Raw genomic sequence first — 72,089 nt, forward strand, 5'->3', positions numbered from 1 at the left:
CCAATTGAATATGCATTTTTGAGAACTCCCACAATTGGGCTATGAGGAATTTACTTTTAATAAATTGTTATAAATAAGTTCTGACTTGATCAAGAGCTTAATAAATAATCATAAAATATAATAAACTGTATTCATTCCTCTAGGTTCTTAGATTTGTCTGACACATATGTATTGTTTTATGTACAGTATACAATCATAAGCACAAGCCCAAAAAAAGGAAAATAATTACTGTATACTATATTGGTGAAATAATTAGATAAAATCAGAATAAGTTTGTTTCATTCTAACTGCCCTCTCAATTTTAGATATAGATACTAACAATTAATGTTAACTGCCCCTCTCAATTTTAGAGATACTTAGCAATTAAGGTTACATTAACTGAAGGATTTTTATTTAATGATCAGAAATGCTAATATAATTGTCCATAAGCTATGATAGAGCCCTTTAATCATGTTAACAAGCAATATTAATCGATTTAGTATTCAATAATTTATAAAGAGAAGTTTATTGCAGCATAAGAATAAATTTTAACATTTAAAAAAGCCGCGCTACGCCACAACCGAGTTTTAGTTGAGGGCATGATCAAGAGATGGCGCGCATTCTGACGGGTTGGATGATGTTTTTTTTAATGGTAATAATAGTCAGTTTCCCATCTTTCGTGTATTGTCTTTGCCTATAGTGGTACAGAAGGCTAAAGCTCAATGTAGTGACTGTGAAAGATCCTTGTCTTAAATGATCATCGAGGCCAAATAGCGTATCTTTTTGTCGATTTTTTTTCTTTTCTGTCGTACCTCTTTGTTTTCTTATATTTACTATTCTATACAGTTTTTTTTATCAGGTTGCTGTATCAAACTATGTACCATAAATGACAAATACTAGGTATGCGATGTTGAGTTAGGTATACCACTTTCATACCAGCAAAAACTTTTCTCTAAAACAAGTGGTTTCAGTAAAAACAATTAAGACCAAATTCGCCTTTTCACTGATCACATTGCTAATTACAGGAGTTCAGAACACTTTATTTTCCATACAATTACTGAGAGATAGATGCAAACATAGAAATAAAAAAAATGAATGGCTGAAAATCACAAAAACCACACATTCTGTGATATTTTATTTCGATGAATACTTCGGAAATGTTCCTTTTTTATACTTTGGACATTTCTAAGTAATTTCGTATGATGAAGATTGATTGATTGATTGAGAGTTATCTGGCGTCACAACTACCAGGGTCACCGACGCCGACGTATGATGAAGAAATAAGAATATTTTATAGCAGCCCAATCTGATACGATCACCTTAATGTGCGCGTTTTGCATAATAATTCTTGACTGATAAAGAGTCCCAGTAAAAAAAAAATATATAAAGCTACTTTTAAATTCTGAACTCGTGAACAACCCAACCATCGGAGTGGTCGGGACATAAGAGCACATCAGGTTTCCAAAGCTAAGAGCAAGATGTTAACACAGCTGATGTACTTTAAAAAAATTACAGATGAAAACTGATAAAGTTCAAAAAGGGGCTTAGAAAGTTAAGCATACAACGTGTCCTTTATGGAGTGGAGTTAAGTACCTCTCCACATTTTATTAATGTAACCTTCCTGATCGAGGCATATGAGTAATTCCACTTTACGGTAACATAAGTATACCTCCTGATTAAAAAAAAAAATCACCAAATTCGGTCAGAATTGCCGAAATACAAGATGCTCAAAACAAGTTTAATGGACAAGCTTGCACTTTTTGTTTGTAAGGAGATTGATATAACACGCCCACAAATGTGTTGCACAGTAAGCAATAATTAAGGAATCATGAACCCACAAAATACAGATATGAATATAAGCGAATATAAGAAAGGATCACTAATAGGCATAAGGATGAGAATCCCAAGGAAGACATTACCTCTGGTTCGGAAGAAGAAACTCTGCCGGACGATTGTGCGATCTGCGAGAAGCAGGTAACAAAGAATCAGTATGGCATCGCTTGTGATTATTGTGACAGCTGGTTTCACAACGGCTGCGTAAAAGTAAGTAAGGAAGAATATAAATTAGTACAGAAAAATAAAAGCCTCGACTGGTTTTGTGGAAGATGCAATGGAGCTTATAAGAATATGAAAACTGAGAACAGGAAGATGAAAGACACTGAGGGATACTTCGTGCTCAAGATGAGTGCCCTAGAAGAGGTTATAATGAAACTCATGAGAGCTAAAGGAAGTGAAAAGAGGCTTAGACACTGAACAGAGAGTAAGAAGTTGAGGATTTTAAACCCAGTGATTAGAGAAGAGGTGAAGGAATTATGGGAGAAAGAAAAAACGTAAAAATAATCTTGTTATTTACAACATCAAGGAAATGCTTAGAGGGAAATAATGAAACTAGGCTTAGAAATGACACAGAAAACCTGGTAGCAAGCTGTTCAAAGAGGAACTAGGGCTAAGGGACATTGAAATAGTAGAAGTAAGTAGATTAGGAAGAAATGATAGGATGCAGGCACCCAATAAAATAGTACTACAGGGAACCAGGATAGAGGACAGAGAACCTAGGCCAAGACCTATTTTAGTTAAGATGAAAAGTGAAAGGGAAAAATGGGCAGTAATAGGGAAAGCCAAGATTCTCAAGGGGAAACAAGAGGTAGGATACAACAGAATATTCATAGCACCAGACCTAACCTTCAGAGAAAGAGAACAGGATAAGATATTGAGACAGGAACTCAAAGACAAGAAAGAAAGGGGGGAACAGGGATGGTACATCAGAAAGGGTAAAACTAATCAGAAATGGAAAATTTTCAGAGTCTGGATGGGGCAATAGGAGAAATGTAATAAACGGAGATGAAAATAATACATTAACCAAGGAGCCAAAATCAAAAAAAGTTGAAATACAGTTCAAAATATATATGATAAACTATACAGTGTTAAACTAGACAAAAGATAGTGAAATAGAAAATGTTTTTTAGACAATGAAAATATGATATTTTGTTTAACTGAAAACTCACCAGAAACTAGACAAGTTAGCATTAAGTAAAGGTATAAATAAAATAGAAAATATGAGGGAGATGAAAGACAAAAAAGGGGGAGGGTTAATGATGCTATATAGAGACAGTGATAGCACAGAGTTAAACAAGGTGGAGACTATTAGCAAAGACCTACTATATGCTAAATGCAAAATATACAATAATAATATCCATATTTTATTGTTATACCTATCAGTAGGAAATACAGAGGAGGATAAAAATAGAGATAAAGCAATAAAAACTAGAATGCGAAAACATAATGAAAAACATAAACGACCAAGAATCATTACTGATTTTAGGAGATTTCAATGGCCATATAGGTTTCTTAGGCCACCAGAATACAGACAGAAACGGGGAAATAATATTAGAATGGATGAATGAACATAGGCTAATACTACTTAACGCAGAAGACAGATGCACTGGAGTATACACATGGGAGAGAATGCAGATGAAAAGCGTAATAGATTTTGCGTTTAGTCAATGAGAAGTTATACAAAAAATTTTGAGGAGATGGTAATTGATGAAGACAAAAAGGAATTTGATATCTCAGACCATAACCTAATTACCATTCACTTAACATTCAAAGGACAGAACAAGAATCTCAACAAGGGTAAATGGGGGGAAGTAAAATACTTCAAAAACAGATGAAGACAACCTAAATGACTTTATAAAAAAATTAGAAGAGATCATATAGATAAAGACATTGACAGAATCACAGATATGGACCTATCAATAATAAAACGAAGTAGCAGAAGACAAGCTAATGAGAACATACAGGAGAAAGTTGCTAGTAGAGGAGAAAGTAGAAGAGAAACAACCCTGGTTCAGTGAAAGAAATAAGAAAAAAAAAGGATCAAGGAAAGGAAGGAGCTGAATAGGAAGAAAAGGAATGAGAGAGATAATGTCGTAAAAGAAAGTCTAGAGAAGATATGCAAAAGAAAAAAGAAGTGCAGATATTAATAAGAGAAAAGATAACAATATATGAAAAGAAAATAACAGAAGAAATAAAAAGAAACAAAAACAAAGAGCTCTGGGAAAATATTGGTAAGTTAAGAAATAAGCAAAAAAGCCAAAAAGAAACTATACACTTATATAATGAACAGGGAAGCAAGCTAAATGAGGCTGAAACAAAGGAAGAATTAGTGAATTATTGGAGAACCATTTACAGCAAACACGAAAATAATATAAAGGAAATCTGGAACGAAGAGAGGAAAAGGATGGAATATGAAAATGAATTGGCAGCAGAAGATGACATCATAAGAATTGGAGACTATAGATTCCCAGAAGTACTAAGAGAACACATGGACCTAGTGATGGAATGCAAAAGGAAGATAATCCCAATGCAAGAGCCTGTGATAACCAAGGAAAAAGTCATAGCTTGTCTAAGTAAGCTCAAAGCTAAAAAAGCTGCAGGCCCAGATGGAATCAAACCAGAGCTTTACAAAGCTTTAATGAAGAGCAAAACATGTATAGAAGTACTAGTTAGGTGTTACAACAAAGAACTAGAAATCAAAGAAAAGCCTGAATCTTGGAAGAAATCTAGAACAAAAATGATAGAAAAGAAAAGGAAACCAAGGGCTAAGGATTTAAGGCCTATAGCTTTATTAAATATATCATACAAAGTATTCATGATGCTGATAAAAGACGAAATAGAAGCACACCTCAGACTGAATGAACAAGATCACGAATGCCAAGCAGGATTTACAGGAGGGAGTAGGATAGAAGATAACATTCTTACACTACAATATGGTGTAGAAGAGAGCTACAGGAATAGAAAACCATTAATAGTAATAGCTATCGATTACAGTAAAGCATTTGACTCGGTAAAACGAGAAGTCATGATTGAAGTTATGAAACAGTTCAAAATACATCCAAAAATCATAGAGGCAGTAGTTAACATATATGAAGGGGATAGCACAATAATAGACCTAGGGGAGGGAGTAGAACAGGAAATGGGAATTACAAGTGGGATTAGGCAAGGTTGCACAGGCTCTACTTCACTTTTCAAACTAATGACATATAAGAAAATTAGAAGGAATGTCCAGAACAGAAATAAAGGACAAAGCCAGAATATGGGACACAGAGAGGTGGAAAGAAGAGTTGGAAAATAAAGTGACTGTGAACATATATAAAACGTGGAAAAGAGAAATAAAAGACGAAGAAATTTATGACAACTCTATGGGTTCAGTCCTTCTCTTCAAAGCCAGAACCAACTCTCTTAATTTAAATATAGCAAAAAGGCACCAGAAGGAGAACACCTGTTGTCCTTTTTGCAATGATGCAGTAGAAGACATATTTCATTTCCTTGTATATTGTGATACATATATAGAGGAACGGGTTAAAGCAATAGGGCTACAACAACCCTATGAAGAGAAGGAAAGTGACGTAGTGGGAAAATTTCTATTTTCAGGTAACAACGAAATAAGAAAAGAAACCATATACTTGATGTGGAAAAAAAGAGAGAAAAAAAGGAAAGAGCTAAACAAATAAACAAACAAAAACAAAAAATACCCAAGACTAAGAGGCGCCGTTGCAAAGGCATTGCCTCGACCCATAACTACTACTACATATAAGAGATTAAAATGGTAGTAGATACTGACAAAAGATTTCATGGGAGCATCAAAGTAACCAAGAAATTCCAGTTTCACCTGGAAAGAATATCCAACAAGAAAGGGGAACGGACCACTTTTGAAAATACGGGGATGACCGTGCTGGGGAAAACCCGCGCGACCGAATATTTATATCCTAATTAAGTGACGAGGTAAGAAACACTGTAATAACAATCAGATATTGCATGTAGCAAGAAATTTGTCACTGAACCATTTAAAAAATTAATACTAGAGACCCCAGGTTAACACCTGCTAAAAGTAAATACTTTGAGATTGCACGTAGATCACTTAATGTTATTAAATCAGTTCTCCCAGCCCCCAGGGTTCTCCCTAGAGTAAAAAAACTAGAAAAAAAAAATCATGTCGGCGAACTTCCGACAGTGTACAACACAAAAATTTCCCAGATAAAAATGATGAAGAGAGTCTAACACAATTTATACATGCAAGAGCCTATTGTCTATACTATCGGTACTGCTCTTAGGCTGTCCCCTTCCTTGTACCTATATAGGCCTTGTAAGGCATTCCCAAATGTCGGAATTTGAAGTAACCCTCGTCCCCGTCCACACCTACTACGAAAAAAGGTTGTACTCGACATCATGTCTGTCGTTCAAAGTCACAAGGGCTTCGAGAAAGTAAAAGAAAGAAAAAAAACCTGCTACCTATACAGGTTTCTTGAACTGATTCAACTCCGACACAGGGTCCCTTACGTTACCCGCACATTAATTTACTTGTCACATCATACAAATGCAGATAACTGAAGAACGAATTATCAACTCATACAGACTCAGAGAATGAGAAACCTGCAGTTTTTTTTTTTCTTGGAAAAATCAATATATTTAGTCCTCTTAAAGACCAGAGGATGAAACGAACTGCAGCCCTAAATAGTCACCAAATCATAGGAATTGAATACTGTAACTGTAGTAACTACTTTGTAATGAGGTTTTAAACATTAACATATACTTTGATTATTTTGATAATTAGGGTGCCCTAGGAAGCCTTTTGAAGAGTTAACTTCATACTCTTTATCATGGAATAATTTGTGACGCATATTTCGCAATGAGTTATTGCTTTAATAGTTAGCAAGTGAAGTTGAATTAGAATGGACGTGACCTCACAAGATTCATTTCTTTATAACTTGATTGCTTTATTCAGTGATTTGTAGTGGCATGACAATGAATATAAATTTATGAGGTCACGCCCATTCTAATTTAACTCAGGTTGCTAACTACTTAAGCAAGAACTCAGTATGAAGTATGTGTTACATTCTACATTATGATAACAATTGTGAAGGCAAACTTTTCTGAAAAGCTTCCTATGGCAATATATAGTTTAACTTAAAGCTGGAATTTGGAAACTGCAAAGAACAAAGATACACAAATACGCTCTTATACCATGATATTTCCGTACTAAAAATTAATCAAAGGATAAGGAAATGTTTAAATTAATCAAAGGATAAGGAAAATGTTTAAAAGAAGCAATTAAATATAGGACTTTAAAAAGAGCCATAACAGAGAAAAGCTACATCGATGCACTACGCCTGTTAACTAACTAACAGATAAAAAGGATCCGAAGGATAGACCAAATGAAAGTCTCCGGAAATAAACCTTGATGATAATGATGAATAACAAAATTACATGTATGATGTATAGTATGTAACCAAGACGGAAATATTATGCTACATCTGCTATAAGATACTACCATTGGGGAATGATAATGCCATCTTCTGGCCACATACCTACGTAGAGCAAACAGGTTTGGCTAAAGCAACATAATGCATCTTATACAAAATAAGCACTACAAAAGATATTGCACTTTCACGAATTTAAGTCCAAAGCACACTTAAATTAATAACACACACGCGGACGCAAAAGAAGTTTTGTTATATACAGCCTTTCGCGAACCCATTCATCAACAAGCAAACTATGGTTGTGAATGGGACTGTTTCTGGAGCCGTTACAAGCCCTTGATTTACTATTTGGCCGTTACTTACTACAGCGAATTGTAAACAAATTCGTCCGTAATATCTACTATATGCGAGTATTTCCTCCAGTATATGTTTCTCTTAGAGTTAATGTTAGTCATTATATGTCATAAAGTCTACCTAAATTGTGATAATTTGCAAGGTGCTAGTCTAGACAAGGCTTTCTTTTTCTGGTCGTGCGCGTTTTACCTTATATAAAGTAGAGGCGAGGCGAGGTGAGCCAGTTGTGGCCGCTCTAAGAACTGGCTACGGCATGATGTAGGGTAGAGTTAATGTTTGGGTCATGATTATTGCTTAGGAATAGGCTAGGTCTCTAGTATGTAAAGTAATTATAGTAATGTCAAGGGCAGCAAACATCTAAGGTTTAGCTCATACCTAGGCTATAGCCAGGATTTTAAATGTTCATTAACTTAATTAGCAGGACTACCTACTAGCATAGCTACCTACTACCTACTAGGTAGCTACGTACTAGAGGTACCTACATGGAAACTGGTGGTGACATTGAAAAACATTTTGATTTCATTAGCAATTAGGGTACCTAGCCTAGTTAGGTATAGGTAGTACTACTATACACGTAGTATATATGGCTACTAGCCTAGTATATACCTATACTAGTACTATAGCTAGGTAGTATACCTAGGTACTACACACATAGGCTAGCTATACCTAGGCTATAATGTAGTACCTATATATATACCTAACCTATATAGGTACCTAGCTAGTAGGCTACAGGCTAGTATATACTAGGCTATACTATATGTATATATATACCTACTATATAGCCTATAGGGCTAGGTAATATATTATGAACTGGATATTGGTACGGCAGCCGTATCCCTAATTGCGATAGATATTGGTACGGCTGTGAATTGCACATGCGCGAACCCTTGTTTACCGCCTCAGGCATATCAGTGACAGCAAGAAAATGACGACTTAGCAACATGAACTGTGTAATAGGTAATACATCAGTTTTTGCTGAAAAAGGCAATAGATGTCTACAAAGAGTCAAACTTCCAGAAATGGTATATAGTATCCGTAGGTCATGAACGATCAAATCAGCCTTGAAAAGAGCTCCGAAGAGGAGATTCAAAGAAGATTTGAAGCTTAGCTAGTAAGGTAGTGCAGCAGTCAGTAGTGTGTCCAATATGGGAAACATGCTTTTTGTACATGAACTTTCCTGTCAGATATATACTTAGCTATACGTCTCTGACGTCACGACAGAATTCAAAACTCGCGGCACACGCGACAGGTAGGTCAGGTGATCTACCTTACCCGCCGCTGGGTGGCGGATGTAAGAACCAATCTCCCTTTCCAGCCAGAATTTTTCTGTCGCCGGTGACGACTACACCTGTGGTTGTTACCTCCTGACAGCTTTATTCATTTCTCGTTGCCGTGGATTTATTTGGACTGACTTTCGGTGAAGTACCTGATCTTGTTGGCTTGGCATACGCATTTGTGGATTGTTTTTGGATATTGATTTGGATTTTTCTTTGATTTCGAGATGTCTGAGTTAGAGGTTAAGAAATCTTCTATGTTTAGAGTGTGCGCTATGGATGAATGCAAGGTGAGACTACCGAAAGCTACGGTAGATCCTCACACAGTTTGCTTTAAATGTAGAGGTAAAGAATGTTCTTTTGATAACCCGTGTAATGAGTGTGAGAAGTTGGATGAGGGTGAATGGAAGGCTCTTTCTTCCTACTTGAGGAAGTTAGAGAAAGACAGGGTGAGAAAGGCTTCTTCTAGGAGTTCTAGTAAGTCTCGTATTAGCGAGTTAGAAGAAAATCCTGTTGTAGCATTAGAACCTTCTCCAGTTTCAGCTCCTGCGCCCTGCATCGAACCTAAGGATACGACTACGGAAGTGGCAACCATGAGAGCCACGATCCTTAGCATGGAAAAGAAGATCCGTTCGTTGCAAGGTAAGAGTAGTGAAGGTGAATTGTGCAGTGACCCCAGTGCAGTGGAGGGTGCGTCTGATCGGCTCCTTAATGCTTCCAGGCCTAGACCTCTTCCAGACCCCTCCCAGTCCCACGGAGGAGGAAAGTCAAAAAGCCCAGGAAAGGTTACGGGAGAACTCCCACCGATCAGGCGCCCCCTCGGTAGATCCTGATGCTCGTTACCCAGGCTGCCCTTGTTCGCGCGCAGAAGGAGGTATTGCGCCAATGCTTCTCTTCGTCTTCCTCACCTTCACCCACCTAGAAGAGGATGGAGCGCCTCGGATTCTTCACGACCGCTGAAGAAGAGCCTGGAAGGCGCCTGGCTCCTTTCCTTCCAGCCCGGAAGTTTTTCCAGAAGAGCCGGAAGTAGAGATCAAGAAACCCAGGAGGGAGCAGGAGTTCTCGCCTCATAGTAGGCTTCGAGCCTCTTCTCCGGTGGAGGATTTTACAAGATCTCCAGCTCGAATTCTTGCGGGACTGCAAGCGCAGATTTCGGCACTGGCGGGTCCTTGGCAGGAGGAACGCGTCGGAAAAGGACGTCTCTCTCCCTGTCAAGAAGTCTAGGATTCCTTCACCTGTCTTACCGTCTCAGTCAGAGTCGGTTCTCTCTCCTTTATCAGCGGATGGAAGGAGGCGCTCTTCCCTCAGCAGGCGCTTGTCGTCTTCCAGGCATCAATCGCCCCAAGAAGCTTTTCCTGGTGACTAACATCTCTCCAGTAGGAAGGGATCTAGCGACTAGTAGGCGTTCGTCTAAAGACAGGCGTACAGCCTCGTCCTCGCGCTCTTTTACGAAGATCCTTCATTCCCCGGATAAGAGAGCCTACTCTTTGATGGATTCGTCTAGAGACAGGATCTCGCCTTATGTTAGGCGCCTTGAGCCTAGTAGGCGCTACTCCCCCAAGTTAGACGCTCTCACACCCTCCCCAAGCGTGGTGCGGAGGATAGGCGCTTTCTCCTGATAGGCGCTTTTCTCCTGATAAGCGCGGCTCTACTTTTAGCCGCTCGATCAGGACCGGAGCGCGTAGAGCCTGAAAAGATATGTCTCTTCTGGGAGACTACCTTTTGAAGAGACACACAAGTCGGGTGCGAAGTTTGTGGAGCATGGTAGACGCCGGTCTCCTAGTAAGCGACCTTCTCCAGACCTTCGCTCTCCTGTAAGTAGGCGCCAAGAGCCTAGTAGGCGTTCGCCTCATGGTAGGCGCAGCTCGCCTGGCAGCCGCTCTCCTTTGAAACAGGCGCAGGAGCCTGAGAAGCGCCTTGAGCATAGTAGGCTCTCCTCTCCTAGCAGGCGCTCCCCTTGGAAGCCCGGTAATTCTAGAGTAGGATTAAGGAGCAAAGAGCAAAGCACTCATCAGAGTAGGAAGGACTCATTCGAGAGGAGCTCTCCAGAAACTTTGGCTTCCCCTGATAGGCGCCCAGTCTACTACTAGACACTCTCTGGACAGGCGCATTTCTTTAGAGAAGGCTAACTGCACTCGTAAAGAAGCGCGAGGGTTCTTCATTGGATGATAGTTGAACCTTCAGAAGAGGGGATTTGGTGAAGGACTCGTCAGTTTCGTCCTACAAGATCCTTACAGATCTACTTCTTCAAGAGTTTGGAGACTCCCTTACTCCCGTCGCTCCTCCGTCTCCTCTCTCTTTATTCTCGACTTCGAAGAAGACGAAGTTTTCCTCGTTGTGTGAGGATGAAGCCAACCATCTCAATGAAGAAGGCTTTGAGAGGTGTTGGTGATTGGCTGCTTTCTAAGGAGAAAGGGAAAAACTGTGTTTTTGTTCATGAATCTTACCTGCCAGATATATATATAGCTGTATTCTCCGAAGTCCGACAGAATTTCAAAACTCCCGGCACACGCAGTGGTCGGACAGGTGGTAGTACCCATTCCCGCCGACTGGGAGGCGGGCGTAAGGAACCATTCCCATTTTCTGTCAGATATTTTCTGTCGCCGGTGCACACAAGTGTTTTCTGCACCTCCGTCATTGGATTTTGGAACTCTTTTGGTCACTTGAGTATCCCGATTGATTTTTGGTTATTTGATTGATTAGGATCGGTGGTTAGGCATACGCTAATTGTGGATTGTTTTTATTGTGGCTTGATTTTTCCTTAAACTTACGATGTCTGGATCTAGTTCGACTAGGCCAGAGTATTGTTGTGTGGAAGAATGCAAGGTTAGGCTACCGAAAAACTTCGGTAGACCCTCATACAGTGTGCGCGAATTGTAGGAAACATGTTTGTATGTTTGATGAGCGCTGCAACGAGTGTGAAAATATGTCTGATTCTGCGTGGAAGGCTTATGAATCATAGGTACGTAAACTAGAACGTGATAGTGTAAGGAGGTCTTCCTCCAGGCGTGTAACACAAGTTACCCGTCCAGTAGAATTTATCCCTCCAAAGACCTGTGATGCCTTCGGGCCCTACAATAGTGTCTTTGGAGGGTAATACCCTATCTGTGATTCTTAAATCTCTGCGTAGCCTGAATCATGTTGCATTGGAAAGTTATAGTAGTGTAGTGAAGAATAGTGATAATGCCATGAGTGTTTTCATTCTATCGCGTAAGCGTATAATTTCTCATTTGACAAAACACTACCGCGTGATGGCTCTCCCTACCTCGGGTGAGGCAGAATGTAGTAGGAGGTAGCTGTCCAAGTGTCTAAAATACTTCTCGTTTGTTCATAAAACTTACCAGTCAGATATATGTATATATATATCTGCCGGGTAAAGGTGAACAAGCGATGTTGTATCATAGTAATATTATTTTGCCCTTACGTCATATTACTATCAAACTGTTTGTATGGTTCAAGTTATATACTCCATACCATAGTTACTCCTACGGAGGACAACCGAGAGTACGATTATTCTTATTACATTTAATCGGTTCTCCCTGCAACTATTCAGGGGTTGCCGGTTTCCCTATTTTTAAACATTTAGGTATTGTTTAGGACAATACAAGTAGCCTTTTATATTTAGCAAATTCAGTTCGCTTAAATATACTAGTTTGATGGATTTTGGTTTCTGCTCTATAATGATAGTAAACCTATTCATTCGTAGAATGGTGTAGGTGGCAACTCAGGCAGAGCAGTGCGAGAACGACGAACGTTCTCAGAGTCTGCTGTCACTAATGCGTTAATGCCAGTGCTCAGTTCCATCTGATTGTCTGCTATGCGCAGTAGGTTACGTCTCTCTCTCTCCTGCGGGATTGACGGACTAACCGTATTTCTACCCTACAATCACGGCCTTAGCCTCGGGTTGGAAGGGAATTCTAGCATACATGGCTGAACATCTTCACTTTGCGAGAATTTTTTCATAAAAAAAAAAAAAAAAAAAAAAAAAAAAAAAAAAAAAAAAAAAACTTATTATATATTTGTATTAGACCTTTTTTCGGTTCTGTTTACCGCATGGTAACAGAATTCTGTCCGAGTCTACGGCGGCACACACATGATTTCCCTCGAAACAAGAAATGATGTGCAAGAGATGCAGTCAATTAGTTCGCCGAGACGTCCCTTGCTCGATTATGAAGGGGACTCCTTCCGCTGCCAAATACGACAGCGCCGAGCGCGACGCTCGGCAGGACGCTTGGATGGACGCACACGTAATGCTTTCTTCAGACATTCGCCGAGAATCAGAGAATAGTAATGGATCTCAGGAAGGAGACTTTTTAGGAAGAAAACAAATGAACAATCTTCTACAGTGTCTCAAATTACTCCTCGTTTAAGTGAAACGCAGCCATATTAGGGAAGGAAACATGCTCGGTGAGGGAATGAATGAATTGCAGGGGACCATTCCTCGCTGGAGAAGTTTGTTTTTCCCTGAATAGACTGAAATTCACACCTCTCCAGTTTTTCCTGCAGAAAAAACTGGAATAGCATAGATGATCTAGAAATGATTCTGAACATCTCTCATAGTCAAGATTCGTCTATAGGTGATGTCATGGCTCATAATCTCATAGAATTTGAATCTTGAAAGATTACTTTAGTCTTCAGAGACGTCCTCCCCGCGCAGGAGTTGGAACTCTCGGAGGGTCTCGCTCCTCTGAGGAGAACGAAGACGATATAGGTCGCACAGGCGGCCGTCGTCTTTGGTTCCTCGGAGGGGGACGCTTCTCGTCCGTTAGCTCCTTCTGCTTTGCAGTCGTCTCCTGGGCAATTGGAAGACTTTCTGCAGTAAAAGAGAGCTGAGATGTATGATGTAGGGTCTCAGGGAGGTTGGGGGACCGCTTCAACGGTCCTCCTCTTATTTTCTACTGGTGTTGCGATCATTCACCAGGAGAGGAACGTCTTCCGTGATGAGTATGCTTTTGAGCGCTTCGGTCGCTCCTAAGATATATCCTTGGCGGTCCATGTGAGAAGGAGGAGGGCTTCCCCTCGCCCATCGTCTTCTCAAAGGATCAGCCTTTTGCCTGAGAAGGAATGTTCTCCATCGAAAAGGATGATTGTGTCTTTGCAACAACAACTTGTTTTGTTGATTGCAGTGAGAAAGCAAAGCCACATCGTGAGAGGAAGGATGATAGGCTGCCAATCAAGAGTACAGGCAGTCCCTCCTTCCTTCTCCTCGTTCCGCTCTTTCGCCAGTTGCCTTGCTCTCTAGTTTTCATGCAGCTCTCCAGAGGTTGTCTAGAGAGCACGGTTACCATCTTTCCGAAACGTGTGTCAGTTGAGAAGAAGAAGAGGTCTTGGTTCGATGGCTTTGAGCCTCTTTTGAAGAATAGTTTCAGCCTGCGGCCCCTCAGTCTCCTCCTTCGCAATTGTTATCTTCGAAGGACGACTGGCTCATTCATGCCTCCACTCAAACGCGGTGTCTGAAGGATTTTCAAACAACTTAATCGTTGGTGAAGTCCCTGGAACTACTGGTGAATTTCGAAAAAGTCACATCTGATCCCAACCCAATCCATCTTGTATCTGGGGATTCAGATGGATTCAGTGGCTTTTCGAACTTTTCCGTCCCAGGGACGTCAGCAGCAAAGGCTTAGACAAAGTGTTAGCCTTCCTAAGGAAAGATTCGTGCTCGGTGAGGGAATGGATGAGTCTAACTGGGGACCATTTCCTCGCTGGAGAAGTTTGTTTCCTTGGGGAGACTGCACCTCAGACCGTTACATTTTTTTCTCAAGTACAATTGGAAAAAAACCAAGAATCTACACATGATCTTGGAAATTTCAGGAGAGGTAAAACATCACTTGAAATGTTGGCTAGATCCAGTGTAGCTGTCGGAGGGCGTGTCTCTCAAGCTTCAGAGCCCCGACCTAGTGTTGTTCTCCGACGCGTCCCACCCACAAGGGATGGAAGCATCATTAGGGGGAAGAAGTGGCAGGCACCTGGAGAGGGGAAAAAAAAAACAGGTGTCCTGGCACATAAACCTAAAGGAAATGGCAGCCATCTTTTTTAGCTCTCCAGTTTTTCCAAGAAAAAGTCTCTCGTCGAATAGTCCAAGTCAACTCAGACAACACCACAGCTCTGGCGTACTTGAAGAAGTAGGGAGGAACACAGTCTCAGTCCCTTTTTGCTCTGGCAAAGGAGATCTTGCTGTGGGCAAGGGCACTGGACGTCATGATCCTTACGAAGTTTGTAGCATGAGTAGAGAATGTCTGGGCAGATCTCCTCAGCAGACGAGGTCAACTTCTGCCAACCGAGTAGACTCTGCTTTTGGAGGTATGCCAAGAGCTGTGGGGGTTATGGGGACGTCCGCTCGTGGATATCTTGCGACGTCCAGAACGAAGAGGCTTCCACTGTACTGCTCCCCAGTACTCGACCCAGCTGCAGTGACGATAGACACACTTCTCTGGACTACTGGACGGGACGGACCTGTACGCCTTTCCCGTTCAAGATCTTAGGGGAAGTCATGAGAAAGTTTGCGGTGTCGGAAGGGACGAGAATGACTTTGTTCGCCCCGTTCTGGCCTGCGAGAGAGTGGTTCACAGAGGTCATGGCCTTTGCAGTAGACTTCCCGAGGACGCTTCCAGTAAGGACAGATCTACTCAGACAGCCCCACTTCGAGAGGTATCCACAGAAGCCTCTTCGCTCTGAGTCTGACTGCATTCAGACTATCCAAAAGTTGGCCAGAGCGAGAGGCTTCTATACGTCAATGGCGAAAGCTATCGCCAGTGCAAGAAGAAGACGTTTTCCAACGCAGTGTACAATCGAAGTGGATAGTCTTCAGGAGTTGGTGCAAGAAGAACGGCATTTTCCTCCACCACGACCTGTGAGCCAGATTGCTGACTTCCTTTTCTGAGAAGGGATCTAAAACTTGCAGTCTCTACAATCAAGGGTTATAAGAGTGTGCTTTTAGTTGTCTTTAGGCACAGAGGCCTGGACTTGGCGGACAACAGAGACCTTCACGATCTCTTGAGATCTTTCGAAACGATGAAGGTTCAAACAACCCAAGTTGCCGTCTTGGAACTTGGATGTAGTTCTGAAGTTCCTCATGTCCAGTCCGTTTGAACCTATGCATGAAGTGCGAGCTTTTATGAATTCTTCTTGGTTCCATAACAATATGTCATAAAGGACATATGAGCTGTCACTTACGGGAGATGCAATTCTGTGGTTGACCTCCCGTTACACGAAGGATGTCAATTCAACCTACAAGAGATCCTTTTCTCTTGGTTGTTCGTGTCTGCGGATACGTTGCTGGGATAGGGAGCCGACACTGATCCTTAACTAGTGAGTTAATTTTTAGTTTAACTCTTTAAAATTAAGCGCTAACCCTCGTGTTAGGATCAGGTGATCGGGATCGGTGTTGTGCTCCTTAATTATGCTAATAGGCATAGGTATATGGTCATATGAGTGGATTAGCACCCATTGACAAATGCCAGTTAGGCTTTGCCGAGTAAGTGGATAAGACCCCATCGGCAAACCCACAAGAACTCTTACCCATAGGTCACATCCTCGCTGAGGCTCTTGAGACGAAGCAGACTCCTAAGCAATAGCTAGGAAGTCAACCCTCCGTCTGAAAAGATAGGAACCAAGGTTTATAAGAGGTCCTTCTGATAACTTGTGGTGTTTGGTCAGGAAGCCAAGGTTACCAGTGTCAAAGAAGGCTTGGGCTTTTTCTTGAGGGGCACCATCAAGGAAGAGCATTCATCCTGTCAAGACAGTGATATGAAAGTGTTGAAGGTGAATGGGCATGGAGTGAGGGCTATTTCTACGTCGGTAGCCTTCCAAAAGAACATGGGGGCACTCAATGACATCTTGAATGCCACATTTTTTGGCGTAGTAATTCGATGTTTGCCTCTCACTACCTTCGGAGGTGAGGATTACATACGAGAACTGCTTACTCTTTGGGCCCATATGTCGCAGCAGACAATATATTGGGGACGAGTAGTAGCACTTCTTCCTATCTTTTAGAAAATAATATGTTAGTTTGGACTTTTTAATTTTATTTCTTTTTATTTTTTTATTTTTATATGTTTATGTAGGTGTTTAGTTTTTTGTGGTCTTGGGTAGGCCGCCTTAGGCGGCCTTCCTCCATTAGCCTTGGTTTTACGAAGTTTAACCAGATAGGCTAGGTCAGGTGGTAATGTTTTTGCTTCGCCCTCATAGTAGGGTAAAATGTTTTTGTCACAGTGTGGTCACGCCCCCATTGACAAATCATCTCTGGAGCGCACCAGCTACATAGGTCACGTCCTTGCTGGCACCTCCAGTGAAGCATTAACAGCATTCGGTGTCTAAACAACACCTATATGATCTGTCACATTGTGGTCACGCTCCCCGTGACAGTTCATTAGAGCGCACAGCTACACAGGTCACGTCCTTGCTGGCAACCTCTAGGAATGCAGTACCGAAATTGGAGGTCTATAATATAGGATCTAGTTGCATTGTGGTCACGCCCCCGTTGACAGATCCTCTAGAACTCAACAGCTTCACAGGTCACTACCTAGCTGGAGTCTCTAGTAAAGCAGATGCAAGACTTGGGTTGACGGGTACTACACGAAGTCAGCTATGCTAACAGTTAAGGAACCAAAATATCAATCATATATATGAAAATTGTTTCCCAAATCGAATCTGTCTCACCCCCTTCCTCCAAAGGTGGGATTCAGCTATATATATCTGGCAGGTAAGATTCATGAACAAAAATGATATTGTTATGATACAATAAAGTTTGTTCATACTTACCTGGCAGATATATATAATCAAAGTGCCCACCCACCTCCCCTCAGGAGACAGTGGCACTAGAAAAATCTGACAGAAAATGGGAATGGTTCTTACGCCCGCCTCCAGCGGCGGGAATGGGTACTACCACCTGGCCGACCACTGCGTGTGCCGAGTTTTGAAATTCTGTCGGACTTCGGAGAATACAGCTTATATATATAGCTGCCAGGTAAGTATGAACAAACTTTATTTGTATCATAACAATATCATTCTTTTTCTTTCCCTCCTTCCAAGCTTACGGGCAGACTCGGATTTTGGTACGAGTCTGGAGAACCCTTAGGTCTGGGTCTTCCTTCATCGGCGGATGCGGACTTCTCTTCTCTGGTGGATGCAGCACGACGCTCGGCTCTTTTGTCGGCGGCTAAAACGACCTGGGCTATGAACGAGCTTGACCACCTGCTGAAGGGAATGTTTAAGAGTCTTGGAAGTCTTCAACTTCCTTGACTGGTCTTTGGGGGTCTTGGCTAAGAAGACTCAGAACCCGGATGCTATTTCGCCAGAAGATCTAAACAGTGTTCTAACGTGCATTGACAAAAGCAGTTAGAGATGGATCGAGCGAATAGCCTCCCTCTTTGGAGCAGGGATCCTTAAGAAGAGATCAGTCTTCTGCTCTTTTCTGACGAAGTCTGTTTCGCATGCCCAAAGAGCCTCTCTCCTGTATTCGCAGCTCTCGCCTCTGCTGCTTTTTCCAAAGAAGATAATCCAGGACATCTCAGGATCTATCTCTGCGAAGGCGACTCGGACATGCTCGCACAGTCGGCACGGAAGCCTAAGACCTCCTTCCAGACGAAGACTAAGAAGGAGACTCCAGCTGACAGGAGCCCTTTCGAGGGGGCCCCCCTTCTAGAGCCTCTACCTCGAGAGGTAATGAACTTTCAAGAGAGGTAGATCCTTCTCACGCTCTGTCAGAGCTAAGAAGTAGGGAAGTAGTCCTCCAAACACCAGTAGGTGCCAGACTTCTAAGATTCTCGGAAGCTGGACAAAGAGAGGAGCGGACAACTGGTCCCTCTCTATAATAAGGAAAGGATATCTGATTCCTTTTACGGGGAAAGACCACCGTTGACAACGACTCCGAGGGAGTTGGTGGCCAGGTACAGGGATCCATCATGAGCCTTGCTTTAACACAAGCAGTGGAACAAATGTTCGAGAAGAGGCTATAGAGCTAGTGAGCGACCCTGCTCAGCGGGCTTTTACAACCGCCTTTTTCTAGTTCCAAAAGCCTAGGAGGATGGAGACGGTTCTGGATGTAAGCGCCCTGAATTTCTTTGTAGAAAAGAGGAAGTTCGCCATGGAGACGACATCCTCAGTGTGGCGGCCCTTCGGCCAGGGGACTGGATGGTGTCCCTAGATCTTCAGGACGCTTACTTCCATGTGCCTATCCATCCTTCGTCAAGGAAATACCTCAGGTTCATGATGGGAGGAAGGATATTCCAGTTCAGGGCCTTGTGCTTCGGCCTTTCAACAGCCCCTCAGGTCTTTACAGGCCTAATGAAAAAATGTAGCAAGATGGCTACATTTGGAGGAGTCAGAGTGTCCCCTTTACTTGGACAGACTGGCTGATCAGAGCCAAGTCTCAGGAAAGATGTTTGGAGGACCTACAAAAGACCCTTTTCATGGCAAGTTCTCTGGGACTTTTGGTGAACTTTCAAAAGTCTCAGTTGATCCCCAGTCAAGATAGTATCTATCTGGGGATTCGGATGGCTTCTCTGGATTTTCGGGCTTTTCGTCTCCAGAACGGATAGCCCGAGAGTCAGAGAAAGTCAAAAGCCTTCCTAGAGAAAGAAGTATGCACAGCGAGGGAGTGGATGAGTTTGTTGGGGACACTCTCCTCGTTGGAGCAATTCCTTTCTCTAGGAAGGTTGCACCTCAGAACCTCTCCAGTTCTTTCTCCATCGAAACTGGAGGTGTCGTTCACAAAACCTCCCAGAGTTCTCCTTCGAGATTTCAAAGGAAATCAAGAAGGACCTCTCTTGGGGGCCAACCCTCTCAAGTTTGCAGAAGGGATGGTCCCATTCCCTTCACATTCCGAACCAACCCCAACCAAGTGTTGTATTCCGACGCCTCGGAAACAGGTTGGGGAGCGACGCTCGGCTCAAGAGAAGTGTCAGGCACCTGGAACAAGGAACAGGTGACCTGGCACATCAACAAGAAGGAGCTGATGGCGGTTTTGGCTAGCTTTGGAAAGCTTTCGAGCCCCACGTCCTAGCTTCAACAGTTCAGATCAACTCGGACAACACCACGGCCCTGGCTTACATCAGGAAGCAAGGGGGGACTCACTCTTTCTCCCTGTACGAGACAGCAAAAGAATCTTCTGCTTTGGGCAGAAAAAAAGGAAGATTTGTCTCCTTACCAGGTTCGTACAGGGAGAAAAGAACGTCAGAGCAGACCTCCTAAGCAGGAAAGATCAAGTCCTGCCGGCAGAGTGGACTCTGCACGAAGATGTTTGCCAGGACCTGTGGAAGCTTTGGGGCAAACCTCATATAGACCTCTTCGCCACAGCAAGAATATGAGGATAGCCAACTACTGCTCTCCGATATCGGACCCGAGGGCAGTGTCGATAGACGCGTTCCTACTAGATTGGAAGGGTCTAGACACGTATGCTTTTCCTCCATTCAAGATACTGGGAGAGACTCTAAAGAAATTTGCAGAATCGGAGGCAGCAAGGATGACGTGGTAGACCCCGTTCTGGCCCGCACAAGTATGGTTCACAGAGGTACTGGAATGGTTAGTAGATCTTCCGAGAACATTACCACAGAGGATCGATCTGCTCAGACAACCCCACTTCGAGAGGTATCACAAAAACCTCCCCGCTCTAGATCTGACTGGCTTCAGACTGTCAAAAGTTTGGTCAGAACGAGAGGCTTTTCGGCAAGAGTTGCAACGGCTATCGCAGCAGCAAGAAGGCCCTTCTACCCTTAGAGTCTACCAATCGAAGTGGGACGTCTTTCGGCGATGGTGTAGGAACCATCACTTTTCCTCTTCCAGTACCTCTGTGACACAAATAGCAGACTTCTTACTTTTCCTTAGGGAAGAAAGTGGATTGGCGGTATCAACCATTAAAGGCTATCGTAGCATGCTATCTGCAGTGTTTAGGCACAGAAACTTAAACATTTCAGAAGATAAGGACCTTCATGATCTAATAAGATCGTTTGAAAACATCCAAGAAGGTTTCTCCAGGGGTTCCGAGTTGGAATCTGGATGTAGTGCTGTACGTTACCTGAGGTCCAATAAGTTCGAACCGCCTCAGTCTGCATCGTTTAGAGACCTCACGAAGAAAGACAATTTTTCCTCATGGCATTGGCTTCCGCAAAAAGGGTTAGTGAACTCCATGCACTAGAAGGAAATGTGGGATTCAGAGGAGATGCAGCTATCTGTTCATTCCTTCCTTCGTCTTAGCCAAGAACGAGAACCCCTCAAATCCTGGCCTAGGAGCTTTGAAGTACAAGGATTGTCTGCATTAGTAGGCGAGGAAGCAGAGAGGTCTCTTTGCCCAGTAAGAAGTTTGAAATTCTATCTACAGAGAAAGAAAAAACTTAAGGGCAATGATGTCAACCTTTGGTGCTCTGTAAGAGATCCAAGGAGGACACTTTCGAAGAATGCGCTTTCTTTCTTTATCAGAAGCCTGGTGAAAGAAGCGCATGCGATATGTGAGGAAAGTCAATACAAAGTTCTTAAGGTCAAAGCTCATGAGGTAAGAGCTATTGCCACGTCATTGACTTTTACAAAAACATATCCCTGAGTAATATTATGAAGGCAACATTCTGGCGTTGCAACTCAGTCTTTGCAAACCACTATCTGAGAGACGTCAAAATTACGTATGAAAAGTGCTTCGGGTTAGGCCCGTACGTATCGGCGGATTCGGTGCTGGGGCAGGGAGCTGAGACATATCCTTAGTAGTATGAATATTTTTTTTTTCCCCTTGTTAGGTTTGTAAAGTTTTTTGGTTTTTGTTTGAAAGAAACATGCGGGTAGGCATGTTTTCATTTCGTAGTGCTAACAATGATTAGATTGGTTAGGTGATCGGTGTATGTTTGAGCTCCTTGCAATGATAGTGGTTAGGTTCTGTCATATAAGTGGGCGAATCCCCGTTGACAGATCCTGCTCGGATTCTATCAAGTAAGCGGACAACCAAATCCCTTTGATAGACCCAAAGAGTCTGTCAGCTGTAGGTCACGCCCTCGCTGAAGCTCTTAAGGCAACGCAGACTCATAGACAGTAACTACGAAGTCTTCTGCCTAAACAGGTAAGAACCAACCAAGGTTGTTTTTACAATCCTACAACTAGTGTTGTTTTCCCCTTTTTTCCATATTTATATTGCTGTTCTCTTTCCCTCCACCAAGGGTGTCAATCAGCTAAGTATATATCTGACAGGAAGTTCATGTACAAAATAAAATGTTATTGTTAGTATACAATAAGGTTTTGTACATACTTACTGGCAGATATATACGATTGATGGCCCCGCCCGGCCCGCCCAGCCTCCCTCAGGAGACCGGTGGAAGGAAAAATTCCTGGCTGGAAAGGGAGATTGGTTCTTACATCCGCCACCCAGCGGCGGGTAAGGTAGATCACCTGACCTACCTGTCGCGTGTGCCGCGAGTTTTGAATTCTGTCGTGACGTCAGAGACGTATAGCTAAGTATATATCTGCCAGGTAAGTATGTACAAAACCTTATTGTATACTAACAATAACATGTTAATATAGACCTAATTTGGATGATTACCTACTTACGATTGATTAGGCCGTTTAACAGAGGATCTACTTTGGTAGTTTTCCTTACTACCATGAATACAGCAGAGCACAATTTCTGTGTACTTCAAGTCTTCTTTGAATCTCCTCTTCGGAGCTCTTTTCAGGACCGATTCAATCGTTCGTGATCTATGGATTTACAATTTCTGGAAGTTTGACTCTTCGTAGACGTTATTGCTTTTTTCAGCGAAAACTTATGCATTATTACACAGTTCAGAGAAGATTCAAAGATTTGAAGTACACAGAAAGATTAGTAGTTTTATTTTTCATGTATACTAGCCTTTAGTCAAAATCTAAGTGTGTTTAAGTATTATTGTGATTTTTTATATTTTCATTTACTGTCAAAATGTTTTGCTGCAATTGGTGATGACAGAATGGTGCTTCACTTTGACATTTTGAATTGAACATCTTCAGCAAAACAATTCAGTTTGATTATCAGTATTACTACTGTTGCTGATCTTCTAGTGCCATACTTATAGCTCTTAGCAACATTGTACGGTAACTGCCGCATGATTAGCAATCTGCCATACCTACAGCAGTCAATAATGCAATATGGCACCACTGACAGAAGCTGACGTACCCCCACTACACTGTTACTATTTGTATGGCAGGAAGTCTGAAATTGACGCATGCGCAATTCACTGCTGTACCAATATCTATCGCAGTCAGGGATACGGCTGCCGTACCAATATCCTGTGCCATAATATTATAATATATATATCTAATAAAAGGAGCCCATAAAAACACCAAAATATAGAGAGAAAAGTACTATTTGTTCCGATACGTAATACAAACCATCGGTCCTTTAACAATAGGAAGTAGCTAGCGGCAGCTGGAACGGTCGTAAGCTTCGAACAAGGGGAGAACGGTAGTTAACTGCTTGTCCGATCGTCGCGCGCCGCGCGACTGGGAGGTAAACAAATCACTTTTGCTTTCGGCCGTGTGAGGATAGGACGTGCTCGTCATCGCTCTGCCCGCTTTGTCGTTTGCTTTGAGTATCAGCCCTCTTTTTCCTAGTGTAATTGAGAGTATATGATTGTAAGTACTTTGGCATTTCTTTTTTCATTGCAATAATGAGTGATCAAGAAATGAAGATTCGCCGCGCCCCCCAGTCGCCCGTAGAGTGTGTCCCGGGCTGGAGTGGCGTAGATGCGGCGGATTCAGATCATTTGTGGATGTGGATCCACACGAAGTTTGTACTCGTTGTCGGGGGCGAGAATGCTCCCGCAACGAGCCATGTATAACATGTATGAATTGGTCCGAGGCGCAGTGGGTTCTGTACGAGGGCAGAAGAGACTTAGGCCGCCAAAGAAGTCATCGGAAAGTCCAGTGACTCCTTTGGTAACGGACACTTCGTCTTCTTTCCTGCCCCCCGGCCAGCCCCCACGTTTCGCGCCTTCCCCTGCGGGGGGGGTCACGGAGTCCTTCTCCTCTCTCGATCCGTCGAGTGTGGAGGGAGGGCGCGTACCCCCGGACGTCCAGTTGTATTCGGGGTCTTCCGTCCGTTCTGGGTGGGGTTTCTTCTCTCCCCCAGGCGCGAGAGGAAACCCCTCTGACTAACCCGACTGTTGCTTCAGCAGATGTGCCACCAGCGAAGGACGACCTGGGACAGGTTGTGGGAGTCGCTTTGGGACTGCAGGGAGTGCCTAGTATCCAGGGGTTGATTCAGCGGTTGGCGGGGTCGGCAGTGGTCACTCATGGTAACGGTAACCACTACCACTACCACCATATACTACACCAGCGTATGACATGCCACCGCACTTGGTGTATACCACCACAGTAATGACGGTGGACACCCACGGCTGCAATACACAAACCTATTACTGCCGTACCAAAGAGGACGGTGCCACCGCCACCTGGGTTCTTTGTGTTGCCGACCCCGGACTTCCGCTGCCCCAAGAGTACCCCCCTAGACCTGCCGCCAGTGCCGAGAATGACGGTAGCTGCCGACAGGACGCCTGGCTCTCCTGTGGTTCCTGCCGTGCCTGCCGTACCTGTTGCTGTCCCTGCTGCTCCTTCCTTTTCAGATGATGTGCATGCTGTTCCTGCTGTTCCTGGACCTGTTCCTGTCGTTCCTGCTGTTGGTGGTGCTGTTACAGTCTCAGGTCTCTCCGGACAGGTGCAGTCGGGCCCTGTTGCTTCGGCAACTGCCCCGGCTCCCTCCTGGATGGAAGACCTGACGTCTGTCCTGCGGAGCCTGGCGAAGAAGAAGAGGAAGAAGAAGGAAGGATGTCGTCGTCGTCTTCGTCGTCTTCTTCGTCGTCTGCTGCCTCCTCTTCCCCTTCGACTTCTAAGGGCTAACCAGCCGAGAAGAAGAAGGCTGCCTCCTCCCCCCTAAGAAACTCCTTCGGGATCTTCTAAGGGCCCGTCTCGCTCAGGCGAGTCGGGGAGCTCTTCTGCTGGTCCTCCTGTTCCTTCGTGGGAACGGGCCCGTCTCTTCCTCTGCAAAGAAGAAGACGACGGGGACCAGAGGTGTACCAGCCTCGGCTGGTACGTCCTCACCTGGTGTTAGCGGTCCTGCCGCTAAATCAGGTTCCGTCTCGGCCGCTTCTCGTTCGCGAGAAGTACCGAGTGGACGCTCTTCCACGGGAGACCGTCCAGCCAAAGTCTTGACGTCCGAGCTCGCTCGCCGTCAAGACAGCGGCGCGGAGCAGAAGACTGGCGAGAGTCGTGCGCACGACTCTCGCCAGGCCAGTGGACGCTCTCGCAGCGACCAACTGGCTGCTCGGGTTGACGTGACGGTCGCTGACCAGCCACGGGTTGAGGCGAGGAAGGGGTCCTCCCCGCGGCCGTCGGTACCAGCCACGGCTTCGGTACCAGCGGCTCGACGCGCCGAGAGGACGCTGGCCGGTGCTCGCCGCGACAGAGAGCCTAGCAGGTCACCTGACCGCCGCTCCCATAGGGACCGGCGGAGACGGTAACCAGCAACAGCTCGCCTGACGCTAGAGATCAGCGTCGACGTTCTCAGCCGAGCCTCTCGCCCCAGGCGAGCGGCAAGGCTAGGCCTGCTGCTCGATCGCCACCGCGGGTTGACGATCAGCAGCAGCCCTCCACCCGCACGGCTGGTCCTGCCCAGCGAGCGAGGGGGAGCGTCAGGTCTGCCTCTCCCGTACCTTCAACCTCCTCGGGCTACACCGGGAGGGAGCGAGGTACCGAGGAGTGATCACGAGAGGTGCGCCGCTCGCGATCCCGCTATGACGCCGTATGGCTCAGGCACGGTTTAGGACCGACCAGAAAACATAACGCGCAAGTAGTTGGAGGTGACCGTCAGGGGTCTGCCGCTGTTCCTCCTTCTGAAGGAGGAGTATCACGGGATCTGTTCTTGCTGGAGGGACGGGACGGATCCTACTCCACAAGATGCAGTCACTCCCGAGATACAGAGGAACTTTGCAGAGGTCATTAAGCTGATTCGTCAGCATAATGACTTGCGGAAGGATCGCCGCTACCCACTGGCAGAGCCCACGTCCCGGCTCGAGTCATTTTGGGGTCCTAAAGAGGGGAACCCAACCCAAATGATGGTGGGGTTACCACGATCAGAGCTTGCAGAATCAGTCCTGGATCAAGTTGAGAATCTCGTCTCAGGACGGGAGGATTCGCTGAAATCCGGACGGTCTTCTAAGCTGCTTCCTCCTCCTCTACAGCGTCAGAGGCGATTCTACGTGCCTTCGGAAGACCCGATACTGCCGAAACAGGTTAACCCGGAGTTAGCGAGGCTGACTCCAGGTGGTGTCCCTGCAGCAGCTCCTGTCGGAGAACCTCTGGTTCTCCGCAGCAGGAGCACTTGCCCTGGAATCTACCGCTATGGCGCGTTCCAGCAGTCTCTTGGTTGGATTTGTGGTCCCTCACAATATCCAAAGTAGCGGGCGGCCGGCTCTGGGAGTTCTGCTCTCGAAGACGACGCCTTCTTTCAGGAGACTGTGCCAGTCTGGAGGAAGAGCGATCTCTTACCTCGCCCATCAGACTGCTAACCTGTGGGCCAACTTGGTTCTTCGACGTAGGGACGCAGTCCTTATACCCGAGTGACCAAGGGGGCCGGGCGTGAGGCGGCACTCGGGCTTCGCAATGGACCAATTAGGAGTTCCCAGCTCTCTTTCCCGGAGAGATGGTGGACGCTGCGGTGGAAAGGCGGCGCACTGATGACAGTGACCGCTTAGTTCACCAGGCAGTCTCGAAGGTTACTGGGCAATCTCGAGCGACTGCGGCCAAGCCAAAGAGCTTGGCTAGCGCTTCCACGGCGGCGAAGACGGTTGCCACCGTCCAAGCCCCGTGTGAAGACTCCTGCTGTTTCGACGTCTGCTAAAGGAGGCCGTAATCAGCCCCTCCCCCCTCCGCCCAACCCTCCTTTCCCCGAGGAGGTGGTGGGAAGAAGTCGAAACGAGGAGGGAAACGCTAGGGACGGCGTTCCCCCTCACCTGCTGCCGGAAGTGGGGGGGTGCCTGGCGAGCCATTGGGCGACTTGGCAGCGCGACGGCGCCGAGGAACTGGACAGTAGACGTCCTTCGGGAGGGATATCTACTACCCTTCGAGTCTCGGCCCCCCCTCATCTCCAAACCGGTCCATCTACAAACCTATGTCCGGGGATCATCAAAGGACAACGCTCTTCGACAGGAGATCAAGACCATGCTGGCGAAACGAGCTGTAGAAATCGTGGAGGACCAGTCACCGGGCTTTACAGCCGCCTCTTCCTAGTGGAGAAGGCATCGGGGGGCTGGCGTCCGGTGATAGACCTCTCTCCCCTGAACCGCCTTCGTTCGCACGACGCGGTTCACGATGGAGTCGGCACGCTCGGTGCTCGACTCGATCAGGGGGAACGATTTCATGCTTTCAGTGGACTTGAAGGACGCGTATTTTCAAATACCCATCATCAGTCCTCCAGAAAGTACCTCCGCTTCATCTTCGACGGGACGGTGTACCAATTCAGGGCACTTTGTTTCGGTCTCTCAACCGCCCCACAGGTGTTCACACGAGTGTTCACTCTGGTGTCAGCTTGGGCCCATTCGCACGGGATACGTCTTTCTGAGGTTATCTCGACGATTGGCTAGTCCTGGCGAGCTCCCGCTCGCAGTTGCTGCAGGACAGAGATCGACTCCTCAAGTTTTGTCGCGATCTGGGATCGTGATAAACTACGAGAAGTCCGATCTCGACCCAACAAGACGAGATGAAGTACCTGGGTATGCTGATAGACACGGTAGCAGGGCAGGTCTTTCCCGCAGACTTGCGTATCAGCAAATTCAGGGAGGCAGCCGGCCGGTTCCTGTCTCGGCAGGAACAGGCAGCACAGCAATGGCAAGTCGTGATCGGCCATCTGTCGTCACTCGAGAAGTTAGTCCCTCACGGGCGTCTTCAACCTGCGGTCTCTCCAGTGGAGGCTAAGGAAGAGTTGGTCTCAGGCCAAGGATCCTCCTTACTTTTCCCGTGGCTCTCACGGACAAGGTGAGGCAGGACCTAGCCTGGTGGCTCGACGACAAGAACCTCTTAAGAGGAGTGCCCATACGCACTCCCCCCCCGGAGATGCTTCTGTTCTCAGACGCATCGACCGAGGGATGGGGCGCACACCTGGAGGAGTTGCTGGCTGCAGGTGTGGGACCATCACGAAAAGCACCTTCACATCAATGTCCTGGAACTCAAGGCGGCGTTCAACGCTCTCCGAGAATTTCAGGACCGCTTGGTGGGACACTCAGTGGTGTTGATGTGCGACAACACCACAGTAGTGGCATATGTCAACAAGCAGGGGGGGCTAGTGTCTCTTCCGCTCCATCAGTTGACGGTGCAGGTGCACGAGTGGGCCACGGCTCACTCGATAGAGCTGTCAGCACGCTACATTCCAGGCAAGAGGAAGGTAAAGTAGTAGCGGCACAAGCTCAGCCGTCGGGGATCAGGTGATAGGGACCGAATGGTCTCTACACCAAGACGTGGCGGGAAAGGCTCTTCAACCTGTGGGGGCGACCGGTCGTAGACCTGTTCGCTACCCGGCACAAACAGAAAACTTCAGTTTTCTTTTCGGCCGTGCCGGACCCACTGGGGCAGCTGCGCAGAGGGAACGCTCTTCCCAACACCGCCCCTGGGAACAACCTCTTTCGCCTACGCCTTTCCTCCCTTCTGTCTGATTCGGAAAGTGATCAGTCGAGCGCTGGTCACGTCCAATCTCAGAATGATCCTGGTGGCTCCCAAACGGCCTCAAGCCGTTTGGTATCCGGACCTGCTGGCTCTTTCTTGCGGACGCACCGAGAGAGCTACCCAATTGGCACAACTTCTAGCCCAGCCACACGTAGAACGGTACCACCTAGCAGTCCAGTCACTTCCAACTTCCGGCTGGCGGTTTCAATCGCTCCACCATCTCTGCGAACGAGAGGCTTTTCTCGTAGCGCAGCAACAGAGATGGCTGGACACGTCCGACAGTCCTCTGCAGCTGTGTACCAGGGGAAGTGGGCCGTCTTCTGTGGTGGTGTCGTAGACCAGGGTCTGTCTCTCCAGAGCCACTCTTCAGCAGGTAGCGGATTTCCTCGTGTTTCTTCGCCGAGAGAAGCTCCTCTCAGTACCCACAGTTAAAGGATATAGAGCCGCCCTGGCTCTCGTCCTAAACTGAGGGACTGGACATCTCGAACTCGTTCGAGATCTCCTTGCTAATGAGGAGCTTCGAAAGGTCTTGCCCACCCAGGGAACTCAGGCCCCCTGCGTGGGATGTGACTCTCGTCCTTAGGAGTTTGACTCGAAGACCCTTCGAGCCACTCCGAGAGTCGTCAGACAGGGATCTGACCCTCAAGACCCTCTTCTTGCTGGCCCTGGCATCGGCGAAGAGAGTAGGGGAACTACATGGTCTTTCTTATGATGTTAAACACACCAGAGGCTGGGGATCTGTGACGCTCGATTTCGTCCCGAACTTCGTAGCCAAGACTCAGAATCCGTCGATCCCTGACGACGTTCGAGTCGTTTCACGATCCCCTCCCTTCTGGACTTCACCGATAACGATGCGGATGAGATGCTGCTTTGTCCTGTGAGGGCGCTACGCGCTATCTGAAGAGAACTCGACACCTCAGGCCTGAGTGTCGACGCCTCTTCGTTAGCACTGGGGTTACCAAGAAAGAAGTTTCCAAGAACACGCTTTCTTCTGGCTGCGTGAGGTGATCAGGAGAGCGTACGAGGCCTGATGGTAGCGACGACATCCGTACGCTCCGACCGAGAGCCCACGAAGTCAGAGGTATCGGGACCCTCCTTAGCGTTCCGTAAGAACTTCTCCGTGGCGCAGGTCCTGAAGGCAGGTGTCTGGGCCAACCAGACCACCTTCACGTCCTTCTACCTTCGGGATATTGCCCACAAGTCCTTGGAGACTTTTTCCTTGGGACCTGTGGTGGCTGCTCAAAACACGTGTAAGCTTACCCAGCACCCGAGCAGGCAGAACCAGCATCGATTCCTGGTATGACTGGGAGAATGAATGTGCGAATGAGAGTGTGACTGGCTTCTCTTCACCATCTTTCTCTACCTCTACCTGTGGGCAGAGGGATACGGTCGTTACCACGCTGGAAGGGAGTCAGATGCAGGTAAGCAACTCGACCGAGCTCCATCCTATCTCTTTAACTAGAGATAGGAGTGTATATCCACCACTTTCTCCAACAAGGGGGAGGAAGTGGATGCCTACATGAGACAAACCCATTACTTTATATTTGCTCATGTACAGGAAAAGTTCTTACAATGCTGGTACGAAGAGATACGCTTGCCTCTCTCTTAGTACTCGGCCCAGAGGTCTGACCATTGATCCTGCGGTGCACACCCCGATCAATCGGACAGAGGCTTGGATCCCTCCCTCGCTCTTACGACCAGGGAGGCATTCCAGGGATGGACGAACACCAGTCTGTTCATCAAAAGACTCAGATTCCTCCCACCAAGAAGTGAGTCTTCCTATTGTTAAAGGACCGATGGTTTGTATTACGTATCGGAACAAATGACAATTTGTCGAAAATTGCATTTTTCCTAACTATACAAACCTGAGGTCCTTTACATATAGTCCCTCCTCATGCCACCCCTCACTCTGCGTATTTTGCATGGGCCAAAAGCAAAAGTGATTTGTTTACCTCCCAGTCGCAGGCCGGTCGCGCGACGATCGGACAAGCAGTTAACTACCGTTCTCCCCTTGTTCGAAGCTTACGACCGTTCCAGCTGCCGCTAGCTACTTCCTATTGTTAAAGGACCTCAGGTTTGTATAGTTAGGAAAAATGCAATTTTCGACAAATTGTCATATTTCAGAGACTGCTGTCTCCCTCTTCAGGTAGATGAATGAGAAAAGTTTACAGAAAAGGTGGTATTTATACCAAGAGGTCCATCCACAGGCAAGCCAATTTAGGTCACCCCCGCTGATAATCTTCCTTTAATCTTCTTAAGTGTTGGATGAATGGAAACCTTGTTGATCGTATCTGAAATCCATGTTCCTTTTGAGACGTTCATTACCTGCCTCTCTTTTATTAAAGCCGATTCCATCATTTGACTCTTGTACCGGCAGTTGCTGCTATAAATTACATATGACAAATTCCAGTTTATTCTATGGTTATGTTCATTTATAAGGTTGAAAATAGCCGATTTCTGTTGTCCATACCTAACTGATCATTTGTGTTGTACGTATTAATCTCTGGGGAAGTGATTTACCTGTAAATCCAATGTAAGATTGGTCACAGTCCAGGCATGGGATCTCTTAAACCCCAGTGTCCTTGTGAGATGTCTTTTGTTGGACGTTAATCAGGGATTTGGCTAAGGTGTTTGGGTAAGTAAATGCAAAAGGGTTAGATTTTCCAAGGGTGTGGGTTACTCTCTTAATCGTGTCCAGGTGAGGAATTTTTATTTTATTGTTGGGTGTATCTCTGGTCTTGTCTTTAGGGGGTCGGTAGAAAATTACGTTTGCTTTGTGAATTGATTTCTCGATCATATGGTCAGGATACTTTAAAGACGAAAGTTGCTTGCGAATTAGTTCAAAATCTTTTTCCAGGAATTCTGGGGAACAAATTCGTAAGGCTCTTAAGAACAGGTTGCTAGCTACACCTATCTTGATAGTAATGTCGGGATAGCTAAAGTAGTGAATGTATGAAAGTGAGAATGTTGGTTTTCTGTATATGGTAAATATGTATTCTGTCATGTCTCTGATTATTAAAACATCAAGAAAAGGAATTTTATTGTCTATTTCCCAATCAGAGACACAACAGAATACAAATTTACCATATACAGAAAACCAACGTTCTCACTTTCATACATTCACTACTTTAGCTATCACATTACTATCAAGATAGGTGTAGCTAGCAACCTGTTCTTAAGAGCCTTAGGTTAGGGAAAGTTAGGGAAAGCATGTAAATCACAACAAATGATCAAGTTAGGCCCACATATAATGCTTAATAATCTGTAACTATTGATCTAGTTTTGTGGCTATTTTCTCCAGACTGTTTTGATTAGTGTTAACCTACTGTCATACTTTACAGTATGCTACTGAACAAACTCATAGTGTTGATCATGTGGACCATTGAGGTTGTTACAAACCAAACAAGCACACACACTGTAGTAAATAGAAGTACGTAGTCATACTTTTGTGTTATTTATGCAATAATCCAACACTGTATACCTGTACCACAGAATTTTTCTGAATAAAACTAAATGGTAATTTTATTTTAAAATTTGATTATGCTTGTTAATATTTGTTAAATTAACAAGATAAGGTTTGCTAATATTTGTCTACAGTGTTAGTTCCTAAGTTCTGATAAAAATTGTTACCATTTCATTAAAAAATTTTGATTTTGCCCTCCTACTTATGTGCAATATTTGTTTATGCTATCACTTCTCAGCTCCTTGAAAAAACAAAGTACGTAGTACAGTTGTGGTGTTAGAGGTATGATTGTTATCATTGCTCTGTTGTTATCTTGCCTGGATTGTCTATGTCTAACATAGGGCGTGCATTTTATACCTAACCATTACAAGGTCCCAGAAGTTTGTGATTGCTTTCATGTATAGTTGATGTCTTCCACCTCGAATTGTATAGCTATGTTTATATTCTTGAAAGTTTTTTAATAGTTTGCCTTTCAGGTGCTTTAGTGGTTGATGAGAAAGTAGTAAGTGGAAGACCCAGATTTACATGGATGAAAACTGAAATAGGAGGCAGGAGATGAGAGTGGAGGTTTGAGGAAATTAATGCACAGGAAAGTTTTTAGTGGTGAATTTCAGTAACTCTTTATATTTCATGGCCCTCAGACTATGGTCATAAATGTTGGTGGCTACAGTAGAATGTGAACCAAAATAGGGTGTGGTTCACTTGTGTCTAGGATTGTAAATGTTTGTTTTTTATTTGTTGGTTTGCCTGTTAGAAGTACAGAACACATCACAATTCTTATTTTCCTTTTTTCAGGTCATGCCATCAATTGCATAAATGTGGATGCTTAAGGTTTGGAACAGGAAAGCATCTGTACCAGCAAAGAATATTTATCTCCAATACTGTCTCTCAAGATGCCACAACTATTCTATAGCAAATGGGAGTTATTATTACCACTGTGGCTCGAATATTTTACATGAAAACAAAATCCCTCGAGCAACATTGCCATGGGGATTTCAAAAGTTTCATATCCCTCTGCTTAGAGTTGATGCTGTTGCACAGAAGTCTTATAATGGCATTCACAGGTACCAATGTGCTTCATATTCCGCGTGTATTAATGGAATTTTGAATCAGAGCACAAATTTTAGTAATAGCCATGTGAGTAAGATCCCATCTGTAAGCATCCATTCAAGTGTGTGTCGAAGAGATATTCCTGACTACTTAAAAGGAATTATCAGTGAAGTGGCAAGTGCAGAAGATGATCTTTTAAATGAAAATTTTGAAGATGAAGTGGAAAATGATATGGAAGACGAAATTTTGGAGTTTTTGAATTCTCACCTTTTGCTATATGAGGAAACTGAATCTAGTTTTATGTTACCATGCCTTCTGTGTTCAGCTGATGACCAGACAACTCGTTCTCAGGAAATCATCATTGATAAAAACTCAGGTAGAAGTTAAAATAGCATGATTAAAAATCTTCAATATCATGACATTCTTACCAACTAACAGAACATTTATGCTACTCCAGTTTTGTACATAGAGACTTTATTTGAACATATGATGCCATACTTAAATAATAATTTTTTTTTTTGGTCCCAGGTTATTTTGTTTGCCCCTGGTGCTGCCAGGCAGGACCATGGGAAGAACTCAGACATAAACTCGATAAACGAGAAGATACTATTACCGCCCATCAGTTATCTACATACCTTGAGTCTTGCTCTCCAATTTCAGAAGTTGACTTTGAGCTGTTACAAAGATCTCCATTTCAGGTAGTATTTATACACACCTTTTATTAAACTACTTGTATACATACAGTGAAAATGTAGAAAATATATTTTTATTTATGTAATATAGAAGTCATTGAAAATATATTAGGTGATAAAATGTAATGAAAATCTACAGTTTAAGATAATATTTACATTGGAATTCATTATTGTTGAATGTTGCACATTGGAGCGAAGTGGATGGTTAAAGACAAATCTTATGTGTACTATTGCTTTAATTTTTAGTTAGTGGAGAGACCAAGTTGTGAATTTTTAGACACTTGTAGTGCTATATAAGTATACTATATAACTAATGGCAAACTTAAATAATGAACTATTTAATTTGATATATAGTTGGTTTCAGTTTTCGTTGTTTTGGGTCACTTTTTGTACAGGTATCAGAATTTTTCTTAGTTTTTCTTTAATGATAAAATATTTCTGCTTACTGTTTTAGTGAGGGTTTTTATGTTGGTTATGGTTTGTTAGAGCTACTGGTACTTGGGAAGTCTTCTTTAAATTACCATGTACTTTTTGAATTGATTATTATATGTTTATTATGGTGTATTTTATTTTGTCCTTTGGAGTATGTGTTTATAAAATTGTGAGATGTTGCCTGAAAACTAGGTGTTGTTTTTTAAGAATTCATTAAGTTGTGCTCTTTTGGAATTTTTTATTCCAAGATTACTAACAGCATCACTTGACTTCATTTTTTTCCCTTTCTGGCAATCTTCATGAAGTGTACGTATTTCAGTTGGGAGTGTCATCTATCAATAGTGTTCCCCTTACTCCTGATATGTACAACCAATTGTTCACCAAATTATTGTCATCCATTCTCTCGAGACATCACAATAATCATACTCCTTGAATCCCAGGTTGCCATACTAGCCATATCACCCTGGACCCCACTTAAATCATACTGCACCCTGAATATCATACTGCTCAGGATACCAGTGTGTTTTACTACCACTATACAAAAGGGCAGCAGTCTTATGGATTTTGATGCTAGTAAGTTTATTAGAGGTTGTAATTATACTTCAACCGAAAGTACCTTGCTCCAGTGTGTTAAACTGTATTATTATTATTAATAGGGGTTAGTTTTTCCAGACCTCTGAGTCTCAAGTAAAGTGTTAAACTGGTCACATTTGTATATTTGGTATTTGTATATTACACATTTTTTAACAAGAAACTTCTTACTTCTCTCCGAGTACTCACTTTTCTCCTCTGATTGATCCACTTCTTTGATTTACAAAACCTTAGAATGAGAGCTTTGACAGATGCGGTAGTAGCTCCCTCTAGCAAGGTTAGCTTCATCTGTTGACTAACTAACAATTTGCTCATTTCAATTACTATTCATTTGTCGCTTGATTGTCCCTCTGGTTGTTTAGCTGTAATGAGAGCAAGAGGTTTGTTTGTAAGTCTTGAGTGAAATGCATTTGGTGATCTTTTGCAAAATTACCTTATTTATACTTATACTTTCAGGCTGTGAGTTTGACCACTTTGGAAAAATTTGGAGCAAGATTAACTAGAGACGGAGCAAGAGTAGTTTTCCCCCTAAAGACAGATAGTAATAAAATTGTAGGGTTTGAAAGTGTATCACTTTTGCATCCTGTTCCAAAGGTAAGAGTTAATGTATGTCGCAATTTGTGTTATTTTGATTTGTGGATATTATTTTGAAAGTGATAATTTTGGATTGCATTCATATTAATTGTAGTTTTGAATTCCTTGATAATATTTATGCTCATTAATTTTTTAATATATACAGTACAGTATTTCCTCTAGTTGCCTCTGAAAGTTTGCACATACTTAATAAGCAAGCCTTGAGCTGTGAATAGAAATGTAATGAATTAATATTGCTTATCAACTAAAGGTGGATGAAGCTTAAATGATGGGCAAGGTTCCTTGCCCATGTATCATGTATACAAGTGATTTTGTGATATTTTATCTTTCATTTATAAGCGATTTCAAGTGGGCATAAAGTAGTGTATGCATTTTACTGATATTTTTAAGAAATGTTTGTGGGCATAAAGTAGTGTATACATTTTGTTGATATTTTTAAGAAATGTTTATCAATGTAATAATGAGCAGTTCACAAATAAACACACTGAGACCAATATGTATGTACTTAACATAGATAAGTGAGAAAGTGTATATATACTCCCTTTTGAGAAAGTGCAGATTTACTCCCATTTGAAGTTGAACTGTCAAATATCTGTTAATGAAAACTTCCAGCTTATACAAACTTAAATTCTTAGTAGTATATTGCCCTCTGCCAAGGATAGAACATTGTATGTATGGCCATAGTTTGTATTTTTGTGTAAACAATCTTACGTTGCTCCATGTTAGCATAATTTCAGCTTTCAAGTATTAAATCTATGCTCTTTGTTGTTGTCCCAATATTAGTGAACTTTACCTGTAATTTTTAGGTTGTACGTCGATATGTCGCTGGAGAAGCAAAACCATTGTTCTTCATGGACCAACACAAAAGTGCTCAAAGACTAGTTGTTGTTCCAAGTTGTTGTGATGTACTGGCATTAGCTGAGTACAAGATTTCTGCTGTATCCATCCCTTATAGTGGTTAGTGAATTTAGCAATTCAAGATAAAAATTTCTAAATACTTTAATTTGTTGACTTGTGCATTACATAAAAGTGATATATTTAGCTTTGCACTTTTCATACATTGCATCTTTGTCCTCCTTATACTTCTTCCTTGCAGATATGAGTACACTTTGTGACTTGTTAGCTACTTGCAAAGAAGTAATTCTCTGGTTAGGCATCGGCCCCCCTCCTCGACAGCTACTTCACTTCCTGATTAGCTTACAGATTCCAAGTTGGATTGTCAGGTATATATGTATTGCAAATAACTTTTCATTGCATTTAAATGGTTTGGTGATAAATCGTGCTAAAAGTGTTGTACAAAGGAAACTTGTCATGGCATTGGGGTATTTGCTCAGTTTGAAGGTATTTTTTCATTATGTATGTTTTGTATTTTTATATATAAAATGTGTTTCAGATGTGAAGAGAAAGATCTTCCAGTGCATGTAAAATCACAGAAAGAAGTGCAGGCTGCTTTGAAGAATGTTGTACCTGTGTTGTCGGAAGCTACTACAACTTTCATTGAACTAAAAGATAAAATTTATTACAGACTAACTAATAAAGAAGAGGTTAAGTATAGTTTTAGTATTTTTTATTTGGTTCTTGATTTAGCCAAGCTGCCCAATGAAGGCACAGTTGTCTATTTTCTGGTAATATCCATAATTTGGCTTGGCCATCAGGTAGTCAAGTTTGTGTATGAAAATAATTAGTTGTTATGTAAAGAAATGAACATTACAGTACCTGTTAACATTAATATATATACTATCATGGGACCAGATTGTCTGATTCTTTTAGGCACAAAAATAATAGTATATATCCCATTGTATCATTAAGTTGGAGAGTTGTTAAGTTGTAATCTTTAAAAAAATTATCATTAATGATTTCAGACATCTGGTGTGCAATGGAAAAGATTTTCAGAACTAAATTCTATCTTGTTGGGACATCGACTTGGAGAAATGACAGTATTGACTGGACCAACTGGCTCTGGCAAAACAACACTTATGGCAGAATATTCTTTAGATCTCTGCTCTCAGGGGGTAAGCACAAGAAATTTTGTAATAATGATATTGTTGAAAATTGGAAATGTTGCACTGTAATATATATGTTTTTCCCCTTATTTCTAGGTTGTGACTTTATGGGGCAGCTTTGAAGTTAGTGTGATTCGTCTCTGTGAAATTATGCTTCAGCAGTACTCAGGAATGTCTTTGCCAGTTGATTTAGTTGAATTTAATGCAATAGCTTCCAAGTTCTCAAATCTCCCTCTTCATTTCTTAACATACCATGGTCAACAAACAACTACATCTGTGTTGAAGGTGAGAAAAGCTTTTGACTTGCAGTGAATTTGCAGAGTTGTAAGTAAAAGATTTTGTGTATTTTTTGTCAGCATCTTTTATTTAGTTACTTTAATGTTAAATATTGCAATCACTTCTTTCCATCATTGTGCCTGGATAAAGCAGAAAGACCAAGTATACTTTGGTACCAAAGTATGAAAAGCTAGTGCACTCGATAAACATACTCATGTCACTGGTATATTTTGAAAATATTCATGTGACTTGTCTCTAAACCTATCGTACATGAAGAAACAGCCCACAGTCAGTGCTGTCTACAGTGTTTTTTCAGTAGTGCACAGTAGGTACTTTGCAGCAAGTAAGAGATTCTAAAGTGTATTGGATTTTCTTAATTTTTAATTTTTTTTTTTATTCCCTTTCAGCATTTGTCATGCCATGGTCTTGCCTATGAATCTAGAAATTTGGTCTTTTAGAAAGGGAAAAATGATAGCAGACTTGATAATTCTTGGTTTTCTCATAGCAAAACCGTATTTCAGTAACGTTATTTTAATTATTATGGTCATAAGTTAAATGTGGGATATGGTCATACGTTTAATGTGGGATATGGTCGATGATGGTTGTGTGGCCACCTGAGAGGATGAACTTTTTCCTTATCCCAGGAGACCAGTGACCAAAGCACTGTAGTATTGTATCTGCAGACAAAAGATATTGAAGTTAACTGGATGCTAAGGAAAAGTGAATTTAGAGAGCAAAGCACAGTAATGGCGAATAACTTCTTCTTTCACTCTTTCTGATAAGGAAATTGGATAAATGTAGATACCACTGTATCTACATTTCATACTTTCAGTATGAAATGTAGATACAGTGGGACCTCGACATACGAAAGGCTCAACTTACGAAAAACTCGAGATACAAAAGCAAATACGAAAAATTTTACAGCTCTACATACGAAAAGTTTTCAAGATACGAAAGGTTGTTGCTGTAAAGTCCCGAGATTTGCCCGGACCACCGAGAACAATTTTAAAACTCCCGCGCCGCCAACTGAGTAAACTCGCCACCATCCTCCCGCTCTCCCATTGGTTCCTGATGCTAGTCATCCCATAAGGTCCTGCTCTCCTATTGGTCAGCATCTACCCCTTGTGCTTTAAGTATTCTATTGGTAAAAGGATGCTGTAAATTGAAAAACTTATTCATGCAATACATTTAATAAAAAAAAAACATTAGGTAAAGATAGAATAAAGAATAGAAATGAATGGTTATTATACTGTTTGGTAGTTTCAGTAGTTGAGGAGCGATAATGAAAATTTATGGCTTACTGTGTAAAGTGATTGCTTGGCGATCGTTCGATACTCGTAAGTGCTGGATGTAAACAGAAGTTTGGAAGCTTTTTTTTGTTTGTTTATTATAGTTAATAGTTACTTAATAATTATTTGAAATGAGTACATGCAATACATTTAATAAAAAAAATTGTGAATTAGATATTATAAAATATAAAATAAATCAGACTGCCAATAAATACATATTTTTTAGAATTCTTCTTCTGTTTTAATATTACGTTACGTATACATATGTTTCATTATAGCTGTCAGTAACTCGGTATCTCCATTAGGTAAAGATAGAATAAAGAATAGAAATGAATGGTTATTATACTGTTTGGTAGTTTCATTAGTTGAAGAGAGATACTAATGAAAATTTATGGCTTACTGTGTTTTAGGAAAAATTATTGCTTGGCGTTCGTTCGGTACTCGTAAGACGGGTAAGAGCTGAATGTAAACAATCGATTGGAAGGTTTTTTTTCGTTTGTTTGTGTATTATAGTTAATGATTAATTAATAATTATTTGAAATGAGTACATACTGATTATTTATACATTTTATTGGCATACTCTAAGCTTTTAGCTCTTAGGTTTAGATGTCAGAATCATAGAATAGGCTACAGTAGCAACCGCTAACATAGGCTAGACTTATTGCTAAGGGACATACGCTAAAGTCCTAATATATGCAGTAAAAATGGGGTTGAACATTATATGCAGTTGAATATTACTCAAGTATGTACAGTATTTTGCCTTTTTGGAGTCATACTTCTTCCGTCGGATCAGCGTCGTAACCCTAGAACATGTGTTTTAGGCCTGGAAATATAATTTACTGGGGTGTTTTTGGAGGGCTTGGAACGGATTAGCCATTTTACATGTAAAATGTGGTCCAAGATACGAAAACCTCATGATACGAAGGGCGCATCGGAACGGATTAATTTCGTATCTCGAGGTACTACTGTATTCTAATACCCAGGTATTTCCTGTTTCCTGCAAGATCCCAAAGAAACCTTAGTCGCAAAGGTAAAATTATCCATATCCAGATAACTGTACAAAGCAACAGGAATCATACACTGGAACACAGAAAGAAAAGAAAAAGTGGGCAAACTAAACTGGATTTAAAGGGACAGAGAACAAATATGTCCTCCCTGAAATGCAGTAAGAAAGTAACTGATGCGATCACGAGATGGCGAAGGCATTGTGGGAGATCCCACATAGCTTGTGATCAAGCACAGATGCCAATAGTTCCATGTATACAAATTTTTAAGTTAATTTTACCAGTTTTCCAGCAGGCGCCAGAAGATTTATCCTAATGTTAAGACCGAAGTTTTGTTAGTTATGAAAAATACAAATTGATAAACCCTTAAACGCCGTATGGACGTATTGTACATCGACTAAAATTGTCTGTCGGGTGCCAAGTGGACGTACAGTATGTCGACTACAAAAAGTTTTTTTAAATATTTGCGGCAAAATAGTTATAGGCCTAGTTTGCGAAAGATTTTAAATCACGTCCCTTGAGGGATGCTGGGAGTTCACGGATCACGCTGTTGTTTTGTTTACAAGCGTTACCCAGCCGCGCATGCGCGAATTTCTTTCTTCTCGCACTCACTACAAAGCATCAGCGACGCATCATCAGAGAGTGATTTCTTGATGTATTCATGTTTTGCAGAACTTCTGCGAGTGTTAGCGTATTTGTGACGCAATAGGACGTTTGCAGAGATGTCCCAACATTGTCAGGACCGTGAAAGGCGCATATTGCCTGTCGGTAGTGAGCGTGTGAGGCAAGTTTTAGATTTGGATGCTGGAGAGGGACCAAGCACCCAAGGTGACCTAGCTTTTCAACGCCGTGTTGTGCGGCCACGTGTGGCCAAAAGGGACCAAGGACCACATCCTGTCCCTTTTATGACCCCTAGGAAGCATCGGGGTGTCCTGAGGGGCATTTGTAAGCATTTGGGAGGCCTCCAACAAAAGGACATTGATGAGTACTTGTTTTGAAATATTTTCATATAAATCACGATAAGTACCAAAATTTAAACCTACGGTCAACTTTGACTTGACTGAAATGGTTGAAAAATGCAATTGTAAGCTAAAACCCTTACATTCCAGTAACAGTCAATCATTTACCTTCATTTTGCAACAAACGGGAAGTCTCTAGCACAATATTTCGATTTATGGTGAATTTTTGAAAAAACTTTTTCTTTCCCTCTGCGCGTGGTAACTGCTTAAAATCTCAGAATTTCTTTAGTCATCTTGTCGTAATTTTTGCACTGTTTTCTATTAGGCCCTACAGAAAGTGTTATACATGAAAATGTGCGCAATTTCATTTAGAATACAACAAAAAATAACTCATGGTTGTAGCTTTTATCAGTTTTTAAATATTTTCATATCAATCACGACAAGTGCCAAAATTTAAACCTGCAGTCATTTTTGACTCTACTGAAATGGTTGAAAAATGCAATTGTAAGCTAAAACTCTTACATACTAGTAACATTCAATCATTTACCTTCATTTTGCAACAAACAGGAAGTCTCTAGCACAATATTTTGATTTATGGTGAATTTTTGAAAAAAACTTTTGTCCTTCCCTCCGTGTGTGGTAACTGCTGAAAATCTCAGAATTTCTTTAGTCACCTTGTCGTAATTTTCGCACCGTTTTGTATTAGGCCTTACATAAAGTGTTATGCATGAAAATGTGTGCAATATCATGTAGAATACAACAAAAAATAACTCATGGTTGTAGCTTTTATCAGTTTTGAAATATTTTCATATAAATCACGATAAATAGAAAAAATTTGACCTTCGGTCAACTTTCTCGACCGAAATGGTCGAAAACTGCAATTGTAAGCTAAAACACTTACACTGTAGTAGTATTTAATCAATGACCTTCATTTTGCAACAAATGGGAAGTCTAGCACAATATTTCGATTTATGGTGAATTTTAGAAAAAAAACTTTATTTTACGTCTGCACGTTACGAATTCATGTATCATTTTGTGATAATATTTTCTCTGTGTTGCTTTGATTGTTTTACAATTTGTTATATACCAAAATCATTGCAATTTAGTGTTGGCCCCCCAACATAGGTTCCTTTGTATGGATTTAAAGATGAAAAGAGAAAAGAAAACGAAAATGAATGGGGTACAGAAAATCAAGTGGTATAAATTGTTAGGGAGGGATAATGATAAGAAGAGAGAGTGCAGGAGAAGAGTGCTGGGAGAGGTTGATCTGGGAATTGAAGATGTGGGAGAATGGTGGAGGCATAATGCATCAGTGATTAGAAGACAAGGAAAGGAGATACATACTAGGGGAAACATCTGGAATAGTATGGGAGGAAAAGGAGAGCTGGTGGTGGGGGGAAGAAGTGGGGGAAGTGGTGAAGGGTAAAAGGGAGGCAAAGAAGAGATTTGAAGAGTCACAGCTGGAGGAGGACAGAGAAAGATTAAGAGAAAGAAACAAAGAAGTAAAAAGGGTGGTAGCTCAAGCTAAGGCAAGGGCATATGAAGAGGTTTATAATGAACTGGAAACCAAGGAAGGGTTGAGTAAGATGCTCAAACTGTCAAAAGTAAGAAATAAAAGAACAAAGGACATCACCCATATTAAGCAAATGAAAAATAGGAATGGTACGGTCATAAAAAAGGAAGAAGACATCCTGAAAAGATGGAAAGAGTATTTCGAACAACTGCTAAACTAAGAAAATGAAAGACTTGTAAGAGAGGATGGACAAGTAAACATGGGAATGGTAATGGGGATATCTAAGGATGAAGTGATACGAGCCTTAAAAAGAATAAGGAATGGGAAGGCAACAGGACCTGACTTAATCCCAGTCGAAGTTTGGAAAGCCTTAGGAGACGAAGGGGTAGACATCTTGTATGATCTGATGGTAAAAATATTCGAACAGGAAAAGATACCAAAAGAATGGCGAGAAAGCATAGTGATACCTATATTTAAAGGACCTATATTTAAAGGTAAAGGTGATGTCCAGGAATGCAGTAATTATAGAGGTATAACACTAATGTCTCACATGTTGAAGATTTTGGAAAGAATAATAGATAGCAGGCTGAGAGAGGAAGTGAGAATAGGGAAGGGACAGTTAGGATTTATGAAGGGAAGCGGCACAATGGTTGGAATATTTTGCATAAGGCAGCTGATGGAGAAATTCAGAGAAAAACAACGAGACCTGCATCTGGTTTTCATAGATCTTGAAAAGGCCTACGACAGAGTGCCAAGGCAAGAAATATGGAGATGTTTGAGGGAGAAGATGGTGCTGGAAAAGTATGTCAGAATTATTCAGGAGATGTACAGGAATGTGTATACTAGAGTGAGGAGCAGTGTTGGAGAGACGGATGGATTTGAGATAGGAGTTGGATTACACCAGGGGTCAGCACTTAGCCCATTCATCTTCAACATTGTGATGGATGTAATGACCAGGGATGTTAGAGAAGCAGTGCCATGGTGCATATTATAATCAGATGACATTGTGTTGTGTTCAGAGGGGAGGGAGGAGTTGGAGAGGTGGAGAGCAGCACTTGAGGAGAGAGGAATGAGAATAAGCAGATCAAAAACCGAATATATGTGTTCCAATATTACTGAGGACGGTGGAAGTAGCATAAGATTGGGTGGGGAAGAAATAAAGAAAGTACAGAAGTTCAAGTACTTAGGGTCTGTATTAGAGGATAGTGGAAGCATGGACCAAGAGGTGAGACACCGAATTCAGGCAGGATGGAATAACTGGAGGTCTGCATCAGGGGTCCTCTGTGACAAGAAGGTCCCTCTGAAATTGAAAGGAAAGTTTCATAGGACGGTGATCAGACCTGCAATGTTATATGGAACAGAAACAGCAAGTATGAGGAAAACAGAGGAGAAGAAGATGGATGTAGCAGAAATGAGAATGTTGACTTGGATGGCAGGAGTAACAAGGGAAGATAGGATTAGAAAATGTTATTGTTATAATACAATTAAGTTTGTTCATACTTACCTGGCAGATATATATATAGCTGTATTCTCCGAAGTCCGACAGAATTTCAAAATTCGCGGCACACGCAGTAGTGGGCGGCCAGGTGGTAGTACCCATTCCGCCGCTGGGAGGCGGATATCAGGAACTATTCCATTTTCTATTCAATATTTTATCAGTGCCACTGTCTCCTGAGGGGAGGTGGGTGGGCACTTTAATTATATATATCTGCCAGGTAAGTATGAACAAACTTAATTGTATTATAACAATAACATTTTGTTCATGAAACTTACCTGACAGATATATATATAGCTGAATCCCACCTTCGGATGGTGGGAAGAGACAGAATAGGATTTTTTGGGAAACTAAATTAAGTAGATGATATACATCTTGGTTCCTCACCTGTTAGCATAGCCGACTTCGTGATTAGTGTCACCAAAGTCTGCTTCTGCGTTACTAGAGTTGCCAGCGAGGTAGAGACCTGTAATGCTGGTGCGCTCTAGATGATCTGTCAACGGGGGCGTGACCACAATGTGACTAGACCATATGACCATACTTCTGAGGGCAACGAAGCTAAAAACCACCACCTGACCTAACCTATCAAAGTTAGTTCCACTTCTAGGCTAAAGAAAAGGAACGCGCTCAGCGACCAACCCTTCAAAGTTAAAAGCACACCTATCCCTTTTCTATAGGATAGGATTCGTGTTGCTTGCTGCCCCCAATAATATACTCAGGATATGTATGGTCCTAGCGACTTACAGATCTCAAATGTCGTCTTCACATCCCGTCCGGGAGTGTGAAGCGAACACAGGAGTTGCTTCGCTAAAGCGTGCACTCAGGATGTTACTGAGTGTCATGCCTTGTTGAAATGCTTCCGAGGCCGCGCCCTCACCTCTTGAGCATTCATATTAAGAAAAAATCTCAAATCTTTATGCAAACATAATGAATGAGACTTCTTAAAAGAACTCCTTGACTATAATGCCAGGGTGTTCTTGGACATGAACCAGTCTGGTCTTTTAAGGAACACCGCAGATTGTCCGTTGACCTCGACTTTCTATAGTTTTATCAAGATAAAACTTGAGAGACCCGACAGGGCACAGGACTCTCTAATGCCCTTGCCTAATAATTTGTGCCATACCCTTGGTCTCCAAGCCTTCGGGTCAAGGGTTAGACAGGTTTTCGTTCTTATCAAGAACGGAAGGCTTAGAGGACAGACCGCATTATGTCCTTTAAAGCTAAAACCTCCGATGATGGCCAAAACCTCACTAACCCTCTTTGCCGTGGCTAGAGCGGTTAGAATGTTAGCCTTTCTGGTCACGTGTATTAAGTTCGCAGAAAGGATAGGTTCGAAATGCTTTTGGCATCAGAAACTCAGACTACGTCTAAGTTCCATGCCGGAACCTGCGATCCAGAGAATTTCAAGATCTCCCCAGACCTCAAAGATCGTGAAGCTTTGTTTGTTTGACAGAACCGAATCTCTGAGCCTAGAGGCCGTCAACAACATATTTGCATATTCTACAATAGTTAGGACTTCTAGCTTATCTCATACTTCATACAGAAAGATAGAACCATAAAGAAATTCACAGAGGTCGAGGTGGAGGAACAGTCATTTCCCTTCACTATCTCCAGAAACGGCCCCCCTCCGATTGAACACTGAAAATAGGCAGCACGCTGCTTTGCCTTGGCCAAGAGACTGCCATTAATCTTGAAGATCTTATCGCTTCTCGATAGTCTGAACGCCTTCAGACTCAGAGAGGAGAGATATTAGATACTTCACTAAGTGACGATGTTAGATTACACCGATTCTCTCGGGAAGGGTCTATTGGACAATTTCTCTGAATTAACCTGACCTCTGTGAATCCAACCTCTTAGAGGCCAACATGTGGCGACTAAAGCTAATCCTCTAGGATCATGAATAAGGGAACAACTTAAGAGGAAGCTCCTTCGTCTTCAATATTACGATAAACTTAACGAAAGGACGCCCTCAGTTTCTCCTCACTTTCGACATACTTCTAAGTGAGGATTACTCAGACGTCAGTAGTTGTTGCCTTCGATCGAGAAGACCCGCACGGACGTGCACTAGTTTAACGAACCTCTTGAGGATCGTTACGTTCCGTGCCCAAGCCCATAACCAATTCTCTCTTCTTGAGCTATGAGAGAGCTGAGAAATTATCCGAGATGATTTGGGCCACTCGATCCAAACTCACCCTTCGAGGAACTGGAGAGCCGACCAATTTGGCTTCCAATTCTTTCAGACAATGTGCCAGAACATCTGTTCCTCTGTTCGGATGTCTGGCACCCTCTCGCTATCACCCGAGGTGATCCTCAAGCCGTTGAGAGAAAATTAGAATTATTACTAGATCTTTTATGTTATTCCAATTTCTTCGTGAGGAAAAATTGTAGAGGTCTGAATTGCTGTTTATTCAGGGAAAACAAGCTTCTCCAGCGAGGAAATGGTCCCCAGCAAACTCATCCATTCCCTCACTCAGCCTGCTTCCTTCCCTAAATAAGGCTGCGCTTTGCATAAGCAGGAGAGCATTATTATAGTGCTATGCCGCGGTAGATTCGTACAGAATTCTGTTACCGTGCGGTAAACCCGCACCGAACAAGTATAAGAGATATCTTGTTGAAATTTTCTAAGTAAACGGAAGGCATATTCATTCATGATTACTAGAAATGTCCTCAACCCGAGGCTAAAATCCATGATTGTAGGGCAGAGAGACTGTTTATTCAGCCATTCCCGCAAGGGAGAGAGACGTAACCAACCGCGCAGGACACCGAGCTAGCCGGTACTGCGTAGATCACAGTAACAGCAGCCTTGTTCATCGTCTCGCACTATCTGCCTGAGTTGCCAGCTACTCCTTTTACGAAGGGATAGGTATGAAATTATCGAGCAAAAGGAAACTCTCAAGCAGGCATATTTAAACGAAACAAAATTCGCTAAATACAGAAGCTGAGTTGGTGTTGCAGTTCAATTAGAATACTTCTCGTCTAAGTCGCAATCCGTAGAATAACTAGGATATGCGCCTACCCCTCGGACAATTCAACTGCTTAGTAGAATCATGTCGCGAGGTTAATATACGTAGTATATTTATAGGATTCTGAACAACGATCTCCATCTTAAATTCTTTCCTTCAAGAAAACAAAATAAGGATTGGAGATCGACCACCTTCGATCTCTATCAAAAAGAGTGAAGGAGAAGTCTTCCTCGAAGGAAAGCTTCAATGGTGAACAGAATACTATCTGCCTGAGATACCAGCTACTCCCTTTACGAAGGAATAGGTATGATATTATCGAGCAAAAGGAAACTCTCAAGCAGGCCTATTTAAACGAAACAGAATTTGCTAAATACAGAAGCTGAGTTGGTGTTGTCGTAACAATACCTGAAGAGTTGTTCTTACTCCGAAAACTCTTGGAAGGTTGAAGGGAGTGTCAAATAAATACATTAGAACAACAGTTCTTTCGGCTTCTATCCGCAGAGGTAAATACGATATGCGTATATGACTTGACCCATGCGTTAGCAAAATGACGCAAAGATAAACTACGTAAGAATTGTAGTAATTTGAACATTGAATTCTCTACTACATCTTTCCTCGACGAGGAAGAGAGAAAGAAAGGAAAACGACTGTCCACGTTCTAATGAATGAGACTTTTTAAAAGAACTCCTTGACTCTTTGCCAAGACTCTTTGCCAAGAAAAGGGAGTAATATTCGAATAGAGATCATCAAGAGAGAACCGAGGATCGAAAAGGACCGTTCAATTTTCTTATGATATTGGACATAAGACTTCCTGGATCTAGTCTACAAGTCTTTTTCTTACTCCCCGGATGAGCCTCTGAAAATGAATGAGAGCTCTTCCAAAATTTGTTAATGAGTTTATCCGCTTAAACGATAAAAACGTTAAAATCTATGTCAATGAGAACTACCCCATTTATGAGGGGTCCCCCACTTAAATGACAAAACGTTTAGTATCTTGACAATGGGGAAAACGTCCTTACTTGACAAAACTATTAGCACTTTGCTAATAGGGGAAAACCCTTTAACATGACCGAAAGTCACCCAGGAATCCGAGTATATAATCTTCCCGATTCTCAGAGAAATCGATGAAGAGGAAAGAGGGATCGAAGAAAAAATTTGGGTATGTCTCTCCGCTAACTCCGAATCCTTTTTAAAAATTTTGTAAAGGAATGTCCTGTGGAGAGTCCTGAAAAAAACCTCCTCTTGACGAGCGTTTATAAAGCGTCAAGCGTCCTAAGAAACGTCCTGAACAGCAAATAAGACGCCTTCTACAAGTCTTTTCTCTCGCAAAGCGTCCTGCCGAGCTTCCACCGAAGCGTCCTGGCGAATGTCCACAAAAGCGTCCTGCCGAGCGTCCTCAAACTGGAAAGCGTCCTCAAAAAAGCGTCCTGCGTAGCTACGAGCGTGTCTGAGCAGAGAACACCAAGTCTTCTGAATGACGTTTCAGAGAGGAACTCGTTGAGCGCCCTGATGCATGCAAGGCCCGCCAAGAGGCGTCCTGGCGAGCGACCTTGCCAACATCTCAATGTTATGACGAACCGCGTTTTGCGTATGACGTTGAATATTTCAAGGGACGTCCTCATGCGAGTCTCCATGGAGAGCCGCACGCTGCTCCTGAAGTGTGTGAACACTAAAGGAAGACGTATGGCTTTCGTCTTCAAGACGGGCCTTAAAGACCTTCATACCTTCTTACAAAGACAGTGGCCGCATGTGCGACAACTTGCGTCTTAGTAATGCAAAAGAACATCTCCAGAAACGCACTCAGCAAAGGAACGCCGAGCTTCCGAAAGACACCCTCGCAAGGTGCTTGCCGAGCGTCCTGGAGAATGTCTCTACTTAAAGGACGTCGAACACCTCCAAAAGCTTCCTCACGTCTAAATTGCCCTTCTTATGCCGAACCAGAGACATAAGTTGTTTGACTGTGCAAAGCAGCTTGCCGGACGTCAAACTTATCAGCTTGCTTTTTCGAAGTAAAGCGAACGTTACATAACGTATATGGAGCGCCATGAGGAGAGGAGACGAATACTGAGTTGCTCCTCCAAAAGGTGGAATCTAGAATGTCCTTGATTACCAATTCTTTTGGAATGCCCTAGCGAGGTTGAAACAGCTCTAACTTCATGAGCGTTCACTCGCAGGAGGATCAAATCAACTCTTCTGGCAAGATGAATGAGCCTCCTTAATAGTCCCTTAGGAAAAGAGCCAGTGCATTCTTCGAAAAGGGTAAATGTGGTCTCTTCCTGAGCACCATACATTACCCGAAGGACCTCTTACTTCCTTCGTTTATGTAAATAAAATTCGAGAGCCCTGACAGGGCACAGGACTCTCATCCTCTCGTGACGAGAGAGAGGATGTGAAGCGTCCTCTTCTCTAAAGCTTCTTTAGGGGGCGCGAGTCCTTCCGAGAGCTCCAACCCCTGTGTGGGGAGGACGCCTCGGAGGACGAGAAACAATCCTTCAAGATTCGTGCACGTGCTCGATCTTCGGCAGCCTGGAAACGACAACAGGACCTGCCGAAAGGAAGCCAGATCAGCATGAAAAACCCGTAACCCTCCTTCGGCTTTTGACATGCCCTCTCCCTGGTTTCCTGGGAGTCCGACAGAGGTCTAGGCCTAGAGGCGTTTATGGGGGCCGATCTGACGTTCCCATCCTGACGAGAGAGAGGACGTGAAGCGTCCTCTTCTCTAAGCTTCTTAGAGGGCGCGAGTTCCTCCGAGAGCTCCAACCCTTGCCGCGGGGGAGGACGCCTCGGAGGACGAGAAGCAATCCTTCAAGATTCGTGCACGTGCACGATCTTTAGCAGCCTGGGAAGCGTCAACAGGTCCTGCCGAAGGGACGCCAGATTGGTGGGGAGCCCCCGTAACCCTCTTGCGGCTTTCGACATGCCCTCTCCCTGAGTCCTGGGAGTCCGACAGAGGTCCAGGCCTAGAGGCATTATGGGGCCGATCTGACGCCCCCTCCCACAACACAAGGGGCACTACATTCAACACTGATTGGAGAGCGAGCCACTTAGTCTAAGATTACTGGATGTAATCCTCTAGCAGACACTTCTTCTAGGCCCGTAAGCCATACCACAGGGTTAGGCAAAATAAAATCTACAGGAGGTTAGAAGGTTCATTATTTCTAACTTCTGTTTACTGTGGAGGAAAACTCCTGATTCTAACACGCTCTAAAATGCGTACATGAATCCTCCTTCTTCCGTAATCAGTCACACATTACACTAATTACATTGAACTTATGCAAAGAAAACATGTAAACGTCATATATACTAAGCGAGTGTCTACCGAAAGTTCCGGTAGCCTCACCTTACCCCATGCAGACAACAAAGTCTGAAACTAGGCTAACTAGCTTCAGACATCAAATGCAATGAAAAAAATTTACGATAGCGTATGCCTAGCCACAAATCCAAGTCAATAATCGAAAGAATAATTAGGATACTTAAGCGGCTAATGAAGTTTCAAAATCCTTGGCGGAGGTCTGTAAACAATTGTTTACCGACCGGCGACGGAAAAAATATGAATAGAAAATGGGAATAGTTCCTGATATCCGCCTCCCAGTGGCGGGAATGGGTACTACCACCTGGCCGCCCACTGCGTGTGCCGCGAATTTTGAAATTCTGTCGGACTTCGGAGAATACAGCTATATATATATCTGTCAGGTAAGTTTCATGAACAAATGAGTATATAAGAGGATTGACTAAGGTAGTTGAAATATCGAAGAAAATACAGGAAGGAAGGCTTCAATGGTATGGGCACCTGTTACGAAGGGAGGAACGTCATGTTGGAAGACATATGATGGAAATGGAAGTGCGGGGTAGAAGGAAGAAGGGAAGACCAAGGAAGAGATGGCGTTATTGTGTAGTGGAAGATATGGTATTGAAAGGTATAAATGAGAAAGAGGCACAGGACAGAAATCGATGGAGACAACTCATTCGCAATGGCGACCCCATATAAAAATGGGTTTAAGCTAGGAAGAATAATTGCAATTTAGTGTACAATACGAGGAAAAAATAAATCATTAGCTTAAACCGTTTTGCTCACAGTGCGATTTGTATACAATTATGTATGAAATTTTTTTTGCACTCATATATTCCAATATTTGCCTATATATGATAATGATATTTTGGTCATTTCTGATGGTTGCATACTAAACTTCAGGCAATGACAAAATAGGGAGCCAAAAACGTACTCTTAATCTTAAAAACTAAGCGTACTGTGATTTTTGTAAAAAAGTTTTTTCCGCTTCGGCGCTCACAACGGACACTTTTGTAAATAGAGGCTCGGTGTTTAAGGGTAAAAAAATTTGTCATGTTGGCAAGGTAAATCTTCAGTCTAGATGCACAAAAGAATACATTCCAAAAGGAATTCTATCCTCCTACAATTGCATGTAAACTCTTGCTCTTCAGTTAAAAAAATTTGTTATTAGTACTGATAGGTATAGTATAAACTAGACAATATAGGAATTTATGCAGAATGCGCATAAGACCAAAGTGTGTGTAGCAAACCTGCTTCATGTAATATTTTTTCTCCAATGTCAGTAATACATTTTAATTTAACTTAATATTTTCCTTTGGAACATTGGTTTATTCAGTCCAATTGTTGCTTATATTTGAATGGTACATTAAATTTTTAACTAGGTATGTATATGTAGGGCCTGAAGCTCAATTATCATTTAGTAATGACATAAGTTAACTTTTTAAAGCTTACTTATCTGTATTCCTTTATTTTATTTCTTAGGCCATGACAGAAGCTGTACAAGTATGGGGAGTTCAGCATGTCATCATTGATAATTTGCAGTTCATGCTTGGTACTGCAGAACGATCTATAGACAGATGGTGGGAACAAGATAAAGCTGTGGCAGCCTTCCGAAGATTTGCTACTGCAAATAATTGTCATGTTACTCTTATTGTGCATCCTAAAAAGGTTAGATTTTTAATAGTTTTTCCTTTAAACTAAGATGAACTGTTCTCTTCCTTACCTTGAGAAGTCCTTGTAAATTTTATTACTGTAATTGGTAAGGCAGTCTTATAATATTGCATGCCAGATTTCTAAGTAGTGTTACTGTTTTTAGTCATTCTCACTTTTGTTTTAATTCTATATATGGCAGTGTAAACCATACTGCATGATATCAGATACAAGATTTCAAACTCTATATGCTACACAGTGTCAAATATAAATGCCTAACATACAATTGTACTTTGTCAGTATTTTCCAACTTTTGTTGAAAAGATAACTTCATGAAAATGTAAGGTGGAAAAATGAGATTGACATACAGATTAGAGGTCATCACATACCCATAAGTCAAATAGCAAAGTTCTTGGGCTTAATCTTTGAGACTCCCTAAACTGGAAAGCTAACATATAACCTATTGAAAAGCAAATTGCAGAAATGCACTAATGTTATAAAGAAATGACTCATAGTGGGGATTATAACAGAGCAACCTTGATATTGTTTTACTATGCAGCTGTTATACATTATGGATATCAAACATACAGTTCAGGTTCATATACAACTTTGAAAAGTTTGGATTCATTTCATGATGAGGGACTCAGAATATGAACTGGATCTTTCAAATCTTCTCTGAGCTCTTCTATCAAAGTTGGCAGTAGTGAACCACCTTCAACTCTTCATTGGAACTTGGCAATAATGTTTAATGCAGGAAAAATACAGGCAAGCAATTCACCAACAAAATACTTTTTGATCAAGGCGTTATTAAAAATCACTCACCACATTTCTTAGTTAGAGCCAATAGACCTTTGGAGTCAACAAATATAATTGTAAACTTTCCTCCAATAATTATGTACCTCCTGCTTGTACATTATGCAGAAGGTACAAACTTACAAACATGAACTATTTTTCTAAAAACTACAAATACCCCTGAACACCATAACAACATGAGTGAAACATGTAGTAATATGTAAAGGTTCACATTTTCCAGTAACAGTATATACTGATTGGTTCGAATCTTCATCAGGTATTGTCTTTGCAGCTATATCACCCAAAAAAATCACACATATTTTCACTGCCTAACGATGCTGTTGTTTTCACAACAGAATTATGTGCATTAAGATTCACTGTCAACATTATTAGGTAAAACATAGTAGAAATTTCTATTTTTAGTGACTAGAAGTGTTACTGAAACCTTCAATGTTATAATTCAAAAACAGACCTTTGCTCAACAAATTAAAATTCACTACAAAAATAAAAATTTAAAATGTGTTGGAGTCTTGTCCATACAAGCATTCAGTGAAGTGAAGCAGAATACGTAATTAGCCAAAGCTCCAACTACTGACACAAGGTCACATTAATATTCTTGTTTTTAAAACCCATAATGATCAATAAATGGCAGAATATTTGGAATATAATGAACGTAGTAACAAATTAAAACAGAGGAAGCTCAATTGATTTTGACTTTCAAAACTGGTCTCTCTCATTTGACTTATGAATAATTGATGAATGGCCCTCATGATCCAGTCCCTACATGTACTGAGAGTGGAGTAACATTAATCGTTAAACACTATTTGAGCGAAAGTCAAAGGTAATAATGAATAACAATTGTAAACTTTTGGAAACAGAAAGGACATTTTGTCTTTCTTCATAATTTTCAGTTAAATGCAGCCCTGTTACAGGTCTGGTTAAACTACTTAATAAAAAAAATGTATCTTGTATTTATATAACAAACTACACCAGACTTGAAAAGCATTTTTTTTTTGTGCAGGTACCTGAAGGTCAGTTACTCAGCATAGATAGTATTTTTGGGGGGGCTAAAGTGGCACAAGAAGCAGACAACATTCTCATTTTACAGGTCAAAGAAACTGGCACTGTAAATCAAAGTAAAAAGGCACTTCAGGTAAGTTCTTTCATTTCAAGTAACCTGTCTATTTGCAAAAAATGTTTAGTAATCATTGATTATTCTCAAGTAATTACTAATTTGAAAAAGGTCATGATTCCTATGAACAGCTGGAAGTTGAAGATACAAATTTTATATATTTTTTTTAGCTATAATCTTTGCTTTCATCTTTGGTTCATGTCATAACAGATTAAAAAATTATCACTTGCCCAACTGAATACAATCCAGGAGCCTTTCTTTACCTGTATTAACACCCCAAAATTACTTTAATAAACAGAATGCTGTGGCACTGCTTTAGTCATGTATTCAAAATATCAATAATATTGGTTGAATATGATGTGATTGCTAAAATATGCAGTATTAAAAAAAACTTATTAACCCTCTTACGCCGACTGGACTGCTAAAATATGCAGTATTAAAAAAAACTTATTAACCGTCTTACGCCGACTGGACGTATTTTACGTCGACATTTTTTGTCTCCCGTGTGCCGACTGGACGTATTTTACGTCGACTTACAAGTTTTTTTTTAAATTCGCGGAAAAATACTTATAGGCCTACCAGCCTAAAACTTTTGAATCACGCGCCTTGAGGGATGCTGGGAGTTCACGGATCAAGGTGTTGTTTTGTTTACAATCGTTACGCAGGCGCGCAAGCGCAAATTTCTTTCTTGCCGCACTAAAAAGTATCTGTGACACATCTCTGAAATTATTTCGTCACTTTGACATAATTTTTGTACCATTATAAATTAGCCGTTACATGAAGTATTATATATGAAAATGTGCACATTTTTATGTAGAATACAACAATAAAATACTCATGATTGTAGCTTTTATCAGTTTTGAGATATTTTCATATAAATAATGATAATTGCCAAAATTTCAACCTTCGGTCAACTTTGACTCTACCGAAATGGTCGAAAAATGCAATTGTAAGCTAAAACTCTTATATTTTAGTAATATTCAATCATTTAACTTAATTTTGCAACTAATTGGAAGTCTCTAGCACAATATTTCGATTTAGGGTGAATTTATGAAAAAACTTTTTCCTTACGTCCGCGCGGTAACTCTTCCGAAAAAAATCATACATGCGATTGTGGTAATGTTTGCACCATTTTAAAATGTGCCGTTATATAAAATTTTATATATGGAAATGTGCGCAATTTCATGCACAATACAACTAATAACAACCCATGGTTGTAGCTTTTATCAGTTTTGAGATATTTTCATATAAATAACGATAATTGCCAAAATTTCAACCTTCGGTCAACTTTGACTCTACCGAAATGGTCGAAAAACGCAATTGTAAGCTAAAACGCTTATATTCTAGTAATATTCAAGCATTTACCTTCATTTTTCAACAAATTGGAAGTCTCTAGCACAATATTTCGATTTATGGTGAATTTATGAAAAAAATAACATTTTCTTTATGTCCGCGCGGTAACTCTTCCGAAAAAATCATACGTGCAATTGTGGTAATGTTTGCACCATTTTAAATTAGCCGTTACATAAAGTTTTATATATGAAAATGTGCGCAATTTCATGTAGAATACAACAAAAAATAATTGAAGGTTGTAGCTTTTCTCATTTTTGAAATATTTGCATATAAATCACGATAAATAGAAAAAAAACCACGTTCGGTCAACTTTGACTCTACCGAAATGGTCGAAAAACGCAATTGTAAGCTAAACCTCTTACAGTCTAGTAATATTCAGTCATTTATCTTCATCTTGAAACAAATTCGAAGTCTCTAGCAAAATATTTAGATTTATGGTGAATTTAAAAAAAAATCTTTCCTTCCCTCCGCTCGCGGATTCTCCGCCACAAATCTCCGAAATGCGTACGTACCATTCTCGGAATATTTGCTCCGTTTCATATTAGGCATTTCATAGAGTTTTATATATGAAAATGTGCGCAATTTCATGTAGAATAAAACGAAAAATATTTGAAGGTTGTAGCTTTTCTTATTTCTGAAATAATTGCATATAAAAAATATATACGTATATAAAAAAATTCGACATTCGGTCAACTTTAACTCTTCAAATATGGTCGAAAACTGCAATTGTAAGCTAATACTCTTACAGTATAGTAATATTCAATCATTTGTCTTCATTTTGAAAGAAATTGGAAGTCTCTAGGACAATATTTAGATTTACGGTGAATTTTTGACAAAAATATTTGTTTACGTCGGCGCGTTACGAATTCATGCATTATTTTGTGATAATATTTTCTCTGTGTTGCTTTTATCATTTTACAATGTGTTATATACCAAAATGATTGCAATTTAGAGTACATTACAACGAAAAAAAAGTAACTTGTTACCTGTAACCGTTTTGCGCACAGCGCGATTTGAATACAATTATATATGAAATTTCGTTTTTGCGCTATCATATATCGCATTATTTATATATGATAATGATAATTTTTTTCATTTCTGATGGTTGCATACTAAACTTCAGCCAATGGCAAAAAAAGGAGCCAAAAAATGAACTCTTAATCTTGAAAACTAAGTGCGCTGTGATTTTTTGAAAAAAATATTTTTTCCGCTTCCGCGCTCACTCTGAAACACCTCCGGCACACGGGAGACAATTTTTTTTTTACTGCTTCGGCGTAAGAGGGTTAAATGAATACAGTAACTGCACACCATGGCAACCAATAAAGATTTATGCAAACCCTGGCATAATTTTCCCATGTTCTGCCATGTGCAAACTGTCAGTAATTGAAACCCATGTATAAAGAAGTAAAGGTTTGTATAGTACATCATTAAGCACAGCCCTTAAAAATGCATTATTCCTCACCCGACTGAGTTACATAGAGAAATGTGGAGGGTAAAATTTTTTAAAAACATCTACAACCAACAATGACTAAAAATAAGAAGTCTTCCAACTGATGATGGGCAACTTAAAAAAATTATTGTGAAACTATTCTTTGAGAATGGAGCCTGAGGACCATGCCTTTAAAATATTGGTACAAAATAACAGGAAGCCTATGCTTCATCCTATGACAAAAGACTAAATGCTCAGTGTCCAACCACCAGAGGTTTGAGCTTAGGCATCACCAAAGAATGAGCTCAACACAAAGCTTACATACACTGCTTGCAAAGCTTTCACCCAAATAGCTTGCTCTTTTAACTAGTCATGGTATAATTGGACACAGTAGTAAAACAAACCAGTTATGCTGTCACCATCATAGTTTTGATAATTAAAGCTCTTGTTCATCAATCAAATCACTTGAGACACTAGTCAAAACTTTTCCTCAAGGTATTCAAAGCTTGCCATGAGTTGCATCATTCTTGAAATCACTGAGGCCTTGCAGATATGTAGCTGTCAGTCATCTGGGGATTAGTATCAAATTGTACTGATGTGTAACTGGTACCAGATAAGAGTAACCTGATCAACCTCTCAAAAATTAGGATGAGACATGACCTTTCATTTCATTCCTTTCATTCTTATATTGTTTACATCAAAGGTGTACGTTAGGTCCAAAGCTAGTTCTTGGAAGTGGAAATGTGGAATGCCTTCTTTGGAATGTCATACTAGGTATGAAAATGTGGCCAATAAGGCATAGGGAACAACCACAAGAGCTGCATCGCACATTGCGTGGCTTATATAAGTGAGAGAGCTGGGTTACATTAGCAGGCACAAGAGTCGAAGAGATTGAGGGTAAATTGGCGTAGCACACATCATACATGGCTAATGCAGTAGTAACAACAGCAGAAAGCAGTGGCAATATAGAAGTGGCAGGCAATGCAGCAGCTGTCAGCACAATAGGCAAGTTAGGGAATTTTTTCCTAATTTGTTTTGGTATCAGTTTAGTTATTTTTGTGAGCCTTTTTAAGCCCTTTAGCTAGCTTTTGATTTCAGTGTGTTTAATGCTGATGTGTCAATTGCATTTATATTTCTTCCCTTTGCAGGTGGTGAAAAATCGTTATGGAGGCTACTTGGGTGTTTTACCATTGAAGTTCCATAGGGAATCTCTAACTTTGTCATCTCACTTCACTCCCAAGGGTCGAAGTAATGATAAATCTAACCAGAACAAAAGAAAAGCTGGGTCAGCTAAAAGAGTTAAAGGGATAAATGCTTTTATGCAATAATGTGTGCAAGTAAGCCAACCATTAAGTGTTTATCCAGCATTAGGTTTGGTTTGTTATTCCATGTGATTTTGTCTACAAAGAATGTAACATGTGAAACCAGTTGCTATATTTTCTAGTCCCCATTTCTTGTTTTGCCGTCCAACTTTTCTATAAATTATAGATCCTTGTACTTGATTTCCTTTATTTTCTGGATCTCACTCTATCTTGCTGTCAAAACACTCCAACTCTGTCATTGTTTTTAGTGTGGCCAAACATGCTCCAGAGCTTAGCATGGCAGCCTAAACCTCACAAATGTATTTCATGGTTTGTAACCGTTTTCCTCTCATGCACTGATCATTGGCATTCCCTCCATGGGTGCATAACTTTTTGTTTTCTTCAAGAAAAGGATTATCTCATTTGCAGGATCACAGTGGATTCAGTATACCCTTGAGACCTGAGATGGAATACTGAACAGTGGTTGGCTGATCAAGAGTAAAAATGCATTCTTGTCAGTATTCAAGATGAAAATATTGGGTTTTCAGTGAATTTGGAATTGTTCTAATTTATATCATGTATACTATACATAATGTAAATGTTAGTGCAAACATACATAATACTGTATGTATGTAGTATTTAGATTTAATGTACATAATAGTTAAATAAGCATGTTTGAGGCTTTTGTAAATTACTTTGTACATTTTTAATAAACTGGAAAAACTAGTTTTATTATGCTATTTTCCAAAATATGACTGGAGTTTGGAGGGAAGATCACATTACAAATAAGTTGTGGAATGAATATATGAAATTTGGGCCATATGGCCCAATGTTGGGGCTGGGAAGCAACGTGGTGTTCAGCATCTTGAAAATAAGACAGATCTCAAGGACTGAGATGGTTTTGACATAGGAAAACAGTAAAGCAGTAGATAGGGAAGTAGTAGGATGAAGACCTGTAAACCCTTGAAAAATATTGGGAAGGGCACACTAGAACACCTAAACAAGGTGGGATTCACAGAGAAAGTGCAAAGATGTAAGACTTGACAACATGTTCATACACATGGTATAAAATAGTGACAATTAGTTACTCTTACCAGACGAAGAAGAACATGCAGCATTCTGTTTGTGACGAACAGTTAAGCAGCTGACTACTGAAGTTTGGCCCAGAATGTGGCCTCTTCACTGTAACTTAAGCAAAAATAACATGAGGGCAAACTGGTTTTCTTCTAATGTGTTTATTTGCTCTGTCCCAAGCCATAATTTGCAATCATACCACTCGACATCATATTCTTTGTTTATATGCTTGGACCTAATGCAAATTAATTACTTCCTGAAGCAAAGCTGGAAGGCAAAACATCTGGGAGATGATGGCAAGTACACCCTTTGATATAAAGACCAAGGAAAAGTACTTGCTTCTTCATGTACAAAGTTTTCTCTTCAACAAAGAATGTGTTTAACCCTCTTACGCCGAAGCCCTAAAAATCAAAACCTATCCCGTATGCCGGGCCCGGTTTGGAGTGAGCGCGGAAGCGGAAAAAATAATTTTTTCAAAATATCACAGTGCGCTTAGTTTTGAAGATTAAGAGTTCATTTTTGGCTCCTTTTTTTGTCATTGCCTGAAGATTAGTACGCACCTATCAGAAATGAAAAATAATATCATTATCATATGTAAATAATGCGATATATGGTAGCGAAAAAAAAACATTCATACATAATTGTATTCAAATCACGCTGTGCAAAAAAACGGTCAAAGCTAACGAGTTACTTTTTTTTCGTTGTATTGTACACTAAATTGCAATCGTTTTGATATATAATACATTGTAAAACAATAAAAGCAACACCGGAAAAATATTATCACAAAATGATGTATAAATTCGTAACGCGTGGACGTAAAAAAATGTTTTTTTCAAAAATTCACCGTAAATCTAAATATTGTTCTAGAGACTTCCAATTTGTTTCAAAATGAAGACTAATGATTGAATATTACGATACTGTAAGAGTTTTAGATTAGAATTGCAGATTTCAACCATTTCGGACGAGTTAAAGTTGACCGAATGTCGAAATGTTTATATATATATTTATTTATATGCACATATTTCAAAGATGGGAAAAGCTACAACCTTCAATTATTTTTTATTGTATTCTCCATGTATTTGCGCACATTTTGATATATGAAACACTATAAAACGGCTAATATGAAAAGGAGCAAATATTAGGATAATGCGATGTACGCATTTTGGAGACTTGCGGCCGCGAATTGGCGCGAAGAGGGAAGTAAATATATTTTTCAAAAATTCACCATAAATCACAATATTGTTCTAGAGACTTCAAATTTGTTTCAAAATGAAGATAAATTACTGAATATTACTAGGCCGTAAGAGTTTTAGCTTACAATTGCGTTTTTCAACTATTTCGGTAAAGTCAAATTTGAGCGAACGTGGTTTTTTTTCTATTTATCGTGATTTATATGCAAATATTTCAAAGAAAGAGAAAAGCTACAACCTTCAATCATTTTTAGTTGTATTCTACATGAAATTGCGCACATTTTCATATATAAAACTTTATGTAACAGCTAATTTTAAATGGTGCAAACATTTCGACAATCACAGAAAAAAAATCCTATTTTTTCGGAAGAGTTACCGCGCGGACGTAAGGAAATTTTTTTTTTTTTTTTCATAAATTCACCATAAATCGAAATATTGTGCTAAAGACTTCCAAGTCATTGCAAAATGAAGGTATATGATTGAATATTACTATAATATAAGAGTTTTAGCTTACAATTGCGTTTTTCGACCATTTCGGTAGAGTCAAAGTTGACCGAAAGTTGAAATTTTTGCACTTAACGTTATTTATATGAAAATATTTCAAAACTGATAAAAGCTACAACCATGGGTTGTTTTTAGTTGTATTGTGCATGAAAATGCGCACATTTCCATATATAAAACTTTATGTAACGGCAAATTTAAAATGGTGCAAACATTAGGACAATCGCACGAAAAAATTTATCGGAAAAGTTACCGCGCAAACGTAAGGAAAAAGTTTTTTCATAAATTCACCATAAATCGAAATATTGTGCTAGAGACGTCCAATTTGTTGCAAAATGAAGGCAAATGATTGAATATTACTATAATATAAGAGTTTTAGCTTACAATTGCGTTTCTCGACCATTTCGGTAGAGTCAAAGTTGACCGAAGGTTGAAATTTTTGCACTTATCGTTATTTATACGAAAATATTTCAAAACTGATAAAAGCTACAATCATGAGTATTTTTTGTTGTATTTTACATGAAATTGCACACATTTTCATATATAATACTTCATGTAAAGGATAATTTAAAATGGTACAAAAATTATGTCAAAGTGACGAAATAATTTCAGAGATGTGTCACTGATACTTTTTAGTGCGATAAGAAAGAAATTTGCGCTTGCGCGCCTGCGTAGCGATTGTAAACAATACAACGCCTTGATCCGTGAACTCCCAGCATCCCCCAAGGCGCGTGATTCAAAAGTTTTCGGCTGGTAGGCCTATAAGTATTTTTCCGCGAATTTTTTTTTTTAAAAAAACTTTTTGAGTCTACGTATGATACGTCCATTCGGCATACGGGAGACATTTTAACTCAATGTTTAATACGTCCATTTGGCGTAAGATGGGTTAATAGTTTAGACCAAGTAAAACATGGCAGGACTATAATCTCTACCAAGGAAACTCCCTGAAAGTTGTTACTAACAATGGTTAACTGAGAGAAGCCTTTTATTGTATACGCTGTTGAAAAACCTTGTTTCATCCCTAAAACAGTTACTTCAACGTTGGAGCTATGTTAGCTTTCAAAATACTAATAAAAATAACTATGCCTCAGAACATAAATGGAGCTACAGTGACAGGCAAATCTACAAATATTCTGATGAGGCATAAAAACTGTTGAAAGGTATTTGATGATAATCTACTATGACCACTTCACATACTAAACGCTTCATAAATAAGCTGTTTTTGTAGGAGACAATGCCTCCCCACTTCTGGGGAAGGATGGGTACAACAGCTGAATAGCTCAATTCATTTATGTCCCATGCCCATAAGAGGGGAGGAGGGCAGGCTTTGATTCTGCAATTACTTGTTAAGTATATTATATATATAAAACTATTTCATTATAAAAATGTAATTTTTAAAGTATAAGTAACTTACCAAGTAATTACATGCCTGAATCCCATATTAAAAGGTAGTGGAATGAATGGGCATACTGAAAATCCTTACATTCCAAAGCTAAAAAAGATGATAAATTTAACACTTGTGGAAGTGCTTTGTTGAATCCTTATCTATTAAGAGAGCTGCTGCAGGAAGACACTGCCTCTGGTAGGTGCTCATCTGAAGGCCGTTGGGTGCCTCTACTTAGTAGGAGCTATGTAGCAAAGGAGTATTCCGATGGTGTCTGTGCTCATTCAGGTTATGGAACTCCAGGAGTTATCTGTTGGCTCACAAAACCATAAAGGAGTGCCCTTACCTTGGACACAGTACCATAAAACCAACTAACAACCAGACAAATTCTGTCCCCTACACTAATTAAAAACCAGCACCCATCTAACATAAAATAACAGACTGGCTAGTACTCCAGGTACTTAGTATCCCCCTGCCCCCCAGGGCTCAACAACCTAAAGCGAAATAGGATGAATAGGAAAATAACTCCAATGTTTCCTCTCCAATCACCATGCCAGCCACTGACAGGATCGAGTGTACTGCAACTATCAAAATAGTTTTCACTTCTTTTAAATAGTGCAATGCAAACACTGATCTGCACTTCCAAAATATAGCTTGTATAATTGCCAATACAGACATATTGTGTTTAAATGCCAACAAAGTGGCCACTGCCCTAATTTCATGGGGCTTAACTTTAAAATTGAGTAAAAGATCCTCACAAATTTTGGAGTGGGATTCTACAATAATCTCCCTCATAAAGAAAGAAACTGCATACATGGAAAGCAATTTGGATGGGTTTTTAACAGAGCACCAGAGGTTATTTGAGTGAACTCTGATGTTCTCAGTTCTATTAAGGTAATACCTTACAGCCCTCGCAGGGCAAAGGGATCTCTCCTCTCCTTCCCGTCCGAGTATTTCCATCAAGTTTTTGATGGTAAAGGAATAGGGTCAATACTTGGGAGTCTCATTTTTAGGTAGAAAGCCTAAAGTAAATGAACAGACTGCATCCCCTTGAGGAAAGCCAACATTCTTATCAATGGCATGCAATTCACTTATCCCCTTTGCTGTTGCTAATGAGACACGAAAGAGTGCCTTCTTAGTTAAATCTCTGAAAGAAACTGTCCTACGTTGTTTAAAAGATGACCCTAAATCCATGCCTGTCATCTACACTTTGCAATTGCCTCTGCAACTGGCTTTGAAAAGCCCTTCACTCTGACAAGGAGCTTGACAGTCTGAACCCTGTCAAAGCTAGAGCAGATAGGATATGATGAAATTTGTGGAAGTGTGGTTATATGACAAGCTTTTGCCTCTGTGGTAAGAGCCTTGGGAAGTCTATTAGCAGAGAGATCCTGCAACCATTCTCTTCTTGGCCAGAATGGAGCAACCTGTCATTCTTGAATTCTGGTGATAGGAATTTTTTCAATGCTTCCCTGATCATGTTTAATGGAGGAAGGCATACAGGTCCATTTTTGGTTTACCAACTCCTCTAAAAGCATGGCATCTGTGGCCCATGCTTGAGGGTCTGGAGTTGGAGAGTAAAACAACGGAAGGCGATGGTTTTTCCATGTCGCAAACAGATCTAAGAATGGCCTCCCCACAACTTCCACAGGTCGTTGCATACCGGTGCATCCAATGTCCACTCCGTGAGGAGTACCTGTCCACAACAACTGAGCTCATCTGCCAACACATCCATTTTGCCCTGAACGATCCTCATCACAATGGTTGTTTGATTATCCTTTGCCCATAGGACACTCTTTGCTGCCTAGTAGTATAAAGAGAAGGAGCATGTTCCCCCATTTTCTTAAGTTGGCTAGAGCAGTGTTGTCTGAGAGGCTGCTACTGTTTTTTTTGAAGGTCATATCAGAAAAATGAAGAAGGCCCAGGTGTATAGATCTTAGTTCCTTCACATTTATATGAAGGTTTCTCTCTTGCAGAGACCAAATCCCTGATATTTTTTCATGTTTCCCAGGGGAGCTCTCCAACCTATGTCAGAGGCATCTAAGTACAAGAACAGGCTGGGGTTCTGAGGAAGGAGAGACATGCCTTCGAAAAGTCTTCTTTCTGATGGCCACCATCTTAAGTCAGTCTTGATTTCTTGCGTAATTGGAAAAACGAACGAGTCCGGGTGCGTTTTCCTGCTCCAATTCGCCTTCAGGAAGAGCTGCAGGACTCTTGAATGAAGTCTCCCTAGGGACACACTCTTCTCAATCAACGAGAGGGTTCCTAAGAGACTCCTCCACCTGCTGGCTGAGCAGGAGGGGAGAGCAAGGAATTTACCGTCAGTCTAAAGGCATGATTGTATCCTTTTGAGTGATGGAGAAACCCAAAAATTATGGGAATCTATCATCATTCCCAAATATTGAACCACTTGTGAGGGAGACAGTTGATATTTCTCCCGGTTGATGAGAATGCCCAGATCCTGTGTAAAGGAAGTCCTCTGTGCATTTCAACTTTGTCAGAAAGCGAAGGAGCTAGTCATCTAAATAACAGATGACGTTTATTCCCATAAGGTGAAGCCACTTTGTAAGAGGGGCTAGAACTCGGGAGAACAATTGGGGTGCAGTGCAGCAGAGAGGCCAAAGCGAAAGGTCCGAAACTGCAAAACCCAGTCCTGGAAGCAAATCGAAGATACTTTCTGCTGTTCAGATGAATTGGGATGTGAAAGTATTCAAATTGCATATCTATTGTGACCATCCAGTCCTCCAGATGGATCAAGGAGAGGATTGATTTGTTTCCATTTCAAATTTCGTTTTCGTCACAAAATAATTAAGGCCGCAGACATCCAGGATGGGTCTCCAACCCCCCGATGTTTTGGGGACCACAAAAAGTTGTAAAACCCTGGAGAGTTGAATGGGATGGAGTATCCTTCTTTCAATAACAGTGACACTCACTGATTCATGCCTCTGGCTTCCAATTCTCACCAATAATGTAAAAGCCTTGCTCCCATTGGGACATGGAGGACAGTACTTTCATTTCCTACAGGAAGTTCTTGTAGAGGGGTCTTTTGGCTGAGTGTGTCGATCTGGTCTGAGGTTTTGCTCTATTACCTCGAAAGGGATGTTTTTGTAAGGGTGATACTGACTTGCCTTGAAAGGTAGATAAATCCTTAGGGCACTTGGCACTGACTGCATCAACAATCCTGTGTGGATTTTTTTCTGAAGTTCAGATGCTATCTCTTGCACAGTAGCTTGTGGGAGCAGGTGGTTACTGTCTTGTGGGGAAAAAAGAAGTGCAGACTTCTGGGAAATGGTCACTCCCTTAGAGGAGAATGAACTCCAAGTTCCCTCTTCTTGAGTATTCAAGTTGCAAACAATGAGGCCAATTCCATAGAGCCATCCCTAATGGCTTTATCAGCCACATGAGGAGGGTTGACCTAAACCAATTAGCTGACTGTTGTTCTGACAGATCAACACAATCCTCTATTTTCTTGGCCAGTGCCCCAACTGTCCAATCCAAAAAACTGCGGACTTTGAAAGTCCTGAAGGTATTCTTCACAAAGTGGTCTAGCAATTCTGTGGCTGAAAACATCATTTTGGCTGAGGAAAAGGCCGAATGTCTTGATGAATCAATTAAAAATGAAAAGTCCCCCAGGAAAGAGACAGCTACCTCCCAGGGAAAGAGCTTATCTAGTAACATAAGATTTATATCTCATGATTACTAAATGAGAGGGAGGAGTGCAGAAGGCTGCCCTACCTTGCTCTCCGGTCTGAGATCAAAACTTCTAATTCCCATATGGCTTTTCTTGAGGAGGAGGACACCATTTTGGGAAGCTTGGAAGATCCCATCTGTTGGTTTCTCATATAAAAAGCAGAAGCAGGAGGAGCCGGGGTTGCTGGTGTGAAAAATGATGGGAATGCAACAAAGAAATATCTTGGTAAGCTAGCAAAAGATGTGACATGAGGTTGATCAAAGACTTCTTCATCCAAGGAGATTAGAGAAGGAGCCAAGTTGGAAGGGTCCTGGGTAGCTGAAGAATTAATCTTGAGAACACCCATAATCTCACATAAATGTTGATGAATGGAATCTAAGGAAAAACCATGTGGCAGAGTGGACAATGTTGGTAAAGGTCAAGACAAATCTGGGTGCTCAGCACTGCATATTCCTCTGTTGGCGCCAACGCGGGTGGTGGGTGTTGAGAGATGGGCACATAGAGTGGGGTGCTGGGAGCTCAACAGCTGCTGCAAACTGCTGAGACGGTGGGTGCTTGGTGTCCAATGAGTGCTTAGAAGCTGAATGTGAGTGCCTCATGGCAATAGAAGAGTGCTTAGGAGACAAAAAATGACATGTGGGAGAAGTGTTCTAGACTTCCCCAAAAACTACACAACGGTCGAGGACCAGGCGCCACATCCTTGTTACGTTTGCAGGGAAGAGAAAAACAGTCAGGGTCTGCAACTCGCCTCTCCAAAGGATGTGACCCTTCATAATTCAGCGCTGTCTGCTGAATCCTGGGACAGTACAACAGGATCAGCTAAGAAGGCACCTACCCGTGGGCAAACCCCACCAACCTCCCTTGGACTACCGTTATGACTCCTCCCTAGTGCATGGGAGTCTGACAGGGACCACTGTCTAGGAGCATCAGTAGGATGGGTAGCCACCCCCTCCACATACACTGCACTAGCACTTTCACTAACACTAGGAGCATTACATTTGTCCATTAGGTTCAGAAACATGGGGGTCTGGCAAGGGAGAAGTTGGAATAGTCGGAGAACTGTTTAGAGGGGAAAAGCAGGAAAAATAGATGACAAAGCAGGTGCATCGGCTAAGTCTGATTTAGGAGAACTTTGCAAAGTAGCTACATTTCTAGCTTCACCTCTAATAGGGGCTTTCCTCTTCCTGTCACACTCTAACTTATCCAAATGTGCCTTAAGGGTCTTCCATTTCCCCTGATCCCAATTCTTACATTCCTGACACTTCAAACTGATTGAACAAGTCAGTCCCCTACAACTGGTGCAGATTGTATGGGACTCATAAGATGCTTTGGTCAGTCTAGTCTTGCAGCCTTTGCTGCAAAACCTAATACTAGCACTACTAGTGTTATACATAACCAGGATAGTCAAATTCAATAAAGCTGAGCTATTTAAAATAGCAGGAAGTCTACCAAAAATAACCAATAGTATGTCACCGAAAAAAGGCACGAAGGAACAATCTGGTAATCAATTCCAAAAGAGAGCTGCTTAGGATGGCTGAATGTTCAATTACTGACCAGCAAAAACAAATTGAGCTTTTCAGCTGTGTTGTACCCATCCTTCCCAGAAAATGGGAGGCATTGTCTCCTACACAAAAACAAACGAAGTGCCAATGCAAATAAAAATTTTTAGCTGCTGTGTGAGTATGAAACTTAGCTATGTAATTACTTGGTAAGTTACCGTACTTATATAAAAACAGCCAATATACAAGTTACACTTGAAAACATTAACTTTGGTTTTTCTTTTATAAAGTTTATAGATACTTATCTGGTTTACTGAGAGTTCATCAAAAAGCAAAAATGAAGTTCTCCACATGTGACTTATGAGCAAACATCTGAGGAAAAAGAAAGATTCTTTGCAAAAGATACTGGAATCATACAGTAATGAAGCATGTAACCCCTTCATGACCCAAATGAGCTCATCTACTATATTACACCACCACTGCACAACCTAGTACGTACTTGTTTAGAGGTTTCTATCTGCAATACCGTAAACCTGTTTTCATTAACTGATACACAGTATTAACCCTTAAGATCCAGGCTCAAAAAAACATGCAGTACCCAAGACCAGGTAAACTTTGAGGTTGGCCAATTTAAGAAAAAACACATCAATGGAAAGAGAAAGATTTGGAAATGCACATGGTGCAAGAAAAACAAAATTCTAAAAAATTCTTCCTACCTTCCACGAGAAGTTGAAAATGACTAAAACCCTTTTACAAGAGCAATTGTAATTTTTACCAAGTTATATACATTTTTTCTGATAGTAATTAATTTTATTATATTCTGTAAAATTATAATTACAGCTCACACAATATCATAACAGACAAGAAATAAATCAGTAACAAATTCCGAGTATGTATATTTGTTGTAAAATAACGCTGAGATTTTTTTTAGGCTTACATGTTTTTTCTAATATTTTTTCTTTTTTCATGTTTTTTTCTAATATTTCTTTACACTTTTCTTTGCAAAATTATAAATATAGCTGACATACTACCATAAAAGATAAGAACTACAACGAGCAGCAATCCCTGGGTGTATTTAAGAGCAAATACGAAGATAAAAAGATGCCATGGAAGAAAGAAGAGCATAATGTTGCCCCATGAAGTCCAGACCACAACTAACCTCATGAGATGCCCGTATGGCTAAAGGGACCTGAGAGTTCAGTTGCCAAGAGTTATTTATAACTCACTGAGGTAATGGAAACTGCTGCTCAATCTAGCCAAATCGTACCGAGTGTAACATTGATGCTTGCCAGGAGTAAATCCGTCCATCACTCTAAACCTGTTATCACTACTCATACTATAAGGGTATCTGTCCATTAAGGGTTAAAGTCTTTGTTTCTAGATATACTAAACTTTGCTTCTGCCTCTGCAATCCATTACATAGGTTTTGTTGTACAGTGGACTCTGTATTTGCTGGGGATGTATGACAGACTTCCATGCGAATAGCTAGACTCCGCGAATACTTATCATTCCTATAAAAACACTTAAAACTATCTATTTTGTTAATTCAAACTCAAGAAAAACCCATTAAAAATGCTTAACCTGGTTTTTTGTAATAGTTTTATCACAATAAGTGCATTTAATCATGAAATTGATAAGAAAATACAGTAACTTGTGGATATTTTTCATAGAAACATACTGTGAATACGCAAATTTCCTACGAATAATGGGTATACATGGTCCATAGAGAAATCCTTGAATACGCGAGTCCTAGAATCTCAAGAACGCGAATAAGGGGGTCCACTATACACAGAATATCAAAGTAAAGTGGTAATTTGATTTGCAATAATAAATACAGTATTAAACTTGATTCATCTACTTTACTATTACAATAACCATTGACAATCTATAGTCTTAAATATACACAGTTATTTGTACAGTTGAAAAATTATAAGAAGATATATTACTCCTAAGACTTTTTTTCAAGAAAGGTTGAAATTTTAGTTACTTCAAGGTCTACAAGCCTTTATGAAGTAATATACTTTTTAGCCAAGGGTATTTTCAACTCCTCTTCGGTCTTTGCAATCCACTCCAAAGTTTCAGCTTTCTCCTTTAAGAACGACTCTTCTTTGCTCTTCAAAGCTTCTCTATACTCTTCTAATCTCTTTGTTCTTATGTCTTCCTTGTGTAGCTGAACCAGCTTTCTCAAAGAATCTTTTCTTGTAATCCAGTGGTAAGCCCTGGAAATGAAAAACAAAAATACAGTGGTACCTTGTTTGTTGAACGTTTCTTATGTCGAACTTCCATTTTTCTAACGAAATTTTCAAGAAAATTTTTCACCGTCTGTTGAACAAATGCTCATATTTCAAACTGACCGATTACCTTGTTTATACTTAGATTTGACAGCCTACTGTGTCATACAAGAAAAACTGTATTATCATGTTTTTTTCATTTACAATACAGTAGTACCTCGAGATACGAAAGGCTCAACTTACGAAAAATCCAAGTTACGAAAGCAAAGACGAAAAATTTTACTGCTCTACATACGAAAAGTTTTCAAGATACGAAAGGTTTCTGAAAGTCCGAGATTCGCCCCATAACAATTTTGAAACTCGCGCCGCACGCCGCCATCTTAGTTATAGTAGACTTGCTACCATCCTCCTGCTCTCCCATTGGTTCCTGATGCTAGCCAAGCCATGAATCCTTCTCTCTAATTGGACAGCATCCCTCCCATCATGCATCTTCTATACATACGTACTACGTGTTGGCGTGCTTTACCTCGGCCACTTCGCACCCGAAACTTTACCGTACGCAATTGGCATTCGTTCGCTCCAACGATTTCGTTTAGTAACGTAAATTCGTTAGTGATTTCGTTGCAGTACGTACATATTATCGTGTTGTGCTACTTTATCGTGTTGTGAGAACGTAACTTAATTACGTACAGTACATAGAGTCATGGGTCCCAAGAAAGTTGCTGAAGTTCACAGAAAGAAGAGAATGCTTTCTATGGAGACAAAAATGGAGATAATAAAAAAGTATGAGGCTGGCTTGCGGTTGAGTGTGATCGCTAAGGAATACGGCCGAAATCCGTCGACGATAGGCACCATCCTTAAGCAGAAGGAAGCCATCAAAGCAGCTACACCTTCCAAGGGCGTCACTATTTTGTCCAACAAGAGGAGCCATGTGCATAATGAAATGGAAAGGCTGCTTCTTGTATGGATCGAGGACAAAGAAATCGATTGTGATACGATAACCGAGACGGCAATCTGCCAGAAGGCCAGCGCTATTTTCGGCGATTTGATTGCCCAAGCCAAAGACGACGGCGGAGAGGGGACATCAACGGCAACCCCAGAGTTCAAGGCTTCTCATGGGTGGTTCGAAAAATTCCGTAAACGGACTGGCATCCATTCGGTGGTGAAGAAATTGAAATTACGTAAACTATAAAAAAGTAAAACGAAATGTAAAAATCAAAAAGAGAAAATAAATTTTATTTTAAGTTTTTTGTAAAGTTAAGTGTTACAGTTTTGTTAATGTGTTTTGTAAAGTTTAGTTTGTTTTTAGACATTTTTTTATGTGTTTCGTAACGTTAAGTGTACGTATCTGCCGTTTGTCCTCCTCCTCCTCCTCTGCCGCCACTTTCGGAGATAGCCTCACTCGAAAGGTAAGCTTCCACATTTTACGTTACAGTAATAATATTTCTTGTACACTAATATACACTTCATTTACAGGTTTGGATTTTTATTCTTAATTTAGGTATTGAATGGTCCAAATTGTTGTAGTATTTCATTGTTTATAGGTCAATTTAGCTTTATTATGAAATTTACAGGGGTGTTTTTGGAGGGCTTGGAACGGATTAGCCATTTTACATGTAAAATATGTTCCAAGATACGAAAAACTCATTATACGAAGGCCGCCTCGGAACGGATTAATTTCGTATCTCGAGGTACTACTGTATATGGTTCAATGATAACCATATTCGACAAAATAAATCAAAGAATAAAGAATTTCAATATAAAATTTAGCATAAAAGATGTACAAAACGGTACGTCACCACGGTGACATCATGTGCAGCTGACTTGAGACTGAATGAGGGAGCGTTGATATGTTGAGAAGAGTATGTATGTAAAATCAATAACAATTCACATAAAAAGGGAATTTTACAATAAATTTTACATAATAATAATATTACTGTATATATATAAAGTCAATAACAATTCACATAAAAAAAAGGAATTTTACAATTAACTTAACATAACAATAAAATATGAAAACAATCAATAAAAACAGTCTTAATTGAGCCAGTGTTCAGTGCGCAGAGTGAGACGGTATATTTTGACCATGTTTAACAAAATAATAAATGAAAGAACAAAGCTTTCTACAATAAAATTTAGCATAGACGATTAATAAAATCATTCGTCACTGCGGTGATGCACAGGAAACTTGAGATAGAGGGATGGAGCATTGATATTTTTTTTAGGAATAATGAATGAATGATTTCCAGTTATCGAGCATCATGATATTGTGGAGGAGAGACGAAAAGACAGTAAAATCTTAACTATAATACGTACGCAAAAGCAGTACCAATTCACATATAAAAAATAAAATATTACTTCACAATATATTTAACATAATGATAAAACATGAAAATGATCAAATGCAATACAGTAATAAAAATAAAAAATATTACCTGAGTCAGTGTTCGGTGCAATGAGTAAGACCACAGAGAGAGGAGAGTGAAGACGGGGGTCTGCTCCCTACTGACTTACTAGCTGGGCTGGGATGATTCGCCCATTTCTTTCACTAACCAAATCACTTCTTTTTGTTACAGTAAAATACCTATCTAGTGACAAAAGTAACTTAGCTTCACAATAAACTCACTGATGCTACATTCGGCTTCTGCATTTTTTATTGTATTTTTAAACGACTTCCTTGTGAAAAGTTATTTAATCTCTTTCCTTTTCTTGCATTTTCTAGTACTT

General features: G+C 41.0%; 2 protein-coding genes across 9 annotated transcripts in view; one reads left to right on the forward strand and one right to left on the reverse strand.

Annotated features, from left to right (window-relative positions):
• Nucleotides 1-1,852: 1,852 nt before the first annotated feature.
• LOC135223721 (mitochondrial DNA helicase-like) lies at nucleotides 1,853-58,521 on the forward strand. Of its 8 annotated transcripts, none has more exons than XM_064262470.1 (12): nucleotides 1,853-2,022; nucleotides 32,784-33,414; nucleotides 33,567-33,736; nucleotides 35,210-35,347; nucleotides 36,154-36,304; nucleotides 36,444-36,570; nucleotides 36,741-36,891; nucleotides 37,210-37,359; nucleotides 37,447-37,635; nucleotides 51,621-51,806; nucleotides 53,602-53,733; nucleotides 57,643-58,521. In XM_064262470.1, exons 2-12 carry the CDS (start codon nucleotides 32,805-32,807, stop codon nucleotides 57,820-57,822), a joined length of 2,184 nt encoding a protein of 727 aa, XP_064118540.1. In that variant the 5' UTR covers nucleotides 1,853-2,022; nucleotides 32,784-32,804; the 3' UTR covers nucleotides 57,823-58,521. The 8 variants fall into 8 exon arrangements, with proteins under 8 accessions (XP_064118540.1, XP_064118538.1, XP_064118539.1 ...); XM_064262468.1 differs by lacking the exon at nucleotides 1,853-2,022 and adding an exon at nucleotides 5,638-5,763; XM_064262469.1 differs by lacking the exon at nucleotides 1,853-2,022 and adding an exon at nucleotides 7,492-7,644.
• A 10,449-nt stretch (nucleotides 58,522-68,970) lies between these two features.
• Nucleotides 68,971-72,089, reverse strand: part of LOC135223722 (small ribosomal subunit protein uS15m-like) — a 21,515-nt gene continuing 18,396 nt past the window's right edge. The window contains exon 5 of the mRNA XM_064262477.1: nucleotides 68,971-69,350. Within this exon, the coding sequence (XP_064118547.1) occupies nucleotides 69,137-69,350 (214 nt within the window). The 3' untranslated portion in view covers nucleotides 68,971-69,136. The remainder of the gene's footprint in view (nucleotides 69,351-72,089) is intronic.

Source organism: Macrobrachium nipponense, chromosome 10, assembly GCF_015104395.2.
Source record: "Macrobrachium nipponense isolate FS-2020 chromosome 10, ASM1510439v2, whole genome shotgun sequence".
In the NCBI taxonomy this organism is placed as follows: Eukaryota; Metazoa; Arthropoda; class Malacostraca; order Decapoda; family Palaemonidae; genus Macrobrachium; species Macrobrachium nipponense.

Coding starts and splice junctions, on each gene's coding strand:
- LOC135223721 (XM_064262470.1), top strand. CDS start 32,805: ATGTGGATGCTTAAGGTTTGGAACAGGAAAGCATCTGTACCAGCAAAG. Junction 33,737..35,209: donor TACAAAGATCTCCATTTCAG/GTAGTATTTATA, acceptor TTATACTTTCAG/GCTGTGAGTTTGACCACTTT. Junction 53,734..57,642: donor AAAGTAAAAAGGCACTTCAG/GTAAGTTCTTTC, acceptor TTCCCTTTGCAG/GTGGTGAAAAATCGTTATGG.